Below are 71,158 nucleotides of genomic sequence, written 5' to 3'. Positions count from 1 at the left end.
CAACTGATGTCATGTCCAAAGGACTTAAGAGCCACACTGAGAAGCAACTGGGTAAAGGCAGGGCCTCAATTTCTACCTCAATGAGAATAATAGCTGCAATGAAGTCCATAATGATACAAAAAGTAAATAAATAAATTTATTGGTTACCACCAGAGGATATTAGTGCATCAACTCATCATTTTGACACCTATTAAATAAAATGCTTCTACAATTGGGCAACCAAATAGATGAGGAGGAAGAGGAAGCTTCTCTTGATAAAAATATACCCAGCTCATAAATGAAAAAGGAATAGAATTCATTATTTTTTGAAGTCCCAAATGAATTAATGGATGTAGGTATCAATCATCAATGAATACTAATATCACAGAAAGAGATAATCACTTATATGTCTCCACAGAAGAACATATCATCACTCCTGAAACTGTCCTCCAAAAACAAAAACACCACAAAAAACAAACAAAAACCCAAACAAGCCTGAATCTGATCAAGCCTCTAGGTCCAACAAAAATATACAGGTTAAATTATATGATCTATGGGATCTGCTTCAAAATAATATGGGATGGGGGTGAAACCAGTAGGTGTACAGATGAAACACGATAGTCATCAATTAATAAAGATTAAAGCTGGATGAGTTCGTGGTTGTACAATGATTACCCAAAGTATTATGCCTGTTTTGTATATTTTTAAAACTTGTGATAACTGTTTAAAAACAAAACGACAATGGAAAAGTCTGATGGTTTCTTGAAAGTTTCTAAACATGAAACTATCATGATCCAGTAACTCCATTCCTATCTATACATCTAGAGGAGCTGAAAGCAAGGCTCTGACCCAGTACCAGTACACCAGTATTCACAGCAGCATTATTCACAATAGCCAAAAAGTGGAAATAACTCAAGCGTCCATCAAAGGTGAATGGATAAACAAAATAGTGAATGTACTCGTAATGGAGTATTACTCAGCCATAAAAAGGAGTGACATTTTGTTACATGGATGAACTTTGAAAACATTATGTTTAGTGAAGTAAGTTGGACACAGGACAAATATCGTATGATTCCACTTATGTGAAGTACTTAGAATAGTCAAATTCACAGAGACAGAAACTAGCATAGAAGTTACTGCTGCAGGGAGAGGAAATGGGATTATTTAATGGGTATAGTTTTGGTTTAGGATGATGAAAAAGTTCTGGTTAAAGACAGTGATAATGGTTACACAACACTGTCAATGTATTTAATGCCACCAAATTGTATACTTATGAACACTTAAGATGATTATTTATGTGTATATGACCACAATAAAAAAAAAAAAAAACCAAGAGGAATAACTGAATTCAAGTGTCAATTCTTCCTTTTTTGAGACTCTAGTTCTATCATCTATAGACTGAGTAACTGCAATCATCTATCCTCTGAGCTTCGTGCAGAGTAAGCACTCGGCAGGAGAGGTCAGTACTGCTAATGCTTCATCAGCAAAGGACTGTTGCGAGGATTAACTAAGTTAAAGCATGTAAAGGTACTTTTTAAATAGCAAACTGCTTTACAAATATTAATAAACATTAGGGGTTACTGTTTCCAAGGCCACGAAATTGGTCACAAGGATAATTCTTTTCCACCAGGATGCCACACAGGCCAAGAGATTATATGGGCTCTTTTATCAAGAGATACTAGGACTGACTGCTATAGCTTGAGCTTTCTGGTCACTTACTGGTCACTCACAGTTGTAAAAATAAGTCAGTCAGTCATGGCAAAGCATATTTAATGGCAAGGATGGATGAAAAATGAAGTTGTTATTTATTCAGATCTGTTACTTGTATGCAGTTACTCATTTAAATTGAATTCAGCTCATTAAATAAAGTCATTTATATTGTGGGAAAAAAAAAAGAGATACTAGGAAAAGAAAAGCATGAAATTTAGAGAACAGTTGTCTTTTACCACAATGCTCACATGCTCAGGCAACTGCTTAAAATAAGTGCTAAAGACATAATGGATATGCATTTCTTGCTACTATAGTTACTGAAAGTTTATTTCATTTTCAAAATATAGAACACAGAAGCTTATAGAATTTCTTCAGCACATACAGAGTCTACTATCCAATATTACAGTGTTTAGTTCCTGTCTTTAATCTCATTTTGAGACACCAATAAGAAATATGTACTTAAGGAAACCACTAAGTTCCCTTTTGAACTATTACCCATGGAAGAAAGCCAACATTCACCTTAGCACAAGACAGCAATTCCTGAATTACTATGCATTATTATAGTGGCAGAAAGTAGGTTCTTTTCAATGAAGGGTTCCATTTACCTCTGGTTTATAATAGCGGTGAGTGTAAGTTAAATCAATAATTAGTCCAAGTTCTTCATTCTGTTTTTGGATTTTGTTAAAAAGATCCAAGGGTGAAAAACGTTCTTCTGGAGCAAGGTGCTTTTCAAAACTCTGTTAGAATGAAATAAGAAAGAGCAAACATGTGCTTAAAATCCTTTTCCATTTATTCAAGGCTTGTGATGCCAACACAACAGATTCAAAGCAAAGTTTCCACTCTGCTGGAATTGACAAGCTACGTTACAATCCTTTCTTCTAGAGATGAGAGGGAGGAAAATAAGCTCACTTCTTTGTATTTCTGTTTGTTTTATGTTGATCTCCCAACCAGACTTTAACCCTCAGAAGGCAGGGACCACATCAATTCTGCCCACCACTGTATGTCCAGCTCCACATGGAACACCTGTAAATAGGTACTTTTAAGTATTTCTTGAGTACTTACATATATGAAAGGTGGCTTTTATTGCTAAATATTGTTTTATGTATTTAGCTTATTTACATACTCTGCTCATTGATCTGTTTGGTTATTCAAATGCCAGCAACACACTATTTATTATTATTATTATTAAATTAACAGACTAGCTTTTACAGCAGTTCCAGGTTCAAAGCAAAACTGAGCAGAAAGCAGAGTTCCCTCTTCTACCCTCTCTCGTTTACCCCCCCACAACTTCCCCCCATCAACATTCCATAGCACTGTGGTCCGTTTGTTAGAATGGACCAACACTGACATGTCATTTTCAAATCAGTATGTATCATACATTCTATGGGCTTTGACCGATGTATGACCTATATTTACCCTTATAGTATCACACAGAATAGTTTCACTGTCCTGAAAATTCCCTGTGCCCTAGCAACACTTTTAATATAGGCTTAATACCTGGCAGGGCTACATGATCCCTTCCACCATTATTGCTCTTTCTCAGAATTTTCCTGGCTATTTAGGTTTACTTTTCTCTATGAGTTTTAGAATTGCCCTATTTGAGATGATGTTAAATTTATAATAAATTAATTAGGAAGATTTGACAGATTGATGATTTGTCTTCCACACAATACTGTGAAAGTTTTGAAGAGAAAATTAATTACAGTAAGGCATACAATCTCTCCAGTAAGCTTTTTTTTTTTTTTTTTAAGATTTAATTTATTTATTTGGCAAAGAGAGACGCAGCAAGAGAGGGAACACAAACAGGGGGAGTGGGAGAGGGAGATGCAGGCTTCCCACTGAGCAGGAAGCCCGATGTGGGGCTCTATCCCAGGATCCTGGGATCATGACCTGAGCCAAAGGCATACACCCAACGACTAAGCCACCCAGGCGCCCTGTCCAGTAAGCTTCTTGCAGACTTAGGGCCGATGGATCAACTATCATCTCTAGCTGTGTGAACAACTAACTTTAAATAAGTAATTTAAGTCACAAACCCTTTAGGAAGGCTTCCTGTCTGTTATCAATTCTCCCTCCTCTGAAATCCTTGATATTTCTTGCCATGGCATTTATGTGATACTTAACATACTCTAATTTATATTCCAATGTGCATGAGAACTGACTGTCAAGTACTGGGACTGCTTTTCTTTGGGTGACTTCCATGAAACACACAAGAAATCAATGTCACATTTTACTTCCTGACTCAGAGCATAAGTAAGACCTGCAGTGGGGTGGTTATGCAGCTCTGTAATCCCCTTTACAGGGCCTAAATAACCATATCATACAGGAAAGATTTGTGGCTGGAAGGGAAACCACGGAGTCTTCCTATCTTCTATCTCGCTGATGTACTTTTAGGCAAGAGGCTAAGCAGGGACTCTGGTAGAACCTCAGAAATCCACTTTTAGAGGCCATGGAGTAGGGAGTTAGGGAATTAGGACAATCGCACAGAGGAAAGGAGCAATATAGGAGATAATTCACAGTAACTACAAATGGGAGGGGGGTGTCCATTCCACAAATATTTGCTAATATTTATTATATGCTAAACACTGTTCAACTTATTCAATAGCACCATGCTTGGTGTTGATGGATGTGAGTAAGAACCATATGTTTACTTTTATGAAAAGACTAGTTTTTAAGTCTAGATGCAGAAGAACTAACATAACAGGTAATAAAGGAACTCTGACATATGAGTCACAAACTAAATAAATTCCCAACATACTCAAAGTAGGCTTTTCCAGATACCAATCCATTCTATGCTGACCAGTTTAATGAGACATAAGTCTTTTCTCATTCTTTTTTTTTTTAAGATTTTATTTATGTATTTGACAGAGATTACAAGTAGGCAGAGAGGCAGGTAGAGAGAGAGGGGGAAAGCAGGCTCCCTGCTGAGCAGAGAGCCCGATGCGGGGCTCGATCCCAGGACCCTGGGATCATGACCTGAGCAGAAGGCAGAGGCTTTAACCCACTGAGCCACCCAGGCGCCCCATTTTCTCATTCTTTTTATACTAGCCAAATGTTATCCCCACCTATTCCTTCCTTAGTTCAAACAAAAACACAATTTTCAGGATCTCCTTGCTGAAATCTTGACTTACTAATCCACAGCATTGGGGTTTTTGGGGTGTTTATTGGTTATGATGATGGGAGTGAAGGGGTCTTACTAGCATTTAGTGAACAGAGGTTATGAATGCTAGAAATCTTGACAAATTCCTTACAGTCCTACAAATGTGTCTCATACTTGAATTACCTTGTTTTTTTTTTTTTTTTTTAATGATGAGACTTTATTGCCCTGCAATTAAGAGTATTCAAATAGGGGCACCTGAGTGGCTCAGTCGGTTAAGCATCTGCCTTTTGCTCAGGTCATGATCCCAGGGTCCTAGGATCAAGCCCCATGTCTAGCTAGCTCCTTGCTCAGCGGGGAGCCTGCTTCTCCCTCTCCCTCTGCCCCTCCTCCTGCTTGTGCACACGCACTCTCTCTCTCTCTCTCTCAAATAAATAAAATCTTTAATAATAATAAAAAAATAAAAATACTCCACACGTGTTTTTCTACATAACTTGTGAGTGATCAAGGTTAACTAAAATATTAATTTTCATCATCTGCTTCACTTCATGTCTTCTTGACCAAGTCTTCATTTTTCATTCCAACTGCATGTCTTTGAGGCAATGAAGAATTTTTTACCACCTTAGTTATGGACTGGAACATTCACTCCCCTGCAGCTACCTAAATGCTCATTACACGCAATTGTGCTCATTTTATCGCATTTTATCACAGCCATCCTCAGACACGTTTTCAGAAAAACATCAGGACAGACCTTCATTCAGCTTCACCTCACAGACTCTGCTGCACCTCGAAGACCCCCGCAACCCCAGAGACACTGCTGCTGGCCTGCATGGCCAATGGTGCCTCAGGGTACGCCCTCCTTCAGGGGCCACCCGGAGAATGACTTTGGAATATCCTATTCAATGCTCGTACAGGTGAAAAACTGTTTCACAATTATCCAAGCCTTAGAACCTAACTTCATGGGACGCCTGGGTGGCTCAGTTGGTTAAGCAGCTGCCTTCGGCTCAGGTCATGATCCCAGTGTCCTGGGATGGAGTCCCACATCGGGCTCCTTGCTCGGCAGGGAGCCTGCTTCTCCCTCTGCCTGCCATTCTGTCTGCCTGTGCTTGCTCTCTCCCCATCTCTCTCTCTGATAAATAAATAAAAAATCTTTAAAAAAAAAAAAAAAAAAGAACCTAACTTCATTTCACAAATAAACACGAGTTTTTTGGCCTAGTTTTAAAGTACATTGACTTTTCCAAGACAGTAATCACATTATCAGCCAAGTAAAGATCGTATACTAGGTTTTATTTGAAAATCTATTAAGAGCTGTTCACTATCATGGAAATTTCTGCCAGCAAGGCAAGAAAACCCACCTACTTCAACCTGGATTTGCAGTTTTTGTATTCATGATGGAAGTAATTGACTATGTTTTTATTTCTAGAATAGGCATGCCCAAATATTTACATACTGAAATTAATACATATTACTTTTTTATAAATTACTTTATTTATTGTGTATGTTATTGGTTTCAGCATTACATTGATATTTTTCTTTAAAATTAAGTATGGACGTAGTATTTATATATGATTTTTATTTCAGAATAGTAAAGGGGATATAACAAAGTTAACAAAGTATTTGCTATTAAAAAGGGAAAATTGAAGGGTGCCTGGCATAGAGCATATGACTCTTATTTTTTCTGTCCCTGAGATCAAGACCTGAGCTTAGATCAAGAGTCAGACCCTTAACCAGCTAAGCCACCCAGGTAGCCCTGAGCATGGGACTCTTGACCTTGGGGTTGTGAGTTCAAGCCCCACACTGGATACAGAGATTACCATACAAAATAAAAACTTTTAAAAAAGGGGCGGGGGGGGAGCACCTAGGTGGCTCAGTTGGTTGAGTGGCTGCCTTCGGCTCAGATCATGGTCCCGGACTTCCGGGATTGAGTTCCGCATCGGGCTCCCAGCTCCTTGGGGAGTCTGCCTCTCCCTCTGACCTTCTCCTCTCTCACTCATTCTCTCTCAAATAAATAAATAAAATCTTTTAAAAACAAGGGGGGGGGCAGAGAAACAGTGTGACATGCTCAGGCACGAGTATTCTACACCATGAATTCGGATTTGTGAAAGAATACTGAATTTACTTTTGCTCACCTTTTTTAAAGGAACTTTGAAAGCAATGAAACGAGTCCCAGGCATCCGTTGTCCAATTGGGAGGTAGTCTTTCCACCTATTAATACATTTTTTGTTAGCCAGATTTTATGTTAGCCTGTCTCCCTGAATAGAATGAAGGCTCCTTGTAAATGGAAACCATAGCCCACACAGTAGGTCCCCTCTTCTCTTTGCTTTGAATTTTGCTGTTCCACTTATTCAACACCACCTAGTAACAACTTCCACTCTCTCAGACACAAGGCAACAGAACAGTGCAAAAGTCTCAACAAGTAAGGCAGACTTAAAGCCAGAGTTGGCCAGTACTGTTGTATCCCTGATAAAACCTAGACCAATCCTGAATACTAAGATGTCATTAATACATACCTGTCAACTGAAATCATTTAAATTCAGTTCTTTCACTTCAGTTTATTTTTAGTCCTTATACAACTGATGCCATCAAAATCAATCAATAGGAAACTTCAAGTTCATATTTTAAAAGACAACCTGATAGAAAAGGGGCTGTGAACTTCACTTAGTAATGTTAGGAGTCACAGCTAAAAGTGATACTGGAGCTGATGTCTGTAGGATGAATTAGTTAAATAAGGTTAATTCAGTATAGCTAAAGCACAGAAAGTGAGGACAAAAGTGGCACAAGATGGGGCTGGAGAAGCAAAAGAAGAGTCTAGACTATGCAGAGACTTAAAAGACCATGGTAAAGAGTTTCTTTTTATTCTTAAAACTATGTTTTTGATATATATTTTTGAGCAATATTTGAACTAGTTTATTAAAATGACTTCTTGTGTGAAGAATGGACTGGAAGAAACAAGAGTAGATAAACGTACACTAGTTAGGACCTAACCGCAACAGATCGGTCAAATTCTGTATTTGGATGCTGACAGAAACTGACAGGTTAAAGATATTAAGGAGATAAAATGAAAGGGACCTGATGCAGAAGATGGAAGGAAAGGAAGGGCTCAAGGAATACAAGAGTTCAATGCACACACAACCAAAGCCTCAAAATTAATCATTTGTACAGAAGCAGCCATCTCAAATGAGACGTGTTAGGAAGCAACAGTATCCCCTCTATGATTCCTAGAAACATTATAAATCAGCTTTTTCGATGGAAAAGTTCGGATGTCCTGGTGGGTTTTTTCGCTCGAACTAGGTTATTAGTCATATTTGCTGTGCCAAAATAACACAGCTCGAGGAGCTGAGGGAGACTCCAATTTGGTAATTAAGGGGTTGTCCCCAACATTGGCAGCCCCATCTTAAGCCATCCCTCCGCATTTTACCGGAAAAGCAATGGCCAGAGCCTCGCTTTCAACAGAATGGGGAAAAATCAGAACCTCACAGATGATCGGAGACCGTGGGCGGAACAGCTAGAGCATCGTGCCTCCCAGCTGGGGCGGACCACAAGCGTTCGGCGGGGACAGGGGCAGGCAACCACCACAAGAGATGGAGCCCAGGCCCAGGAGCTCGGAGCTGGAGGGCCACGCCCCGGGGCCAAGGCTGATTACCTTTCCGGGACGTGGTTTCCGCGCTTCTTCTTGGCTGAGCTACGTCCAGAGAACGCGCGTCCCTGGCCCCAGCCGCCGCGGGCATGATGCCACTGGCTCATCTGGGCCCCAAGATGCCGCCCACCCAACGGCAAGAGCGACAAAGCCGCCAGCCCAGCGCCTTCGGTGCCAAAACAAGATCCGGGACCGGAAGCGAATAGGCAGCAACCCACGTCGTTCCCGGGCCCTTTGCTATTGCGCACGCGCCACCGACAGCCGTGATGACGTAACCACGCAGGCCGGCCGACTATAGTTTGATTACTAAACAGGAGTCGGGGAACTACAGTGCCCTCCTAAGCTGGGGGCCGGTAGCACAGGTTTGATTAGCATGTTGGTTCACTTCAGAATTCAAACAGTGCAGGATATGGAGTGAAAGTTAAGTCCCACTCTTGCAGTTCCTTGTGTGGTTCTTCCAGATATGTTCCAACTGCTCACATTCGCACTTACTGTGTGTGTGTATATGTGTATATACATATCGATATCTATCTATCTATCTATATATATAAACATATGTAGGTATCTCCTATTTTATACAAAAGCAGTGTAGTATATGTATCCTCCAATCTATTTTGGATGCTGATTTTCCCAATTTATGCATACATCCGTTCTACTCTTTTCAATGCCTGGTATGCATAGTATTTCATTGATTATAAGAAACATAATCTGTATAACCAGTCCAATACTGATGGACTTTTTGGTTTTTTCAGGTTTTCGTTCTGTATTACAAACAGGCTGCAATATGAATGCCCTGAAATATGTATACATCTATATCTGAATCCCTAGAAGTGGAATTGTTGGAGTGAAGGATATGTAGACTCAAAATTTTCAAAGATACTGCCTCACTGCCCTCCAAAAATATTGTATCAGCAGCACTCTCACTCACAGTGAAACTATTATTGGATTGTTATCATGCACCTTAGAGTTTCACATTAGAGGTGGACAGTAGGTATTTAGGTTTTAGAAAAAACAAAAAAAACAAATAAGAATAGAAGCTCAAGTCTAAGATTTCCACACAGTATCAGGCATAGGGATCTGTACCTGCTAGAAAAACTTAATTTCTGCTATATGTGGAACAGCAAAAAACAACATGTCCTACAGTAGGTCTGAAGGCAGAATAGAGTACTAAATTGCAGGCTGGGTTTTTTTGTTGTTTGTATTTTTTAGTTTCTAATTTCTGAGAGTATTATATATACACTGCTAGTCTTCACAACCATTTGAGATCTGGACAAACTGAGGGTCAGAAAGATCAGAGTTATTGAATAAATGACTAAATGAATAGGTAAAAAGATCACTAGCTTTAACAATTCTGGGACAATCATATTCTAATCAAGTTTATATCTATAAGCATTTATCATTCTGAACACTTACACATAATGTAAAACAGGTCAATCTTATCAAATTGTTATTTGGAAAAAGAAAAGATTTAAGATAGAACAGCACATTTGCAAACTTACAATTAGGTACATTCAACTTTGGTGCTCAATCAAAATATTTTTTTGAATTATGAAAAAAAATATTCAATAGGCACGGAGTAGCCAAAAACAGAATGGTATATATATCTATGGATATGATAATATATGAAAAGTGACTTAAATCTATCAGAAACTACAAAAGGTATATCAGTTCTACACTTCCAATGTGCTAAAAGACACAACAAACTCAGTTATAGCTGATAGAAGAAAATCCAGACCTAGGTAGGGAGCTGGCTTCTCCCTATGCCTGCTGCTCCCCCTGCTTGTGCTCTCTGACAAATAAATAAACAAAGTCTTTAAAAAAAAACAACCCTACATTCTACAAACATACCAATGATACAAATGAGGTAATATAACAAAAAAGTGAAAAAATATATTTAAGATTACTTCTTTAGTATATGGAGTTCATGGCAGTTGCTGTGCTATCTAGCTGCATGAATAAATAATGACTATAAGATATTAAATGCTAAAATATATTATTATATAAGTTATAATCAATGTTATATATGAATTATTATCATTCTTATATCAATGTTATACTAATATATATTTACATTTATATGCATATGAATGTGTATATAATTGTATGTTTTGTTAATACAAAATGAGGCCAAAATGTGTCAACTGACCTTTTTATTTTTATTTTTTTGGCATTTATTTGTCAGAGAGAGAGGGAGTGCACAAGCAGGGGGAGTGGCAGACAGAGGGAGAAGCAGGCTCCCGGCTGAGCAAGGAATCTGATACAGGGACACAGGACTCCATTGCAGGACCCCAGCATCATGACCTGACCTGAAGGCAGATGCTTAACCAACTGAGCCACCCAGGCACCCCACTGTCAGTTTATTTCTCACAGAAGCAAAAAATCCACACAAATCTCTTTCTTCCTGTACTTTTTCACTCTGCATGTTCCCTATTCTCATTGAATGTCCTCTTCTTTCTCTAACTATTCTCCTCTTCATTTTGCCTGATCTTGCACCCAAAGATGGCAGGCAGAGAATCCTAGAGGCCCAAGATTCTACAGTGGCTGTTTGCAAGGGGGGGTGGAGGCTACAGTAACTGCCACACTGGATACACTTAAGTGAGAAGGAAAAAGGAAAAGTATCCCGAATGCCACCAATGCCTCTTACCTATAAAAGAACAGTATGGCAGCATGCCCGTGTGGCCCCAAGGGCCAGAGGTAACAAATTATGGGCAAAAGAATTGCAACCAAATGCTGGAAAAGGAAAGGTCTGCAATCAGCTGTATCCTCCAGCTCTCTGCTGTTTGCTTCTAACTGGCAGAATTCATTTTGGGAAGTGTCAGGCACCGAAAAGAAGACCCTTGCTGCTGGAAGTTGACCGGAAGTAACATCCACAAGTGTAATAATGCAAGGTCAAGGCTTGTCCCAGAAACAATGCCTATGATGAAGGAGAGAAGAGAGATCTAAGTCCAATCTGGCCCAGGCCAGCCTGGTCCAAGAAAGCCAGAATCCAAGGAGAAGAAACTGAAAGAGAAGAGCCTGCACCACATCATTCCCTACAAGGTGCACTCAACAAACTTCAGCCTATTCTTTAATCAAGTTACCAAAAGAGCTTTTTAATCCCTTCTTTGCTCCTGAAAAGCTGCAGTAAGTTCACTAATCAGATCAATTAATATTATTTGAGAACACCTGTAATTGTTCAACCTAGATGTGCCTTTCCTTTGTCTCTAAAGATGTTAATTAACTGGATAATTATAAATGTAGAACACACAAAATAAACATGATACATAGAATATAAATAACTATTTGCTGGTTATATTAATGAACATCTCTAAGAAACGTTGAGATGATTTCCTGAACATAAGAGCCTGGGGAAAGTGGGGCTATCACACTGTCTTATGGGTTAGGTACCACTTAGGTGTTGTCTTAGCTCTCCTACAACCCCTTCTACCCAATCCCGTCTTGCTACTGGGAATCAGACCTCCCCATTGGCTCCCTCAGACCTTTAAACTGCCTACTTTGTGACATCATTCTCCCACCAAACCTACCACCACCTGGTAGAATCTGGGGGTTTCCATGGAGTTGTCTGTAAATAAATTTGGATCATCGCAAGTGACCAGTGACCAGTGACCAGTAACCAGTGACCAGTAACCAGTCGCCTTCATACTGGACACATGCGCTCTTTGGCTTCAGCTGCTCCGACATCTTCCAGGATCAGCTCCTCATCCCTTGTTTCTTCAGTGGATGTTTCTTCTTCTTCTCTGAACATGTCTGGTAAGGAAAGAAACTTTTTAAAGTTTTTCATTGGATTTTTTTTTTGTCTCTAAATTTAGTTGTAGGTTCAAAGTAACATAGAATAATGGGGGAAATAAAGTACTAAACTAAAAATCTGGAGAACTCATTTCAGTTTTGACTTTGGCATTTACTAGCTGTGTGACTTTGGACGAGTCATTGAATCACAAAATGTTTTTTTCTCATCTGTTATGTTAGGATGTTAGATTGGTTGTTCTTTCTGGTCCCTTTCTTTTCTAATTGTGAGTCTTAAAGGGCACCCATGGAGAAAATGAAATCAGAGACTTCTTGAGAGTGTTTCAACAGATAGAGAGGAAACCTAGATTATGTAGGAACCTAACTGTTTACCAAGAAGTCTCATCTGAAATGTTCCCTCCACTAATGCTTCAACTGTCGTATTTTAAATTTAGTGCTGTTCAGAAAGTTAGAGTCGTGGGCACCCATGGAGAAAATGAAATCAGAGACTTCTTGAGAGTGTTTCAACAGATAGAGAGGAAACCTAGATTATGTAGGAACCTAACTGTTTACCAAGAAGTCTCATCTGAAATGTTCCCTCCACTAATACTTCAACTGTCGTATTTTAAATTTAGTGCTGTTCAGAAAGTTAGAGTCGTGGGCACCCATGGAGAAAATGAAATCAGAGACTTCTTGAGAGTGTTTCAACAGATAGAGAGGAAACCTAGGTTATGTAGGAACCTAACGGTTTACCAAGAAGTCTCATCTGAAATGTTCCCTCCACTAATACTTCAACTGTCATATTTTAAATTTAGTGCTGTTCAGAAAGTTAGAGTCACATGAGTTTTCTACCTAGCGTGGGCAAAAAGGGGAAACAGGGAAAGAGGAGGGAGAAGAGTGGGCTCTAGGGAGGCACGTCTTCGAAGGTAAGGAAGTTCAGGATTGTTTCCCTCAGCCCAGGCCAACAGGAACCAAGGGGGAGGAGAAAATATGAGAATGAAGGGGAAGCAGGGCACCTGGGTGGCTCATTCAGTTGAGCAGTTGAGCAGTTGAGCATCTGCCTTGGCCTCTGCCATGATCTCCCGAGATGGAGCCCTGCATCAGGCTCCCTGCACATTCAGTGGGAAGTCTGCTTCTTTCTCTCTCTCCCTCTCTCTCCAGAATAAAAAAATCTTAAAAAAAAAAAAATGAAAGGGAAGAGCACAGAGGAGCTCTTAAGGAAAAAAAGAGGTAGTTTAGGATGGAATGTTGGAGAGAACCAAAGATTTTAAATTAAAGCAGAAAGCACAGTAAACTGAAATCTGCTTTGAGCAGAGCCAAACTAAACTGACTTTAGCAAGCACTTCCACTAATAGACCAGGCAAGAAAGGATGGCCAGAATAGGGCATTACTAGGAAAAGTAGCTTACGAAAAAGTCATACTCAGTAGTCTGGGTTTTGTTCATTCCTCCCTGAACACAGATGGCACTTAACAGTTTAAAATGTAAAGCATTTTAGAAATATAATTTAGAAAGGATGCTTCCTATCAACAAACAACTAATAAAAGTGGCTATCTAAGGGGGCTGGAAGAAACAGAATTTTCGGTTTTATTTCATTTTGATTTTTAAGCTTTGTAGATGTTTTGCCTATTAAAAATCAGACTAAGTTTGTTGAAAAATTGGCATCTCCTAGATTGAATCATAAGGCTGCTTTTCATCTCTACAGTTATTTTCTTCCCAACACAGAGGGCACACATCTGTTTTTAGATCTTAGTGAGCAATCTAACAAGAAAAGAAAAAGAAAAAGAAAGTCAAGCCCCACATCTCTAATTCCACATTTATCTAAAACAGTTTTGTAGAGTTCTCTGGCTTTCCTACATTAAAATTTTTTAAATTTGAGTTTAGTGATGATGGCTTGTTTAGGCTTTGAGGGTGACATTTTCCTAGACGTTGAAGATGATTAAAATATATTTTTGGATGAGTATAAAAACCTAATGATGCTTTTTAAGTGTTTCTTTTTAATTTTTATTGACATATATTGTATCATTAGCTCCAGGAGTACAGGTTAAGTGTTCTTTTTTGTTATATGATTATATTGAAATATATATTTCTCTTTTTATTGTTTTCTTCTGATTTTATTTAATTTTTTAACTTAAATTCATTTAATTAACAGAGAGTATATTATTAGTTTCAGAGGTAGAATACAGTTAAAATATGTATTTCTACTAGACCTAGTACCTGTTACTTGCTGGGTAATATTCAGAAAAAATGTGAATTAACACAATAATGGAATTCCTTTACAGTTATTATTTCCCTCTCTGCTCTGTACCAGATTTTATTGAAATATTTGTAAAAATTGTGGCTACATTTACATTCACATTCATGGCATTTGCTGCTTGTAAGGCAATTTTTACTGATCTATCTTCTCTGTATGCACTGGCTAGGAACTCATTCAAAATCATTTTCTGTTGTGGGTTGTGTTCTGGCAAAACAGGGTAGCAATAGTCACGTCCACTATATGGCATGCATGATACAGAACTTCATTTATTAGTGAACTTATTATGCTCACTACATCGCCCAGTTTTCGGTAATATCTATATATTCTTAGTTCTGTAATACATGTTTTTCATGATTTTTCTGTCTTTCCAGAACATATTATATCTTCCTTCACAGAAATATAAAAAGTGTAATGTACCACTTTCATTCACATTCATGCAAGAATTATTTCCATTATTATTGTTATTATTATTATAACCACTTTATAGATGAGTAATTTGAAGCTCAGAGAGAGTTTAACTTTTTTCTTTCAAAAAGCACTTCCTGGGGCGCCTGGGTGGCTCAGTGGGTTGCACCGCTGCCTTCGGCTCAGGTCATGATCTCAGGGTGCTGGGATCGAGTCCCGCATCGGGCTCTGCTCCGCGGGGAGCCCGCTTCCCTCTGTCTCTCTCTGCCTGCCTCTCCATCTACTTGTGATTTCTCTCTGTCAAATAAATAAATAAATAAAATCTTAAAAAAAAAAAAAAGCACTTCCTGAGAAACATACTCTCAGGTAGTCATTTTGAGGTAGAATCAAAAACCGGGTTTTAAAGGGTAAAAATGACCCTTCTTCCTTTTAAAAAAAGATTTTATTTTCAAGTAGTCTCTATAACCACCATGGGGATCAAACTCACAACCATGAGATCAAGAGTCATACCCTTCTGACTGAGCCCACCAGGCACACCAAGAGGGATGCTTTATATTTACCAGCTGGACTGAGCTGTACGTGAACTCTGGGTAACAGCATGAGAAGTGCACAAGCCCAATGAGACACTGAAGTTACAATGGTCATAGCTGTACTGTTCTCTAATGTGGGGAGAAAAGGTCTATATGCGTTCATTTCTCCTGGTTTCTGGCGGTATGGGGCTCGGGGCAGAATCCTGGCAAGAAGTCAGCATCCTTAGGCTCTGTAACCTGGTAATGAGACCTAAAGTCGGGGGAGACCTCAAACAAGTCTAAGTGACCTCTCTGAGCCTCAGCTTTTTCCCTCAGAGAATGAGAACAGGAGACCAGAGGCTCTCTGAGCCATCGGGAGTGCTGAAAGGCTTCATTCTGGGAAGTGGGATGCGAGTGGCTGTGGGGGCAGGCCCCCGCAAAGCTAGGGCAGGGAGAAGGCTGCTTTTTGCCTGCAGAACTATGCGTGAAGCACACTGCCTGGGTCTGCTGCATGCGGGGGCCCTGGCTGGGAGCCCGGGCCGTGACTAGACAAGAGAACAGAACCACCATCCTCCACGGTTTGCCTTTTGATATCTCAGCAAGGGTTGGTATCAGAGGCTTCCTGGTAGCAAAAACTTTAAGATAATGCTGTTCCTCAAGCATAGAATTGATCCATCCCCCTGATTTTTCATCACCTTCTTGTTCCCTACAGAAAATTTCCCAAATCGATCTTTACTGGGACCTCCAAATTCTCTGCAGCTCTCCCTCCCCGTGGTAACCAATGCAGCTTCCCTGACAGGAAACGTCTGCAACATCTCCCGGGTCTCTGCTCCGGCAGTCAGTTCGGCATGGCTGCTGCCATCAGTTTCTGGTGCCTCCTTCCAGCCACTCATGGGGAGTGCCTACCTTTACCAACATTCCAGCACAACTGTGTTGTCTGGGGTTACTGGCCAGAGCCAGCTTTCCACAGCAGCTGCTTCCTATCCGGGGGTTTTCGAGTGGGATGTCACAGGAAGTACTGAAAAGAAGTCCTCTTCACTCAGAGACTTAACTGTCACTGTCATTGACCAGGACGCAGCTGTGTCTTCCATGTCTCTAGCAGCTTCGTATGATAAAACTTCAGAGGCCAGTAGCATGGTCTCTCTGTACCCATCGCTTTCTGCCAGCCTTGTTCAGGGAACACCATCTCAGATGCCAAATCAAGGACATGGCCTAGCACTTCCCTACCAGGAAGGCAGGCAGGTATATTACTATAATCAAGGCACACTGGGACCTCTACTTTCTGGAGAATTTGGCCCCTGCTTGCAGTCCTATGGCTCAGTGTCCTATGTGGGGAGTAGGGCCTCTGTCCCTCAACCGGAAATGGTAATGGTCCTCAAGGAGGTTCAGCCCGCAAATGTCATACCACCAGCTTCCACCTCTGGAATTTACTACTCTGTGTCTGCTCAGCCCATCACAGAAACAAGTTTACAAGGTGAGTAGAGGCAGCGAGAGGGAGAGAAACAAGGCCAGTGTTCAAAAAAAGGGTGAAACCTGCCCCTGAGAGCTAGCGAGTCCACAGATTAGCAGAACTTAAGTCCTGAGACAGAAATAACCACGACCCTCACTTGGTGCTTTCCACCTTCGGGCTCTGTTTCAGAAGCCTGCATGGAGTGGCACACTGTGACGGCCAGCTAAGCCGCAGGTGCAGGAATCCCAAGAGCATAGTGAGGGCTGCCACACATGTCACTGCCCTAGCCAATCAGCCTCCCCATACTGTCCCACGGTAATGAGTTCCCTTCCTTGAGCTATTGCTTCAGTGCCTTTGCAAAGTGTCTTGGAACTCTTATTAGGATGGAGCCATTTTCTTTCTTTCTTTCTTTCTTCCTTCCTTCCTTTCTTTCTTTTTTTTTTCCTTAGCCAACTTTTCCTCACTTCCTCAATTCACACCAGGATTTGAGACCTCACCTTCCGAGATCCTGTCCAGAGCAAGCAGGCTAAGAATTTTCCCTTGCTTGTGTATTTTATCAGGAAGAGCTCTATTCCCTCTCCCAGTTCACAGTGTGAAGCATTCTTATTCTCTAGGGAAAGGGGAGAAACTTGAAGTGACTTTATATGAGAAGGCTAGGCTTTGTTGAAAATTTCATAATATAAAAACCACTTTACGTATTTGATTTATAACAACCCTATAAAATACAAAGAAAACCAAGAACCAATGACCCCAAATGATCACCTGTAAGAACTAGAAGTCGCCTCCTGTATCTCCTAGCACACCCTGCTGTCCTTGATCCTTAAGAAAGGCTGGTAGAACTGCCCTGCCCATTGCTGGAAGGTGCATAATTCCTGTGTTAGTGTCTAGGGGGGGAGCATCTCACTTACCAGGGAATGACTTTTTCCTTGATTCCTTTGTAGTGATGGAGACTTCCCTGGGGATGGAGGCTTCCCTGGGATTACAACCTCCAAGTCAGACATATTGTCTGCCACAAACTCCAGAATTCTCCAAGTCCCGCAGTAGCAGAAATATCCAGATCCTTGAAAGTAACCCACCACCTGAGCTTGGAGACATCTCAATGATAGCTCCAGTCCAGAGTTCCAATAATGTCCTGGCATTGCCTCCAGCTCCAAGCCAGGAACAAACAGAGAATAAGAATTTGGATGATATTAAAACCAAGCTTTCAAAGCCTTTGGATGTCTATCAGATCCCAATAGAAAACCAAGATCCTCCCCTACTTCCTTTAGAAATTCCTGATATTCACCAGCTCCTGGCCTGCATCGATCCCCTGGGCCAGGAGGAGAAGCCTGTTTCTGAAAACACCAATCTGGGAAAAAATGCCCTGGGTCTTGAAGACCAAGTGACCCTTGAAAATGGGATCGAATCTAGCAGTGGTTTTGCAGACATTGCTACACTGGTGGAGGACATTCATCTTCCCCAGCTCTTTAATTCCTTGAAAGACCTTGATGAAGCCAAAGGTCCCAAGGTGATGAAAGCCAAAGATACCAGAGTCAACAAGTTGAAACAGGTGCAAGAGAAGCCAAGTGTCATAAAGGCTCCCTCTGATCACGTCAGGAAGAACAAACACAAAGCCACCGAGCCGATCAACGATGCTCCCAAGACCAAAATCCAGGCAAAGAACCCAGAGTGCCTGTTAGGGGAAGAAGTGATTATTTGCGATGTTGCAGACGGTGACAGGGCTCCTGTGAACAGGGCCAAGCATTCCAACAGCAAGTCTCAGAAAGCAGCATCCAGCAGGACCAGCAAAACAAAGAGCCATGGGCAGGAAAAGACCAAAAGGACCAGAGAAAACAATCCCAAGAAAGCAGAAGAGAGTAAGCAGTCTGGAAACAAAGTCAAGGCAGAAGAGAAGCCAACCATTCCCAAGGGGAAGCGGAAGAAAAATCAACCCGAGCTTATCCAAGAGAGCTTTAAGAAGCCTCGAAGCTGCCTAGGCATGCACATGTTGGAGTCTGTGCAGGTTTTTCATGCTCTGGGGAAGAAGAGTGATAAGAAAACCGGGCTGCCTTCCTCCCGGGCCCTGGTAAGCTCCGGCAACTCAAAAAATGCCCAGCGACCCCCAGCTATCAAACCATGGCTTGATACACCACGTGAGAGCAAAGGTCCTGAGAAAAAACAAGTCAAAGTCCAGAAACTAGACAGAGGTGCTGACAATGAGTGTCCATCTCCATCCCAGTATGAGCTTCCACCTCCTGGGAAGGTCAAGTTGGTGCCTTTGCCTTTTCCAACCTATGAGAAGCCTCAAGCTCGACCTGTTCCTCGGAGGCCACAGTCTCTGGCGTCACATCGGTCTGCCGTGCCTTACCCTGCCCGGCCTGGTTCTACTAGCTCAGCTCGGCCTGTTGCAGTCAATTCATCCCGGCCGACTCCTGCCTCCTTGACAGGTCCTGCCAGACCAGCTCGGCCAATTTCAACCAATCCCACCCGCCCAGGCTTGACCAACCCGACACGGCCTAGTGTCCCGCAGTCTGCTGCCTCGAGGCCTGCACCCTACAAAACATCATCATGCACTTCTCTCCAGCGGGAGCCTGTCGCCATTGCTGTGACCAAGCCCAAGTCGCCACCCAAAGCTCAAAGCCAATATCTACTCCAAGACTTCAGCTTTCAACCAATTCCGTGGAGGAAACCCAATGTTCCTGAGCCAGTCATGTCAAAGCCCATCACAAAAGAGCAGAGGCCAGAGAGGGAGGCCATGAAGAGGCAGGCTCAGCAAGAGCGTGAGAATGCTGCCAAATACACCTCTGTGGGGAAAGTGCAATATTTCATCGAGAGGGAAAAGGAGATGGATATTTCTCGATACTATGGCTATGCAATATAAGAGATGCTAAGATTGTTTGTACCACTCTGGGTACCTGCTGTTCATGCCTATATAGATAGATAGATATAAGAGATGCTAAGATTGTTTGTATCACTCTGGGTACCCGCTGTTCATACATATATAGATAGATAGGTATAAGAGATGCTAAGATTGTTTGTACCACTCTGGGTACCCGCTGTTCATTCCTATATAGATAGATAGATATAAGAGATGCTAAGATTGTTTGTACCACTCTGGGTACCCACTGTTCATGCCTATATAGATAGATAGATATAAGAGATGCTAAGATTGTTTGTACCACTCTGGGTACCCGCTGTTCATACATATATAGATAGATAGGTATAAGAGATGCTAAGATTGTTTGTACCACTCTGGGTACCCGCTGTTCATGCCTATATAGATAGATAGATATAAGAGATGCTAAGATTGTTTGTACCACTCTGGGTACCCGCTGTTCATACATATATAGATAGATAGGTATAAGAGATGCTAAGATTGTTTGTACCACTCTGAGTACCCACTGTTCATGCCTATATAGATAGATAGGTATAAGAGATGCTAAGATTGTTTGTACCACTCTGGGTACCTGCTGTTCATGCCTATATAGATAGATATAAGAGATGCTAAGATTGTTTGTACCACTCTGGGTACCCGCTGTTCATGCCTATATAGATAGATAGGTATAAGTTTCTCTATTTATTTGCATATATTTTAAGACAATAAAACATCATAAATAGAATTATTAGATTAGAAATAAAGAAGCCTTTTGAGTTCTGATATGCTGTTAACTGTGGTCTTTTTTTGGTGTGGGTGGGGATCAAGGCTGCATGAGAAAGAATGGGAAGTTGGATGGGAGAACAGAGAAAAATGTAAGAAGAAAATTAGAAGAAGGAACTTGATCTAGGCTTAGGAAGGCCAACGGGGGAGAGAGATTTTATGGGTTCATAAAAAGCAGGAGTGGGGGAAATGGCAGAATCAGGGTCTGAGGTGAGGCTTAAAAGAAGATATTTTGAGTAGACTTGAAGATGGCAGAGGAGTCTTGCTTTACTAGGAAACATGTAAAGCTTTTCATGGAGATTGGTCCTACATCCCATGTCCACCAGATAGGGATTTTTGAAAACAAGAGACTCGGGACATCCCTCCAGAAGGTTTGGGTTGCCTTATCCATTTAGGGCTATGGTTGGGTAAGGGGAGTAGGAATCATAGGGGAATCTACCAGATGGATGGCAAGGGCTCACATCTATCCTGGGGGCAGCTGGTAACAGGAGCCTAGCCAAGTGACCTGCAGCAGCAGGAGGGCCCTCCAGAACTGGGCCTGGGATAAAAATCACCGTCTCCTAAACACCTGTGCACCAGGCCTGCGAATGCCCCGCTCCAGTGAACGTGCACGACAACATGCAAGGCTAGTCCCGCTGGGCCACTTGACTAGGGAGATTCAGCAATGGGCTGAGATCACGCTGCAGGCGGAGAACAAGGCTTCCATTTGAGGCCTACAGGGCTCTAAAGCCTTCAGTATTTGCGAGCGCCCGTAGGTGGCCAACCCGGCTTTCAGAGCACAGCGTCCAGAGGTTACTGGTCGTTGAGATCAAACTTCTGGAGGGACCTAAATCTTAACTTGAGGGGCCTGCTAGGTCGTCCTCCATTGACCCTGGCGCGTGCCGTCTTCTCTAAACATGTCCAACCGAAGCTCACGAGAAAAATCCGCTGGAGGGGTCCCTGCCCTCTAGGTAAGAACAGCGGGTGTCCGAGCGCTCGTAGCGTGCCTACCAGGGCAGCACGCATGCGCCAAGGGTCTAGCTGTGCTCCTAGGGACCAGGTGGGGCATCAGGAGGGAGGGGAAGGGAGGGGTGGGGAAGGGAGAGGAAGGGAGGGGTGAGGGGAAAGGAAGGGAGGGGAGGGGAGTAGAGATGGGGCAGGGGAGAAGAGAGTGGGGAGTGGAGGAGAGGGGAGGAGCCTTAAAGGGAATGGCGTGGAGGAGGAGAGGATTGCAGAAAGTCACCATGGGAAAACTGGTACTATGCATTTTAAAATTATTTTGTATTGAGATATAATTAGCATACCATAAAAGTCACCTTTTGAGACTGTGAATTTAGTGTCATTTAGTACTTTCACAAGCTTGTGCCACCATCATCATCTAACCCCTAACGTTCTCATCACCTCAAAAAGAAACCCCCTTAACCATTAGCAGTCGCTTCTCATTCCCTCCTCCCTTCAGCCCCTGACAACTAGGGAATCTGCTTTCTGTCTTTCTGGATTTGCCTTTTCTGGGCATTTCATACGTATGAAATAATACAATACATGACCTTTGTGTCTGACCTCTCTCACTTAGCCAGTCTTCAAAGTTCATCCATGTTGTAGAGTGTCCACGTCATTGCCTTTTAGGACTGCGATAATTCAATTGCCTGGTTCTATCATATTCGTTTAATCATTCATCAGTTTGTGGACATTTGGGTTGTTTTTGCTCGTATTTTACGTTTACTGAGAGTTTATTTAATCCATTTCACAAATAATGAGATAGGCTTGGAGAGTGTCAAGAATTTGCCGAAGGTTAAGAGCTAGCAATCAGGGGAGCTGGTGTTTGATCTCAGGCAGTCAGACTTCAGAGGTAATCAATTCACATGATAGGACAAGGTACGGAAGGTATTCAACAGAAATATCTAGCTGCCCATTTCCCTGCTCCTTTAGAGACATCTACTTTTGCCACACTGTGAATCCTTCCAGAAAAATTATTTGTCTCAACATGTATATATTACAGTGTTTTGATTAATTTATCTCACTGATTTGCAATGTCACTTTTATAGCATGCTAAATTCTTACATGTGTTTGTATTACTCTTTTCAAAGTTGTCCTGGCTTTTTGGCCAATCTTTTATATTTGCCATTTCTCTAGAATTCTTTTTATCTCCTTTTTTATTTTTAAAAATTTCCTACTTTTCTTGTTTATTTCACTTAAGGCATTATCCATTATGTTCAATAACTCTTGTTATTTTCAACTGAAGCCTTCATTTAGGAAATTTTAAAATTTATTTAATTCTGTCCCGAGCTCTTTCACCTCACCAAATTCTGATTTATGTTGTTCTTTCTTTTTTTTTTGTTTTGTTACAGTAAAATACACATACACAAAATTGACCATTTAACCATTTTTAAGCATAGAATTCAGAGGCAACAGCGACCATCCACACCATCCACGTTTAAAATAATTACGTCCAAAAATTGAGCAGGACTCCAGAAAGACGGAGACAGCAGCCTAGTATTTGAATCTCCCCAACCTTCTCACGGAAATAGAACAAAATCCAAAATGCCATTTGCCACTTGTAGAGCTTTTTCATCACCCCCAAAAGAAACTCTGGAGCTGTTGGATGTTAACTTGCCCTTCCTTCACTCGCCCCCATATTCTTTCACCTTTTGCATTGTGTCTTCTAATGTCTTCTAGCTTGTTTTGAAATTGCATGTTCCGACTTTGATCTGTTTTGTGGGCCTGTCTTTTGGGACTTGCTTTCCACGTCTGAGGGGAAGCTCTTCTCCTTATTCTCATTTTCTGATGCTGCATGTAGAGGCTGCTTTTTAAGGCAAACTGATTGGAGCGACCATGTGCCTGGACACACTCGGACCCATTGGGCACCCACCTCAAAATATCCATAGGCTCTAACTAACCAGTGGGCTACTTACAACCAGGCACAGTTATAGCAAAAAATTCCCAACGTCCCATCCCTCCTCACCTTCCCGCTTTAAACACAGCTCCACCCGCTTGTCTCCTCGCGGACAGCCTCCTCCTTCTGTCCCGCTGCCGCCACCTTGCGGTAGATTCAATAAACTTCTCTCTCCTTTGTTCTGCCGCGGGTGAATTCCTTCTCCTCCCAGCCCCGAGCTTCCCTCGGATCCTTGCCCCACACCTGGGGGCCCGCCAAGCGACCTGATGGAGACAGACCCCACACTACCTTTGTATAAAACTAGATCTCAACCCTTTGTTTCTTGTCCATGTTTTAAGTGAAATCAGTGTTCATGCACTTGGGAAAGGAGTGGTGGTTGAAGACCGGTTTTCTAACTGCACTGAATTTGCTTTTCCGGTTGTCGTTGTTTGTGAAATGTAGCGTTCAAAAACATGTCAGCTTGCTTTCTGAGGTTTCCTGGCTCCGTTGCCTTCCCCAGACTTCCATCAAGACATTTCCCTTTGTGTCTGATGTTCTCCGGGCCACATCCTAGAACAGCACTCTGGCTGCTCAGTGTCCAGACAGAGGGTGCGAAGAGCACCCCAGACCTTTAGACACCCTCCAGGTCCCCTCGTACATAACCACTAGGTGAGTGGACAAGACCCCTCTGGGTCTCAGCTGCTGTTCTCACATTGGCCCATCTGCTGAGTGAATACCAGCTAGCAGTTTGAAGTCCTCCTTCCGTCCAGGCCATCAGATGGGTCCTGTCTACTCCTGCCTCCTGCGCAGACACCCTGGCCAGGCAGGTCTGTGCCTGTGGGAAGAGGTGCTCTGCCCTACTGTTTCATGCCTGACTCAGTGCATCTATAACCAATGTGGTTGGAGCAGCCCTCTGAGTCTTACTATGATTTCAAGTCCTTTAGTGATCTCCATTAGGAAAGCTTGAAAAAGTAGAGGTTTTATTACTTACAAGACCTGGGAATTACTCTGCATACCTGGAGCCCCACAGGGAGATTGCAGGTAGAGAGAGAGCACTGGGAGAAGGGGTTCTGTACTGGTTGGGTTCAAGAGGGGTGGGGGGCGGCAAGAGTTTCAAGCACTCACTCCTTGGTGGCGAATTTAAAACATAGGAGTGGGAAGTTAAGGGAAAAGAAAACACAAGTGGTCCAAAAAGTCAGTTATTGAAATTGACCAAGATTTCTAAATCAGAGGCGCCTCAGTTGGGGGAAGGTGGCCTGGGTATTTTTTCCGGGTGTGGCTAGTACTGTGTTTATTGGAAATAACTGTCTTTGAAGGGGATGCAGAGATGGGTAACTCAGCAATCAAAGCTTAGGTCAGGCATTTGCATTACAAAAAAAGGAAAAAACAACTGTTTTGGCTTACATTACACCCACCCCCTTATATTGGGGGTTTCTAGTTTTATGGCAAATGCTACCCATGGGCATTTGGTTTTGGTTGATCTATTTCCATGAGAGGGTTTGGGGAGATTAGAAAACGATGCTGCTACCTCCATCCATCTGAAATTCCACTTCAGGGATGCCTGGGTGGCTCAGTTGGTGAAGCATCTGCCTTTTGCTCAGGTCATGATCCCAGGGTCCTGGGATCGACTGGGACTCCAGGCTCAGCGGGGAGCCTGCTTCTCCCTCTCCCTCTGCCGCTCCCCCTTCTTGTGGTTTCTATCTCTCTGACAAATAAAATCTTATAAAAATTTTTTTAAATAAAAAAAATGAAATTCCACCCCACCATTTGACATAATTATTTTTAAATTTGGGGGTTCTGTAACTTTTAGTTCCTGAAAGCAGAGCCCCATGTGGCCTATCCTCTTTAGGGCACTGGCTCAGATGAGGCTTTCTGAGTCTCCTCTAACATGGAACCTCTTGTCTGTATTGCTCCGCCCATGTTTAGAATAAGATGTCAAAAACATAATAGCCTCTAAGAAGCTGATGGGTGGAGGGCATTTGACCACAATGAGAGGCAGAATGAGCCTGTGGGCAGGTAGAAGGTCTGGAGGCGGGCCTGGTCAAGAACACGCATTTTTTCTTCCCTTTTTCTTCTTCTCTTTGTACCTACTTCTCTAAACACAGGCAACATGGAACCCACCAATCTGCCCTTCTCTCCGGCAAAATATCTGGTCCATATATAGCATGTTCTTCATCTCAGATCACAGTGATACTTTTTCCAGAAAAGGTGTAAGGAGGATTTGCAGTTGTTTGAATCTTCTCTTTCCCAAACCAACCACACCTCCACAACATCGGCAAACTCCATCTGTCTTACCTTCAAATGGTATCTGGAACTTGTCTACTTTTGACCACTTTTCTCCCTTTCTACTCAAGTCCAAGCTCCTTCATTTCCTGCCTGGGTTGTTGTCAGAGCCTCCTAACTCAGAGGCTCCCTGACTTTCTCTATTCATCGAACCCCTGGTGTCTCACCTTTCTTTCTTTCTCCAAGAAACAACCTCATGGTCCCATTTATCAAGTAGTTAGGTGCCAAAAATATACTAAGTATTTATGCCTGTAGTAGGCTGGGTAATGGCCATCCGAACAGGTCAGGCCTTAATCTCTGTAACCTGTATATATTATGACTTTATTTAGAAAAAAAAAGATCATTGGGTATGTGATTAATTAAGGACCTTGATATGGAGAAGTTATCCCAGCTTAGCAGGGTAAGTCCTAAATGCAATCACATATGTCCTTTTATTTATTTATTAACTACTCTATCTGCCCAGTGTGGAGTTCAAACTCACAACCTCCAGATCAAGCGTCCCATGCTCCACCGACTGAGCCAGCCAGGTGCCCTTCACATGTGTCCTTAGAAGATTGAGTCAGGAAGAGATTTGACGGACAGCAGAGGAGAAAGCAAGGTGACAATGGAAACAAAGATTGGAGTGTGGCAGACAGCAGCCCCCAGAGCTGCAAGAGGAAAGGAAGGAAGTCTTCCCCCAGAGCCCCAGCTATATAGCAGTATTTTGGCAAAGAAATATGGAAACCGAATATAAAATCATAAAATCCCTCAACCTAACATGTCCAACTCAAATAGCCCTAAAATTTCTTATCTCATTTAACCCTTGTTGAAATTTACAATCCTCAGAATGTCAATCTCATCTAGAACAAAAGGCTTTGAGTTATTAGGAACCAAATTATAAAACTCACAACTAACTAGCAAGTAATAAAGCAATAAAATATGTCTAAAATTAAATTGACCTCTTATGCATGTACATTTAACCATTAAATGCAACAATACACACACATTAAAAACCTTTCCAAGCATGCGGAAGAACTAATTTTCCCAACTAGAAATTTTTCTTGGCAATGGAGTTACGCGTCTTCAAACAAACTGTAGGTGGAGCTCTAAACCTCAGAGTTATCTTGATGTTACCAATTTTACTGTGGCTGTCTTCTCAAGGAACAACTTCATCAGGTAATTTCAAGTTCAACTGAAAAGGAACATAATTTGCATGCATGTGCAATGTTGCATATGTTGCAATATGTCAGCATTAAAGATCTCAGTACACTTGCTGCATTTCACCCCCTTTTTTTTTGAACAGCTCCTTCCACGTCTTTTAAAAAGTATTTATTTTCAAAATTCTATTTGTCATTTTATAGTCCCAATGGGTTCACAGCAAAAATTTAAAAATGTGAACAATTTGTCTTTAGTACACATTCCATTCTTGCTTTCAGAGCACTTTCATTCCCTAGCAGTGTTCAAAATAGGCTGTTTCAGTGTTTCGGGACATGGAACTCACCTAGCATCAACTTGAGAAAGTTAATTATCTTTTTAAAAAATATATTTTATTTATCCATTTGCCAGAGACCACAAGTAGGCAGAGAGTCAAGCAGAGAGAGGGGGAAGCAGGCTTCTTGCTGTGCAGAGAGCCCAATGTGGGGCTGGATCCCAACACCCTGGGATCATGACCTGAGCCGAAGGCAGAGGCATTAACCCACTGAGCAACTCAGGCGCCCCAGTTAATTATCTTTTGAAGAACTTTTTCCCTTCTGATGGCTCTGAGCTCTCATCCACAAGAGCCTTACAACAGAAACTGAGTTTTTCTTTGCTATTATTGTAGGCCCATTGCCTGACATAGAGTCCTGAACATGATACATACTCAACAAATATTTGCTCAATTAATGAAGGTATCTAACCTTGGAGGTTTCCTGCTCCTAACTCTAACAGCCTTGTAGAGAAGACTTGGTCCCAAGAGCATAGTAGACAATGAAACATAGAAGACATAGAAGACAATGAAACAATGAAAAACATTGTTCATTTCAGTTATCACTATAATTGGCTAGCCATCCTTGTAATTAATTTGGGGGACAGTGAGACAACATTTATTTTAACAACATTTGAACGTTCAACAATATTGAGTATCTTCTGGGGTCCCAAGCTCTTCTAGGTACTGGGGATACACTTGTGAACAAGGCAAAAAAAAAAAAAAATTTCCTTTCTTCCAAGAAATTATATTTTAAGGGGGAATGAAAGACAATAAACAATCCAGTTCATTAAAGACCAAAGCAGACAATGGTAAGGACTACGAAAAGAATTCAAACAACGCTGAGTGATAGAGGGTGGCTGGATGGCTACTTAGAGTGTGTGGTCAGAGCAGGTGACATGTAAACCAATACATGAATGACAACAGGGAGCCAGCCAAGTGCAGACCAGGGTAAGAGCATCTCAGGTAGAAGAAACATCTGTGCAAAGGTCTAGAATGGAACAGCAGATTTTCAGACAGTGTGGAGAAGACTGGTAAGCAAACGGGAGAGTAGGAGATGAAGTCAGAGACGCAGCAGGGACCGAGTCACTCTACAAGCCACAGTGAGGAGTTTGGATTTTTTTAAAAATTTTTAAAAAGATTTTATTTATTTATTTGAGAAACAGAGATCTCAAGTGGGCAGAGAGGCAAGCAGAGAGAGAGAAAGGGAAGCAGGTTCCCCATCGAGCAGAGAGCCCGATGTGGGGCTCGATCCCAGGACCCTGGGATCACGACCCGAGCCAAAGGCAGAGGCTTCAACCCACTGAGCCACCCAGGCGCCCCCAGGAGTTTGAATTTTTAATTCCAACTGCCATGGGAAGTAATTGGAAGGTTTTTAACCCAGTAACAATAGAACCTGATATTTGTTTTAAAAAGAATATTAGCTGCTGTTGTAAGATCGCATTGAAGTAGGTAAGAAGGGTTGTCATTCCTGTATGCATGTCATTGCCTTGCCCTTCCAGATATGTCGCTCACCACAGGAGTGACAAGGAAGCAAGTGATATGTGCCTGGAGATTTCCTTGTATTTAACTTCCCCACAAAGCCCATCTGAGCATTTTCTCTCTACCCTGATGCTATATATAGAAGTAAGAATTTTGCCTTTTAGGATTCTTTTGCTGCTGCCCAGGAAGGAGCAGGTAGAAATAAACATACAGGAGTATAGGAGTAAGTGACGCTGAACTTTGAAGAGGTCATATGGAGACTGTAATATTCAGGGAAAATGTACTGACTAGGTATGGGCACCAGAAAGAAAAGAGCTCTTCAATTCCTAGCTCAGGTTTGACCCCCAGGTGAGCTGCTAAATCTTCTCTGCTGACAGAATACCTTGATCTTACTTAGCCTCCAATTTGGGGAGCAGGAGTAAGTAGAATATTCTCTTCAGTTAAGCCAAGAGCCAACAGAATTCTTGCAGCGTTAATTTCCTGGTTTCACATATAAAAGGGTCCAGTTTTCAACTTTCCCAGTTAATAAAGAAATGAAGAATGTCAGATATTCATATTGGCCAGGGTTTTCTTGCTTGTTGTTTCCAATGCCTGTAAACCCAAGAGTGCTGACCACTTGTCCCAGAGCCCAAAAACTGTTCAATATTTACAGATTCTCTCCCTGAGTGAACCAGATCCTGCTTACTATATCCTCTTAGCCATGATCTTAAGAACTGCCGTCACTGGGGCATATCTCCTTTCTAATATAGAGCACAGCCTCTGTGAGATGGTTGCTGTGTTTGTGATTATTCCACACTCCTCTCTTATGTGTTTCCCATTCATAGCTTCTTAAAGACTTCTCCTCATACTCTTAACTTCTAGCATGTTTGTAAATTCTGTTAACTTGTTATGTTAAATGTTACAAAGCCAAGAGCTACTTTTTGGAATCTGTGCTTAATGGAAGCAGGTGCCTCTTTTTCCCCCACCAGCTCTGCTTCTGTCTGCACTTGCACAATAACAATATCCACCTGCTGGATTTGTCCATAGCTGTATCCTTAACACCTAGAACAGCAATTGGCATGTAGTAGATGCTCAACAAATGTTTACTGAGAAGTTGGATGGTTTGGATTTTGTCCTGTGTTGACTTCTGCCAGGACTCCGATTGCACTGTATGCCTTCCCTAAGACCAGCTCCCCCAGTGGCTTAATTTCTTCAGGCTCTACCCACTATGTTTACATTCTGAAGGGAAAGAGTCAGTAGAGAAATAGAGTTCTGAGGACCCCCATGGTCCCCATTACAACTGTCTTGCCAAAGTTATCAGCATGAGATCCAGGAGAATTGATAGTGGATCCTTGCACTGACATGCCTATTTATGCTTGTAGGAGAGAAAGAGTCTCATTCTGTTAAGTGCTTTCAGCTGTAAGTCTCAAAAGCCAGTGACCACATAGAATCACTTTGGGGAAATTCCAAAGACAGATCCACAACAGCGAGTCAGAAAATTAGAGATCTGAACCCTGATCTAGTGGAAGAAGTAACACCAGTTCCGGGACTTTAAGCAAGACCTTGAAGGATAGGTCATGTCATCACATTAAGGAACTTACAGGGAGGGTCCCCAAGTTTGGTGGGTAGAGTGTCCCCAGAGAGCAGAAAGTATCAGAGTGGTGATATACAAAATCTCCTGATACGGAGATAGCAGGCTTGAAGGATCTTTTTGGAAAGCAGCTGTGCAAGATATTCATACATACACACACCCATACAGAGAATATGCCACTGTTTGTACTTGGTGTAAACAGCTGCCTGTCCTGGCTGCAGGGGCAGGAACCGCATCATACAGTTTCGGTCTCCACTGCGTGGCACGTGGCCCTTAGAAGCCAAACACTCATTTTTAAAAAAAAATTTATTTTTTAAGAGATTTTATTTATCCTTTTGACACACAGAGATCACAAGTAGGCAGCGAGGCAGGCAGAGAGAGAGAGAATGGAGGAAGTTGGCTTCCTGCTGAGCAGAGAGCCGGATGTGGGGCTCTATCCCACAACACTGGGATCACGACCTGAGCTAAAGGCAGAGGCTTTAACCCACTGAGCCACCCAGGGGGCCCCAAACACTCATTTTTAATAAATTGTATTGGAGTTCTAACATTCAAAAGTTAGTCTCAAGTTTTTTTCTAAGCAATAGAAGCGATTGCCAAATACTTCAGGCTATCAATTTTGCGTAGGAAGTGACACAAACAAGCAGAAATGTTCGAGTTTGGTTTTTTTTTTTTTTTTTTTCCCACCAATTTAGAAAACTTGCTTAGTTCAGCCAGGTACTTGCATCACCAATCCCTTCTTGAATGTTGATTTGTGGATTTGTGTAAGTGTGGTATAGGGGCTATCTGGCAGGAAACTCGACCCAAAGTCAAATTAATTCCACAAATAGAAGTTAGCTTGATCATTTAACTACTTTAACTACTCGCTGTCCCTCTACCTTGTCGCTTTTCCTTTACCAAGATGGCCGCTGTCGAGCTCTCTCCTCATTGGCAGTCTTTTTTCGCGGGAGGGGGGATGGGGGGGGAGGTGGCGGTTCTAACCCCTCCCACCAGCTCACCGCCCTGGGTCCTGCGTTTTTGAGAGTGCAATGGATAGACGGGCGGGAGGGGCGGGGCGCGCGCCGGATGTGACGTTTCCGGAAGCTCCGAGTGTCGTCCGCAGGGACAGGTGGGGAAGGGTCCGGGAAATGTGGTGGGGCTGAGCCCCGGAGCATAGTCGGACTCTGAAGGGGAGTGGCCGCCGTGAGTGTGGGGCCTGCGGCCTTGTCGTCCCCGCGCCCTCTGCCCGGCCCGCCGCGCGCGAGGCCACTGACGGCACCGGCCTCCGCCAGGCCCCGCGCGTCCCCGCTTTCCCCGCGCGTCTCCTCCTGCCGCGCTCTGAAGACCCGAGAACCTTGGATAATTTTGCCCCTGGGTTGGCAACTTGGGCGTGAGGGCCTTGAAGGAGGGGATCTCAAGCAGGTGTCAGGAGGTCCCTCTCCACTGAATACGCCCCCTCGGCTCGTTCCTGCAACTTCCTTAGACCTCGTCTTTCCTCCTCAGTCCTTTATGCCACCTTCTCCTTTTTTTGCGGATGCCGCATCTCCTCTGGAGTGTTGCTCAGGCCTCTAGTACCGCTCGCTGGCCTTGGGAGGGGGTTCCATTCTCGACCTTACAGATCATCTCCCCAGAGGTACTGAGGCGCAACAAGCTTCAGTTAGCTTTAATGGGCTCTGGATCGAGTTTACTAATTAGGCAGCCTGGGGAGGTTTTAGATTTGCTGAGCGGCTTTCTGAGCCTCTAAAACGGCTTTGGGGGAGATGGAAGGCCTTTGCATCCCTGGTAGTCTGCACAGCTTTTGTACTACTCGTGAGGGTGTTTAGAGAGGAAGCTTGGGGGAAGTCAGACAGAGGTGGAATTGACCAAGAAAAGCCTCTTTGAGGGAGGGCTTGGAGGGGAGAACAGGAAAACAGTGGGTAGACAAATGAAACACATTTGAGGATTTCTGGGCAGATTAGAATCCTGACTGAAGGGAAAGATCTCTGATGGGAAGGAGTAAGGTTTAAGACTGAAAAGACAAAGTGGGACCACTTGTTAGAGGGCCTTGAATTCCAAAATGGGTTCTACTCTAGTCGTATATTCTAGAGCATGCTGGCTAGGGTGGGCTGTAATTCAGTGTGTCTCAAGTACCCAGATTCTTTTTGAAAATGCTGTAGAGTCATACCAATTGGGAGTTGGAATCTGATTGTAGCAATAGAATGAGATCTAGAAAGATTGTAGAATTACTGCAGTTCGAAGCAGGGAAAACTCCCTCCCTGTTTTTTGTGGGTCTGTTTTATTTATTTATTTATTTACTTATTTATTTTTGAGTACCGAGTTACTTTTGTGCCCTTTTGTTATTTGAAGAGTGCTTAGTCTTTGAGGATAGATTTGAGTAAGTTGTTTTTCGGGTCTAAATTCATTACCATGATGACATGATGAATGATGTTGTGGATTGACTGAAAGAGGGGTTTAGTGAGCAGAACTAGAATTGTTCTGCATTCATTCCCAGACTAGTTCCCCTCACCATGTGCTTAGAGATGAAAAAGTACACCATGGGAAAGTGTCATTACTCATTAAATGAAAATGACCAAACTTGAAATCAGTTAACAATCATCTTGAAAGTTCATTGAGTATACTATGCCAAGTACTGGGATAGATGAAAGTGGGTAGCTGGTGGGAGAAGTAGCGCAAAAAATATAAGATACCATCCATCTTTTTATGGTGCTGAGAGCAGGGCCACCTCATGATAGGGAATGATTAAAGGGTAGAACCAAATCCCCATTATAGTTTTACTCCCTGTACCACCTAATCATGGCACAGGTTTTGTGGGGTTTTAAGTCGGCCAATGCTTTGATCATTGTGATAGGCACTTCCTCGAGGGTCTCAGCCTTCTTGTGGGAAAGAGACTTTATCTGATACAAGCCACAAGCATATGGTATTTTTCTCTTAATTTTTCTGTAAGGTAAAAGTTTGTGGGCTAACCATGCTGTGTGCTAGGTTGTGTTGGGGTGATGGGGACCATGGTGCTGATGCCACCTGTTTTTTCTGTCTCAGAACTTCTTGGTCCTGATGTCTGACCATGGAGATGTGAGCCTTCCACCCGAAGACCGGGTGAGGGCCCTCTCCCAGATGGGTAGCGCAGTGGAGATAAATGAAGACATTCCACCCCGACGGTACTTCCGCTCTGGAGTCGAGATTATCCGAATGGCATCCATTTACTCTGAGGAAGGCAACATTGAACACGCCTTCATCCTCTATAACAAGTATATCACGTAAGACACCTCCAGTTTCCTTTTTCTTTTCTGGTGACTGATGCCTCACTCATTCTGCTCTTGTGCTCATTTATTCTGCTCGGAATTGCTAAAACTAGAGAACTTTACAACATCATTAGCATTAATCATTCTTTGCAGGCAGCTCCTACATACTGACTGTCCTTGACATTCAAAGTTATGAGTACTGAAAGTGTTATTTTCATGACTCAGTGATTTCATGAGTAAGAGACCTAGCTTTTTGGCCTGTGCCCACGTGGCCCAGCTGTTAGGCAAGAGAAAGGATGGTTAAACTACATGTTTTGTATTGATGAATGTTTTTCCTATGCTCTCTTTATTAAGACAGCTAATCATAGGATTACTGTTGAGGTTTAGCAGAGCCAAAATTTGTCATCTCTGCTGCTTTTGTCACAAACTGAGTGATTCAGGAAAAAAGGTTTTTCTTCTTAACCTTTATTATGATCATGCAAATCATCAAATAGGTATTGACCACCTACAGTTTGTGTGGCTCATCATGAGACCTTTCCCTTGAGTTACTTAGCATCTTAGGTAGGCAGCATAAATAGAAGATGGCAGTGCAATTAACAGGGAACAACTTGTAAAACCCCAGTGATGATGAAATGATGTGTAATTTAGGAAGGGAATAAAGTTAAAGGGTCTCATCTAGCCTTGTTCTTTCATGATACCAGGACCTTTAGAAAAATAATGACTGTAATGTGTTTGTATGACTCTTAGAGTGTTTCCCCTGCATTGTTGGTTTTTTTTAAATTTTTTTTTTTAAAGATTTTATTTATTTATTTGACAGAGAGAAATCACAAGTAGATGGAGAGGCAGGCAGAGAGAGAGAGAGGGAAGCAGGCTCCCTACTGAGCAGAGAGCCCGATGCAGGACTCGATCCCAGGACCCTGAGATCATGACCTGAGCTGAAGGCAGTCGCTTAACTAACTGAGCCACCCAGGTGCCCCTCCCCTGCGTTGTTTCATGTGATGTTCATAGTTCTAGGTACATGGGGTAGAGCTCATTGTCTTCCCATTCTATATGTGAGGAAGTAGGCTCTGGGTTTCGTGATATGCTTTGTTCCACACTTCAGAGTGAGAAGGCTCAGATCTAACTTTTTTTTTTTTTTTAAAAGTAGGCTCCACGTGGGGCTTGAACTCAGGATGCTGAGATCAAGACCTGAGCTGAGATTTAGAGTCGGATGCTCAACCAACTGAACCACTCAGGCACCCCTAGATTTTTTAACTCTTTAATTAGGATTCATCTATGACATTGGTCTTGTTTTTAGTTTGTTTTTGATAATGTTCTGTGAGTTGAAGCTAGAGTTGAGACCATAGTTTAAGCCACATTGACTATCTTTTGGTTATTTTTTATTCTTTTTTGAATAGATAACATGTATACAAGGTGCAAATTCAGAAGGCACAAAAGGGTATATATATTTAAAAAGTAAGTCTCCCTAACCCTCCCTTTTCCCCAAACTCTCAGTGCCCTTCCCCAGAGGGAATTCCTCTTACTAGTTTCTTACATGTCCTCCCTGAAATAATAAATGCATTTCAGTTGTATCACATTCAGTTTTTTTTTTTTAAAGATTTTATTTATTTATTTGACAGAGATTACAAGTAGGCATAGAAGCAGGCCCCCTGCCGAGCAGAGAGCCCGATGAGGGACTCAATCCCAGGACCTTGAGACCATGACCTGAGCCGAAGGCAGCGGCCCAACCCACTGAGCCACCCAGGCACCCTTTTCAGTTTTTGATCACATACTGCTCGGCAGTAGGGTTTGTCAAGCTTGGTACCGTTGACATCTGGGGCAGAATAGTTCTTTGTTATGGGTACTGTCTGTGCATTGTGGAGTGTTGAGTAGCACCCCTGGTCTCTGTCCACTAGATGCCAATAGTACCCCTTATCCCCTCCCTGAGTTGTGACAACCAGAAATGTCTCTAGATGTTACCTGGTGGTCTCTGATGGCCCAGTTGAGAACCGGTGCTCTGAAGAAAAGTAGCCTACAAGTGGACTTCCCGGAATTCATACTCTGATTGAAGAGTCCCTTTGGTAGAAAAAGGGACTGCTGTTGTCTCTTTATTTTTTCAATTTAGAAGTAGTCCCTGTCTGGGATGCCTGGGTGGCTCAGTTGGTTAAGCAGCTACCTTCTGCTCAGGTCATGATCTCAGCATCCTGGGATCGAGTCCCACATCGGGCTCCTTGCTCAGCAGGGAGCCTGCTTCTCCCTCTGCCTCTGCCTTCTGTCTGCCTGTGCTCGCTCTCTCCCCCTCTCTCTCTCTGATAAATAAATAAAATCTTAAAAAAAAAAAAAAAAAGAAGTAGTCCCTGTCTCCTCAGAGATCATGCAGGCCATCCACGCCATCATGCCCTGTTATGTGACCTCAGTGTTGATAAAGTTACATAGAATTAAATTACATTTTTGTCTCTCTTTGCTATTATGAGTTTTTTATTCCTTGACGTAGTAGGCACAAAACTTATTTTCCTGAGAAGTTTCTTTCACTACTGTCCCTTTCTTCTACTGCTGGTAGAAATAATATTCTTGTATATTTCCAGTAATCTGGTAGAGAGTTTTCCCAGAATGAGGCCACAGGGCACAATTCTTCAAAAAAAATCATGGTTGAGAAAGTTAAATAGAATCATGGAATCACTCTCTCCAGTATTTTCTGGAGAACCTTCTGGGTCCTGTAGCCTCTCATAGCAAGTGCTTTGAGGTCAAGGACCATATTCATTTGACAAATATGTATTGTGTTCATCTGCTGTTCACTTGGCACTGCTCTAAGTCCTGGATACAGAGGAAGTAAGTGGCCCCTGCCCTTCATGGTGTATCTTTGTAGTTATGGGAGAAGACAATAAAGAGGTAAGCAAAGAAATGTCAGAGTAAGGCAAATGCTAGGAAAGCGACAAAGAGAGTGCTGGACAGAGATTAACCAAGGGTATGAAATAGGGTAAGGTCTGTCTGAGCAGGTAAAATTTAAACTAAAACTTGAAGGATGCCACGGAGTTGGTCTTTCCAAGAGCATGGAGCAAAGTGTTTGAAACAGGTGTTACTGTGTGTTCAGAGCTCTTAAGTAGGAAATACCTTTGTGTGTTCTGAGGAATGAAGGAACATCATTGTGTTTGGAGTGTAGCAAGGGAGGAGGGAGAAAGGGATGAGGCTGGAGAGGCAAGTGGGGCCACATCACGCAGGCCATGGGGGTTTGCATTTTATCTCGACAGCATTAGAAGCCATGGCAGAGTTTTAAGTGAGGTTATGACTTAATTTTACTTATATTCCAAAAAATATAAATTGGGCTACTATGTGGTAAATGGTGGAAGGTGTGTTAAGAGAAGGCAATTCAAGGAAGAGACTGATGGCAATGGCATGAAGCAAGTGGATTGGGCATTTTGGAGGTAGAGTCAATGGGACTGACTGATAGTTTGGGAAGGATGGTGTCAAGGTTGACCTCAGGTTTCTTTTTTTAAAGATTTTATTTATTTGACAGAGACAATAAGAGAGGGAACCCAAATGGGGAGCGGGAGATGGAGAAGCAGGCTTCCCACTGAGCAGGGATCCCAACTCGGGGCTTGATCCTATGACCCTGGGATCATAACCTGAGCTGAAGGCAGACGCTTAAGGACTGAGCCACCCAGGCACCCCTGACGTCAGGTTTCTGCCCTGAGTAACTTTTGGATGTATGGGCGCATTTACTGAGATGGGGAGAATGGTATAGAAAAGGAGCTGAGAGGGAACCTGGGTGGCTCAGTTGGTTAAGCAACTGCTTTCGGCTCAGGTCATGATCCTGGAGTCCTGGGATCAAGTCCTGCATCAGGCTCCCTGCTTGGTGGGGAATCTGCTTCTCCTCTGACCTCCCCGCTCTCATGCTCTCTCTCTCTCTCTCATTCTCTCTCAAATAAATAAATAAAATCTTTAAAAAAAAAAAAAAAAAGAAAAAAGGTGGGTTGAGATTCAAGGGAAGAGATTCAAAGGGGAGGAGATTCAAGAGTTCAGGCCTGGCTTCTTTGACATGTTAAGGTGTTAAGTTTAAGATGCCTCTGAGATATCCAGCAGGAAGTTGGATGTACCAGTCTGAATTGAGGAGAGGTCTGGGTTGGAGATACAAACTCAGAAGTCCTCGGCATATGAGTGGTTCTGAAGCCTTGAGAGCTGCTGAGATCTTTTGGCAGATAGGTCTTAATCAGAGATCCAGGAACCCCACAGGGATTCATCGATAGAATTTATTCTCCATGAATTCATTTGGGAACAACTTTTCTTGTTTACTAACCTCTCACTGAAATTTAGCATTTCCTTCCATTTTGCACAGTAGTATTAATAATATTTGTAATGCTGTCACCACCGGGAGAAATCGATATTTTTTTCTTAGAGATTTTATTTATTTATTTAACAGACAGAGATCACAAGTAGGCAGAGAGGCAGGCTGCAAGAGAGAGGGGAAAGCAGGCTCCCTGCTGAGCAGAGCCCCATGCAGGGCTCAATTCCAGGACCCTGGGAATCATGACCTGAGCCGAAGGCAGAGGCTTTAACCCACTGAGCCATCCAGGCGCCCCAGAGTCGATATTTTTTTTTTTTTTTTTAAAGATTTTATTTATTTATTTGACAGACAGAGATCACAAGTAGGCAGAGAGGCAGGCAGAGAGAGAGAGGAGGAAGCAGGCTCCCTGCTAAGCAGAGAGCCCGATGTGGGGCTCGATCCCAGGACCCTGGGATCATGACCTGAGCTGAAGGCAGAGGCTTTAACCCACTGAGCCACCCAGGCGCCCCCCAGAGTCGATATTTTGTAGCACATTATGATTGATGTTGATATCCAAAAATAGCATTTACACTTACCTTTACTTCTGAATTACAGTACAGTTATTAAAGCCACAAGTAGATGCTGATTTTTAATGTATTAACAATATACCAGTAAAAAAGCACACAATACAATTACTATATTTTGGAAAACTGTATTTCAGTAGAATTGCTTTCTAATTCTTCATGTTTTATATTATATCTTTAAAAAATTATTCTGAGAAGGAGTCCATAGGCTTCATCAGATGCTAGGAGGATTCATGACACATTCAAAGATCAAGAAACCTTGATAATGAGACTATAGAATGGGAAGAGCCTCGAGGTTGGTTAGGTAGAGAGAACCAGCAGACGGGACTTCAAGGGAGGTTTGAGAGGCAGGAGGAAATCCAGGAGAGAATGGTGTCATGGGAGCCAAAGGAGGCCGGTATTTGCAGGAGAGTGGCCAGCTGCATCAGAATGGGTCAAATGGGGTGGGTCAGGTGTTGGGGTTGGTGTCGTGATGTCACTGGTGATCTTAGTAAACAGGTTTCACTGAAAGGACTAAGAAGACATTGGATCTGGGTGGGATGAAAGGTGAATGGACGCTAGGAAAGCAGAGACCATGAGTATAGCCCAGAGGTCGGCACATGTTTTCTATAAAGGGCCAGAGAGTAAATGTTTCTGGCATTGCAGCCATTTGATCTCTGTCACAAGCTCTGTAGTGTGATAACACATGAACGAATGGGTGTGGCTGTGTTCCAACGAAACTTCATTTTCAGATACAGATGGCAAGCCAGACTTGACCTACTAGTTGTACTCTGCCAGGCCCTGGCATAGATAACTCTTTGGAGGAGTTTGGACAGAGAGTAAAGAGAGTAACTGAAGAGGGACAAGGAGCGCATGAATGTGTGGTATTTTAAGATGGGAGATTCTGGAGCATGTTTCTTTGCTGATGGAAAGGAACCTGTGGAGAAGGGGAAGCCGATGGTACAGCACAGAAAGAGCTTAACTGTAGCAGTAAGCTCTTGGCTAGGCAAGTGGGTGTAGGATTAAGAGTACACAGATACTTAAATCGATTTTGTCCTGTGACCTGTGGTTACTTTGAGTGACACGAATATCCATGTTGACAGCAAGATCACTATGGGGAATCTGTCCTTGTATATGGTTCCCACTGATGGGACCATTTAATACCACAAAATGGGCCAGGAGGAAAGCTCAGTGAGAAGGGGGTGGGATGAAGCAGCTCATTTACTTGCCTTGATAGATTTGGAGTTTGATTTGGGACTTTGTTGGATTGGCTTGACCTGAAGCAATAAATGTAGCTACTTTCATTTTTCTCGCTGGTATCTTTAAGACCCTGATTCTGATTTTGTGAACTGACAAGCCGTAGGAGTTGCAAAAAAGTTCTGGCTTAATATTCTCAGTCTGTTTTCCACTTCATTTTCTTGGTATATTCTTGTCAGTAACAGTGGCTCACTTCGGCAATTATTACAACTGCGGAGAGAGGAGGGAGGGGAGCGGGCATCTCCCTCACCACTCCTCTGCCTCCCCCACTATTGCAAGTCGTTGTTCTAGACCTTTTGTGGGTACTTTAATTCCGGGTTTTAAAAGGCATGTTTGTTCTTTTCCCTGGGACACTTCAGGCATCTGAATGATCTGAATTACATTTCCCTCTCAGAGGTTTTCCCTCCTGTAGGAATGCTTTGCCTTTTGCAGACCCCGGTATAACAGGATCTTCAGCATATTAAATCAGTACATATTTTCATGATGAGCACAGACAATAATCCAGGCGGTGAATTCTTTCACAGCTTTTTATGGTCATTGACTAGGCTACATAGAAGGGAGTTACACAGAACTTAGGCAATTCTTGTCTCCTGTGCGAGCCTCCTATAGCACAGACTTGCTTGCTGAAAATGGTCTGTCCCCTGTATCGAAAATGTTTTCTTCTGGGATCGGGGCTTACAGACTAGAGTCTATGATCATGCTCACTTTGCTGATCAATTTCTAAGATTGGGAGAGAGGAGAGGAGAGTCCTTCATCTCTCCATGTTATAGAGTTTCTGCTGGACTCTCTGAAATAGTTTCTTGTATAGAAAATTAATATTCGGGACGCCTGGGTGGCTCAGTTGGTTAAGCAGCTGCCTTCGGCTCAGGTCATGATCCCAGCGTCCTGGGATCGAGTCCCACATCGGGCTCCTTGTTCCGCAGGGAGCCTGCTTCTCCCTCCGACTCTGCCTGCCTCTCTGTCTGCCTGTGCTCGCTCTCGCTCGCTGTCTCTCTGACAAATAAAAAAAAAAAAAAAAAAAAAAAAAAAAGAAAATTAATATTCATGATCAAAACAATTATTTTTTCAAACCACCCAGCCAGGGAAATACTAAAGTGAAAAGAATCCACCAGCGATGACCACTGTTAATTTCTTGTGTGTAGAGGGAAATGTTTGTCCGTGCAAGCTCATGTGTTTATTAGGCTCATGTGTTTATTCTTGTTTCTTAAAATGTGAATAAGCTCATACAGTATATTCTGTTCTACAACTTTTCTTTCTTTCTTTCTTTTTTAAGATTTTATTTATTTAAATTTGACAGAGAGAGAGCACAGGCCAGGGGAAGTGGCAGGCAGAGGGAGAGGGAGAAGTAGGCTCCCCACAGAGCAGGGAGCCTGATACGGAACTTGATCCCAGACCCCTGGGATTGTGACCTGAGCCATAAGCAGTCACCTAACCGACTGAACTACCCAGGCGCCCTACAACTTGCCTTCTTAACAGTCATATCTTTCTGTATCAAGTCATACTGATCTCATTTCATGCCATCTCATTTCTGCCTGGAACAGTCTTGCTCCAGATCTCTTCATGGCTTCGTCTCTTCCTGGCTTAATTAAATGCTGTCTTCTCAGTGATGCTTTCCTAGCTGCCCTGTATAAAATCCCACTCCCTCTCCTGTCACTTCCTGTTTTCCTTCCCTATTAATGACTTCTAGCACTGATTATCAATATATTTTTTCTTCTATTGTTTATCTGCCCACCCCATAACACATACCCTATGAGGTGGGATTTATGACTTTGTTCACTGCCAAATCCCATAATAGATGCTCAGTAAATATGTTGAATGAATGAGTGAATGATTATGTTGTTCTTCACATTTGGGTGCAATGTAATTTATTAAATAATCCCTTATTGATGGACATTTAATTTTTTAGTTTTCCCTACTTTTATGACCAATGTTATATTGAATAGTCTTGTGTATATTTTAGTACTGTTGTGTAGGATAAATTCCTAAAGGTATATTTGTGAGTTTAAAGGATATGCAGATTTTAAAATGTGAATAGTTGTCTCTCCCCACCCCCAGGAAAATTACAGTCCTGTGGTAATACAATGTATTATTAAATTACAGTCCTGTTTAAAGTGTGTAAGGACACCCATTTCCTTTCATCCTGTCTACATTGGTTATAATCAACCTTTAAACTTTTGCCAATCTGATATATGGGAATGGTACCTTGTCTTAATTTGAATTTCTTTCATTGTAAGTAAAGTTGAATACTCTTTTGTATGTTTACCTTTTGTATTTCCTTTTCTGTGTATCTCTTTTTATCCCCATTGTCCCAACTGGTTGTTTTGCTTGTGTTCTTGCCAATATATCTTTGCTTTGGTATGTTTCCCCTCTCTAAGCTGCAACAAGATCTAACCCTAGAGAACAGTATACCTCTGGGCCACACATATTCTGTGCCTACAACACTTCTAGCCCTGGTGTTAACATCTTCATTGGTTCTTATTCACACTTTTTGTTTATTTATTAGTAAAAACAGTCATATAACTTACATAGCTGTCATAGCAGATGTTGGCTATGTGCTAGGCACTGTGCTCAGCACTTATTTTTTCTTTTTCTTCTTTCTTTCTTTCTTTGTTTGTTAACATATAATGTATTATTAGTTTCAGAGGTAGAGGTCAGTGAGTCATCAGTCTTATATAACACCCAGTGCTCATTAAGCACTTTAAAAAAAAATCTCTTTAAGCGTCCCAGCAACCTTATCAGGTATTGCTAGTTTGTCTCCGTATATAGAGTATATATCTAGAAACTGAAGGGTAGTGAGACTGAGTAACTTGGAGGAGTTCACACAGCTAGTCGTGGCTGAGCCAGGATTTGAGCCCAGGCAGCATGGCTCCAGAGCCTGCTCCCTCCCCGCTGAGCACTTGCCTCCTGTACAGACAATGGGCTAGGTTGCCTGTTCTGGTTTCAAGAGACCCTTCTGCCCATATGGTCCCCATTCAGAGAATTGACTATGGTTGCTGGAACAAGAGGAAGGTATTCATGTACCTGTCTAGAAGTTTTACCTTATAAACTAGATTCTACTGCGTGGTTCAACATCAAAATAATAGAGGTGTGTGGTGAGAGGTCTCCCTCCCACTCTTGTCCCATCTACTCTCTTTCACCTGCCCTCTACTTTCCTTGATTTCCTGTATTACTGTGTACTTAAAATATATGTACAAACACATAGAGAATTGTCCCCCTTTCTTACATACCAGGTGGCATACCAAATGCACTTTTGTATACTTCAGGTTTCTTTCTTTACTCACCTCATCTGAAGGTTTTAAGACCCATTTTATTGCTCAGATATTTATTGAGTGCCTCTTCATACAGGCACTATGCTGGCTTTAGAGGGACTTGCAGAGAAGCACAAGACACAGGAACCTCTGGCCTCACTTCTCAATTTTTCAGGTTGGGAGCACAAGTGCATGTTAAGTGTGGTGGTCATGTTACATGGTGCTATCTGGGCTGATTCAGGCTTCCATACAAAGCACATTCAGCCTGCTAAAGTTAGGAACAGGTACCTTGGTCTTGTAGAGCCAAGAGGGTGTTACTGAATTATAGATAGGTGTCTTGAACATAAGAACTAGCCTTATTTATTCTAATATCTTCTTCAGGGCTTGATGGGTGAATAAATGAATCTGTTGTTTTTTTTTAAGATTTTATTTATTTATTTGACAAACAGAGATCACAAGTAGGCAGAGAGGCAAGCAGAGAGAGCGAGAGGAGGAAGCAGGCTCCTTGCTGAGCAGAGAGCCCGATGCGGGACTCGATCCCAGGACCCTGAGATCATGACCTGAGCCGAAGGTAGAGGCTTAACCCACTAAGCCACCCAGGTGCCCCCAAATGAATCTGTATTTTAAATATAGACTTCAAGTAAATTGTTTTATATCTTTCTCTGTGAACCCAAAGGGGAGAGTTTTAGAATCATTTTGATTTTAGAATTCATCCCTGCCTGAAGGGTCTTGTCAAACTGGATTGAAATGAAAATTTCATGTGCCTAATATAGAACCAAGGGAGGAGGCTCTTTTCAAAAGAGTTTGCTTTGGTGGAGGTCGACTTCCTTCCCCTTACTGAGGCTTCCTCCTCCGTTTACTCCTACCCATGGGCAGAAAGTGGAAAAGAATCATTTAGTCCCAACTACAGTGTGGTATTTTAGAGCTGTGGGTAAGCTCCCCTCAACTGATTTGTTTTGGGTATCAGTTTGAATTCATTACACCTTAATCCTATTAAAAGACATCTTTGTTCAGTACCCCTCCAACAGTTCTGGGCGTTCTGGAGCCATGTAGAGGCAGAGTGATATAGTGGTTAGAAGTGTAGACTCTCGAACTGGCCTGCTGAATCTGCCACTTTGGACTGTGACAAGTCACTGAACTTCTGTTTGTTTTCACTCTTCCCACTGTTCCCACATCATAAACATTAGAGATCTGTGAATTGATTCAGTTTATTTTTCCCACTGAGCTTTACAGCTATGGATAAAACTGGAAGAGAAAATCTAGCACTTAGTTTCTCTAAGAACTTTTCATCAGGACCGTAATGCACATCACACATGTAACATGCACATGTTACACACGTATAACACATGAACTGTCTAAGGATCTCAGTGCTTAATATGATGCAAGGAATATTCTGCTTTGAAGGCACATGAATCCCAAAGAAAAAGAAGCCAAATTTAAGGCCACAGGGCTAGAGTAGTCTAAAACATGGATTTTCTCAGCCTTCTGCCCTTGGTTGCCAGACTTATTTGGAGAAGAATTTGTGACCGAGGCCCTTTCCTTTGGAAGCCTGTCATGGTCATAATAAGAAAAGAATCTCTTTGGAGGTAAATTTTTGGACACAGGGTAAGTTTGCCCCCGCCCTCATCTTTTTAGTTGTGGGAGTCTGGTGCTTCCTGCACACCAGATTCAGGGGAGGAGAGAAACACAGGTTGAAGGTGGGTGGGGAACATGGTCACTGGGTTTGTGTGACCCCTTCCTCCATGTCTGGAAAGCCGTCTTGTGGTGGCTGCAGGACATGGGAGTTGCTTTGCTTCAGAGTCTGTTGGACATTTGGACATTTTCTTTGCATGATAATGATTCTGATCCATTCCTTTAGGCTCTTTATTGAGAAACTCCCAAAGCATCGAGATTACAAATCAGCTGTCATTCCTGAAAAGAAAGACACAGTAAAGGTGGGTCTTCACTTTCACTGTTGCCCATCTAAAAGCAGCACAGACTAACTTCAAGGTAAAAGTAATGTTGTCCACATCTGAGCTTCAAATCCTGCAATGGGAGATAAGGTCAGATTGGTTATGAGGTAGTAGGTATGGTATAGTAGAGGGTATTTTACATTGTTTTGGGAAACATTGTTGCCATTGCCAAGCTGACTTAAGTCTTTTTACTTCTGTACTTAATTAGCTGGGAATTATTCTAATTCTCTGTTTTCTGTTTTTGTGTCTCAGAAGTTGAAGGAAATTGCATTTCCCAAGGCAGAAGAGCTGAAGGAAGAGCTATTAAAACGATATACAAAAGAATATATAGAATATAATGAAGAAAAGGTAAGTATATAACAGCAAAAAAAAAAAAAAAAAAAGAAAGAAAAGAAATTATTGTGGTTTCTTAGGCTGTGCCCTGTCATTGCAATATGATATTTTAGCAGATCCTGTGATTTTATTGTCATATTTTACTTTTTCAGCAAAGACCAGAAACTCAAAAGAGTGGAACACAAATGTTTAGGCTGAGAATTCTAACATAGTTTTAGCCTGCTTGTCTTACAGGGTAACTTGAGGAATAGGAAATTTTGTTTGCTATATCTAGAGTGAGAACCTAAGGACAGGTTTTTAGATCAGCAAATTTTGGGGTATTGATTCACATTTGGTTATACCTGTTTATAATAACTGATTGCTCTTCAATCTGTTTTCAAATGATTCTTGTTAGGGAGAGTGAGTTAGGACACGTGGAGAAACTCCCAAGGCACGTGTGTGGTCTGTGTCAGATGTGAATATTTACTGTGGATTGGGATCCCTTCCATGTTATTTTGTAGTGCTCTGCTGAGCCCTTCTCTGAACTCAGATGCTGCAAATTAGCAGGGCAGTAAACAGCTATGAGGCATCTATTTGTAAGGGACTGAGGGAGTGAAAACCTTATTGAAGGAGATTATTACTTGATATTTCTTATTTGAAAATGTCACTCTGTATTGAACTGATCAGCAGGAAAATTTTGGAGGCTTCCTTTTGGGTTAAAATTCACTAAAGACCCCCAATACAGCAGGGTGAAGTTTGGATTTGGTTCTCTTTTGCAGCCTTGCTTGGGATAAAGAATGTATGCACAGCACAGTCAGAATAAAACTGTGTTAGATACAGATTATGAGGGATAGACGGTAAGTTGCAAGATTTCAGTAAAGAAGAAAATACATTAGTAAAGAGCCATTGAGGAAGGAGAGTGAGGGGATCAGGACCTTCACTGTCCTTGCAGAGTCAGTCTGCAGTGGCCAGCTAGACAGAAGCAGTGACATTCTGCAGTGTGGAACTGCCGAGGGAAGCGCGAGGTCTGTGTTGGGAAATCGGGCCGGAGCAGGTGCACATTTTAGGAAATCACTGTGCTGCAAAGCCTTGTCCTCCTGAGGTGTGAAGTCACCTGAATGTCACGTGTAAGCCTGACTCCTCTTTCTTCTTTGCAGAAGAGGGAAGCAGAAGAGCTCGCACGGAGCGTGGCCATCCAGCAGGAGCTGGAGAAGGAGCGGCAGAGGGTGGCCCAGCAGAAGCAGCAGCAGTTGGAGCAAGAGCAGTTCCATGCCTTTGAGGAGATGATCCGGAACCAGGAGCTGGAAAAGGAGCGACTGAAGATCGTGCAGGAGTTTGGGAAGGTGGACCCTGGCCTAGGCGGCCCCCTGGTGCCGGACTTGGAGAAGCCCTCCCCAGATGCATTCCCCCCGGCACCTGTGGCATCTGCACAGTCTACAGACTGTAATACGACCGTGAGGCCTGCCAAGCCACCCGTGGTGGACAGGTCCTTGAAACCAGGAGCACTGAGCAACTCAGAAAGTAGTGAGTCCACTTGCTCTTGGCCTCTTCCATCTCATTGGCCCCCAAGCAGAGTGTCATTCTGTGGGTTTCAGCCCAAGATCACCTCCATGATCCCACTCATTAGACCCTGGTCACAGAAGCCCCTTTGGTCAGTATAGCCATGCTGGGTTCTGTGACACTGGCTGTCATGTGCAGGTGGCTGTTGCTTCAGCCATATAATTTACCTGGAGCAGGTCACTTTTCTGAAGAGCTCATAATATCCTTGAAAGTCAGACCCTTCACTTTTAAGGATTTTACAGAGATTCAAAATGTTCAGTGAATTAGAGAACACTGTTGGCCCTCTGGAAGGGGAATCTGAAATTTATAGTTTCACTTTATAATTTAACAATTGACTTTTTTTTTTTTTTTAAGATTTTATTTATTTACTTGAGAGAGAGACCGTGAGAGAGAGCATGAACGAGGAGAAGGTCAGAGAGAGAAGCAGACTTCCCATGGAGCTGGGAGTCTGATGCGGGACTCGATCCCGGGACTCCAGGATCATGACCTGAGCTGAAGGCAGTCGTCCAACCAACTGAGCCACCCAGGCGTCCCTAACAATTGACTTTTAAAAAATAAAAATGGGCTACAGAGTTGCACTTGCCCTAAAAATGATCCCATTCCTTAAGGAGCTTGGTCAAGGTCAATATTATACGTAGTTGGTGATGATTCGGGCTAGCCGTAAAAACTGTTGGCAGTCTTTCCTCCTCTCATCACTGAGAGATTGTCTGAGACAGTAACAGTAGCAGCAAAATGGTGCATATACCTCGGTTAGTAGAACAGATCATTTTGGGAAAGAACTTTCAAGTAGTAGTTAAGGAAGTCAGCTTTGCAGAAGATCCACTTATAAGGACAGCGTAAGAGTAGACAAGGGGTTCCAGACTCTGAATCCTGGCCTTTAGGATTTCTCCCTATGGACTTGGCAGGCTTGTCTCCCACTGTTTTTCCTTCATCCATATTCTGTGCTCTGGTCAAATTTGGCTGTCACGTTCTCAGAGCAGCCCCTGGACTTTTTTTTTTTTTTTTTTTTAAGATTTTATTTATTTATTTGACAGACAGAGATCACAAGTAGGCAGAGAGGCAGGCACAGAGAGAGAGAGGAGGAAGCAGGCTCCCTGCAGAGCAGAGAGCCTGATGTGGGGCTCGATCCCAGGACCCTGGGATCATGACCCGAGCAGAAGGCAGAGGCTTTAACCCACTGAGCCCCCCAGGTGCACTGCCCCTGGACTATTTTATCCAAGGAGGTTTGTTAACATTCGCCCTGAACCTAAAATCTCCTTTCTCTATCTCTGTCTTCCTTGCTTTTCTTAAAGTTTTGCCAGATCTCCTTCCCTTCATTTAAACTGACTCTGTTCTCCTTAAGACTCTCAAATCTCTAGTTTCTATAATGCAGTTGAGATCATTTCCCTGATGATGTAGTCATTTGCTAATAACTAGATTTTAACTTTTTCCTGGTTGGGGCTTGAATCTTACTCGTACTTGTGTTCCCTGTGAGCTGAGCACAGTGAGCGCACTGGTGTGCACTCAGGGAGTGGTTGTGGAGTTGCAAGGAAAGGACTGTGCCGACATTTCCTTCAGAATCTTCACATGCTGCTGTCCCACCGCCATGTGACTGCCTGCTCCCCTGTCTGTTACCTCCCCAGCAGTTTGGAGCTTGCTGTTACATGTGCAGCAACAGAACATCCCTTTTCTTTTCTCTTTTCTTTTCAATGAAAATGTGACTATGAAAGACACATCCTAACTTGAGCCTGTGGTCTCTCACAGGGCTTCTCCCTGATGTCCAGCGACTGGGCCCATTCTTGGCATTCTGAACAAGGCTTTTGAGCTGCTCTGTGCATTCATGCCTCTTTTGAGGACCAGTTGGGGGTTTTTGTTGTTGTTGTTTTGTTTTGGCATTTTAACGTTCTTCTAAATGAATAAATTCAGAATTCGTTACCCAAAGTGTTTTCCATTACCTAGAAGAATATATCTGGTATATTTCTTTGAAAGTCCTACTTACCAATATTCTTAGGCGAGGTAAAAGAGAGATTTAAAATAAAAATAAAAATTCAGTTGAATGAGATTTTTTTTTAAATCCTTTATATTAGGTTGTAACTGAGAATTTCTAAATAATGCAGGAACTTGTTTGAGGAGTAGTTCACCTTTGTCTTAACTTGAATTGTGCAAGCCTCTTTTTTTAAAGTAATGCACTTGCAGTTTCTGTGGCCACAACCCTCTTCCTCATCCGTCAGGATGAGATCCCCACTCACTGTCCACAGTTTGGGGAACCCCAGTGATTTGGCATTGCTCTCCCAGGACTGCCAGCTCTGGGGTCTGCTTGGGAAGGCTCTCCCCCGGTCTCAGACTTCTCTCCTTTCTCTACGACAGCTCCTACAATCGACGGACTGCGCCATGTGGCGGTGCCCGAGAGGCTCTGCCCGCAGTTCCTCCAGTTAGCCAGTGCCAACACAGCCCGAGGAGTAGAGACATGTGGAATTCTCTGTGGAAAACTGGTAAAAACCAAACGCTTTCCTGAGCTGAGACTGTACTTTCCCCCTTGGCCTCCTGTGACTCTCAGAGAAGATATCCAGGGTCAGTTACTGTTTGCGACAGTCCCTCTGCAGAAGGAACCGGGGATAGCGTAATGCAGTGTTAACCTTGAGTGTGATGACCTTGCATTTTATTGATTTTCATGGTCCCTTGAACAGATTATTTTCATGCTAGTAGTAAGAAATAGATAATTCTAAACTTGGTAGGAAGAGCCAGCATTACCTGTATGTCAGTTTTTGCATACCTGCTTTATGGTAGGCCTGGGAATATCCAACATGTAAGGCACATAGCATGTGTCCATAGAACATACCCAAGCATTTTGAAGAGATGGGAGATATACCCAAAGATGAATAACACACTGAATGGTGTATGTAGTGGAGCGCTAGGGATTCAGAGAAGGAAATGTCATTGAATAAAGGCACTTGAAGAACCCATTGCTAACTGCTGAATGCAGAAATGAGTGAAATGGAATAGACTGAAACTGAGCCTTAGAGAATGAGAAGGGTTAAGAGAACCAGTAAGAAGAAACTACCTTAGACTCAAGCAAGGGAAGAGAAATGGTATTATCCCAGAGCTTCTTGGGACCCACAAGTAGACCCATTTGACACCCCCTGGAAATTCCCACTGGACTGTGGGTGCCTGTGGCTTTGTGGAGCGCCCCCTGCAGTGCACATGAGCAGCCAAGGTTGGAAATCACTGAGTGAGGGACTCAGGGAGCACCAGTCCTCATGCCTGCTTAAGAACGGCCTTTGTTGTACAGATGTTTACCTTGAAACTACTGTGACAGTGGGGAGTTGCCTAAGTGCCAGGGAGTGGTGACAAACTGTTTTCTCCTTTGACAGATGAGGAATGAGTTTACCATTACTCATGTTCTCATCCCCAAGCAAAGTGCCGGGTCTGATTATTGCCACACCGAGAACGAAGAAGAGCTCTTCCTCATACAGGATCAGCAGGGTCTCATCACACTGGGCTGGATCCATGTAAGCAATCCCGAGCTCTCCGAGGGCCAGGCTCCTCCTCCCTCCCCAAGTTATAAACATGCTGCTTCTTTCTTTCTTTGAGCAAAGTGAACTATGGCCAGATTATTTAGGTGACTGTTTTTCCCTCCTCCGGAGGCACACTCGACTTCCCTCGCATACTTGGCTGCTTCTACTCCGGTACTGATTTCTAGGAACTACTTAGGGCTTTTTAATTTTTTTAATTAAAAAAAAATTTTTTTTAAGATTTTATTTATTTGACAGGCAGAGAGAGGAAAGGAAGCAGGCTCTCTGCTGAGCAGAGAGCCCAATGTGGGGCTGGATCCCAGAACCCTGGGATCATGACCTGAGCCGAAGGCAGAGGCTTTAATCCACTGAGCCACCCAGGCGCCCCCCCAAAATTTTCTTTTTAAATTAAAAAATTTTTTAATTTTTAAAAATTTAATTTAAAAAATTTTTAATTTAATCAAAATGAACTTATTTCCTGTAAAGTCCCAATTTCCCTGTGAGTATGAATGGTGGTAAGATGCTGGCCTAGAGTATATGCCTACTTCACACAAATGATGTTCCTGAAAGGTTTATAAATCAAACTATTTTAATGAGCCAAGGAAGATAATTCAGATGTTTGCATTTGGTCTTTGTTAAAACAGCATATATATTTATGTAAACCAGTTGGGTCACCACTATGGCAGATTTTCAAGGGTTTGCTTATTGTGAGTAGTCTGGTGATATTTAAGTAAAATGTAATTCCATCCCTAGAGGTGATATTTAGGTAAAATGTAATTCCATTCCTAGAGGTCATTTCTACTTTTTTTTTTCCTATTCCTTTTCAATTCCTCACTCCACAGACCAAGCTACTTTTCATGTTTTGTGATAGGCTTACTTACAAACGAGTCTACTCATTTCTGGATTTAGGAAGATTACACATACTTGTATGTTAGACTTGGGAAATACTGACCCAAGAGGCCGTCCTGTGTGCCCCTCCTGTCTGCATTCCATGACCTACATATTTGCCTTCTATTGGGTACCCCCTATTATATAGTATGTGAGTGGCAGAAAACTTGTTTCTTATCTGCTGGAGGATACAAATTTGAGTAAGACAGGGCTTTAGTCTCATAAAGGAGACTAGACAAAGAGACAAGTAATCACTCTTCACATGTGGCAGAAGGTGCCAAGTGCTTCCAGAAGTGCAAACAGCACTATGGAATTTGGAGGGGAGGATTGCACCTGGCTTGATTTCCCAGAATTTTGACAAGATAGGCTGAGAGAAAATTCCATGTGCAGGGGGTAGCACTGGAATAAGCAGACTATGTTCCTGAGACATTGAGAGGTCTGGTTTGTTGGGGTTCATGGTTCATATCAGGAAATTGGTCGATAAGCTTTAATATGATGCATTAGAGCAATGTTCTGGGGGGTCCTGGGCAGATAGGCAAAATAGTTCTTCTTTTGGGATGCCTGGGTGGCTCAATTGGTTAAGCCGCTGCCTTTGGCTTAGGTCATGATCCCAGGGTCCTGGAATGAAGTCCCACATTGGGCTCCTTGCTCAGAGGAAAGCCTGCTTCTCTCTCTGCCTCTGCATGCTTATGCTCTCTCTCTCTCTCTCTGATAAATAAATAAATAAATAAAATCTTTTAAAAAATAGTTCTTATATAGTAAGTGTAGAGTTTTTAAAGGTTTTTTAATAGAGCAAGGCTATGCTCAAAACCATTCTTTAGAATATCTAAAATAAAAGCTGTTTTAAAGTAGGTCAAGGCAGGGAGATCATATAAGAGGTTTCAGGGATGATAGAATCTACTGATGAGAGCTAGGGTGATGACATTGCATTTGGGAAGGAGATGAATGTAGGATTTCAGAGGATGTGGGTAATGAGCAAGAGGAGGATGAGTAAAAGCCAGTGGTGACTTAGAGAGCAGGCCTGACTCATGGGGGTGGCAGTGATTATCAGAAACAGGGGCTCCAGGAGGATAACTTACTTGAGAAGTGGGATAAATTGTGGGTTCAGTTTTGAGCATGTTGAATTTAAAGTATGTGTGAGGCTTTCTGTCGGTGGAGGTAATTAGCAGGCAGTTGGAAATGTGGCTGGGACTTGGGAGCAAGGTCAGGGTAGGAAGTGGATTTGGGAGACCTCTGCACAGAACTGACCTGGGAGGCCTTGGAACTGGAGGTGATTGGAGAGCAAGAAGAGATTCACCAGTAGGTTGGGGGCAGGCCCCCCAGGGAAGTATAGGGAATAATAGTTGGTTGTGAAGCAGAGAGATGGAAGAGCAGGGGGAGGGCAGGCAGTGTGTTAAGGCACCGAAGGCAGAGGAGGAGGAATGCTATAGAATTTGAAGAAGTAATGGGGATTGAGGTTGTGCTGATGGTGAAATGTACACTATTTTTGGAAGGAGTTTAGTTCACAGGGAAAAGGGAAAAAATGGGATGGTGATTTAAGGAATAGCCAGGTTGAGAGAGTATTTGCTTGATTTATGGTTTAGTGTGAAAAGCTTGAACTTGTGTTTTGGTTTGATTTTGGTTTTTTTTGAAACCTTTATATTGGCAAAGCGTAAGAAAGGACATGAAGATAAAGGTACACTTCAGTGAATCATGAAGCAAATATCTACGTACATGCATGACCCATGTGAAGAATTAGAACATTGTGAGAGGCATGCTCCCGCTCCATGGTCTTGCCCTGTCACACTTGCCCTCTGACACAGGTAACCTCTCTCCCACCTTTTCTGGAAATCCTTTGCTTTCTTAACAGTTTTACTACCTATTTGTATATCCCTGATCTTGGCAGTTTAGTTTGGCCTGACTTTCAACTTTATATAAATAGGATCATGATATGTATTCCTCAGTGTCTGGCTTCTTTTCCTTAACATTTTTAAGGCTTATCTACATTCTTGTGTGTAGTTGTGTGAATGTGTTTGTATGCCCAGTGATCCAGCGGTGCTCAGTGGAGCATCGTGGAGCCAAGAGAGGAGATGTAAGAGGGACAGAGACGAGGTAATGTGGTGGTAGGAATGTATTCAATCAAAAGTACAAGAAGGGGGCTCATCTTCTTATGGGGGAGAAAACACTCAGACAGAATTGAAGAAAGAAAGCGACAGAGAGATTTTGGAGGTTCTGTTTGGAGGGGTTGATGGAATTCATTTGATTCCATCTAGATGCTCTGCCTGGCCAGAGGAGACAGGTGGTTTTAGGAACTGGAGGACATGGGGGAATGTTTGGGTAATTACTGTTTAGACTGCAGGTAGAACTCAGCCCCAAATGAATAAAAGGATTTCTAAATTGTAGCTGAGGGTCCAGCTAGGAACAAATTTAGAGCTGAAGTTGACAGTATTTCAGCTTTTTTCCTCAGTGATCTTTCTGTACCATTCCTTCCCAACTGGGGATTAAAAGCAGAAAAAAGCAGAGATTTGCTCACATCCTAAACTTGGCAAGAGGATTATGGAGAATATCAGTTCTTCCTTCTATATTTTGCCAGCTGTAAACCAGGTCCCCTGGTCCAAAAGTGTGTATGATCATGTATTGATCACCAGCTACAGGGTGACCCTCCTGCCCAGGATTCACGGCCATCCCTCAGCTTGCCTCAGCCCTGCCTTAGCTCGCATCACTGTCCTGTGGCTACTCACTCCCATCCAGGCGCGGAAGCTGCCCCCAGCATTGAATCTCCTTGTTCATTTCTGCTCCTTTGGTTTATTGTTTTCTCTTCATAAAAATGCCTTCCTCTGTCTCCAGCATGACGGACACAACTGTTTTTTCAAGAAATTCAATTGTGAAGGGAAGGAGAAAGAGAAAGCACAATAGAAGGGAATAGAGGCTCAAGACAAGGTTTTTTGATTTAGGTTAACAATTATTTATTGAGCTCCTGCTGTGTGCCTCTATATTGTCTTTCCAGCTAACCCAACTTTAGGTCAGAGGTCTAGATCAGCTTGTATAGGCCTCATTTGTCCCAGTTAAAATTCCTTGTTCTAACTGTGGGATGAAAGGTGTTGGTACAGGCCATTTGTCCTGTAGGATCTCATAATTAGGTAGACACTATTTTTCCTTTGTGGTCACCAAAGTTCATACCTGCCCCAAGAGGACCTGTGTGTGGATTTGCTGTAGTACTCAGCTGACTTGTTCCTGGCCTGCAGACCTCTTCTGCAGTGAGCTGGCCACAGCTTTGTGTGGAGGGGTGCTTCTTAGATGAGGCTGCACATAAGAATCATTGGATCAACTTCCTAACTATCTATCTATCTGTCTATCTATTTATTTATAGATGAGGAGAGGGGCAGAGGGGAAGAGAGAGAATCCCAAGCACTTTCCACATCCAGCATGGAGCCCAATGTGGGGCTCAATCCCACAACCCTGAGCCAAAATCAAGAGTCAGATGTTTAACTGATTGAGCCACCCAGGTGCCCCTGAATGAGCTTTTTTAAAAAAAAAAAAAAAAAAAAAGTCTCCGGTTGGATATTTCTAGGGGTGGGCACAGGAGCCAATGCTTTTGACAGGCTCCTCGGGAGCTTCATTTCATACCCAGCAGGTTTAAGAACACTGATCAAGTACACGTATGTTCTAGCCCTTCTGTCAGTGAAGGTTGGTAGACTTTTTGAGTCCTGTTGGGGCTTTCTTTTTCCATTCTTGTTATCTGTACTCATACTCCTCTAAGACGAGCATAAGGCATTATGTGACTGTTCATTTGTGTACTAACAGTGTGCTCAGTAAAACATTAAATGGTTGAAAACAAATGAGATCAATTGAATGTACATTTCGAGGGTAATAGATTACCCTCAAATTTCAATATCTTAGTCCTTTTCCCAAACAAGAAAGGGTCTTTTGTGTGATTTAACTACTGCTGAAATCCTGATTGCCCGCGGCTTCTCACATCCTTAGATGGTATTCTTTAGCCATAGGACAGCATTTGCTATTTTTGCCTATAGTGCTGCACACTCATGCCTGACCTCTGCCAAGAAGAAGAATCATTCACCCACCTGGGGTTTGTTAAGTTCTTGACTTCTACCATGTTGAAGTATTGAACAGCGTCTACCATCTATTCCAGAATGGATGGCTCTCCATTGCAGAGAGAAAGCTTGTGAGGGGCCAAATAAGTCTTGATGGTCCATTCAAATTATGAGTTTCTTCATGTACTTCTGTTAAGCTATACTTCTTTACAGTGCTCAAAAAGTAATGAACTTCAGGCATTGCCCCATCGTGATTGCCAGTGGCTTTGTGCTTGAGAAGGAGATTGTGGCCAACTGAGAGCTCTTTGGCTCTATTTCCTTCATGGGCCAGGCTTGGCTGTCTCACTGAGGGGCATCTCAGACATTTTTTCCTCCTCTCAGACTCATCCCACACAGACTGCCTTCCTCTCCAGTGTTGACCTACACACTCATTGCTCCTACCAGATGATGTTGCCGGAGTCAATAGCCATTGTTTGCTCCCCCAAATTCCAAGAGTAAGTACATTGATGTGGTTTGGGGCATTATAAGGAGATAGTGGGGAAAAGCCTCTCAGGAAACGTTTCTATTTGGCAGACCTTGTTCTCTGTAAAATATATAGATTGTGGTTGTAATTGGCTGTTTTTAAAAGTTACATTCTAAGCACCATATCCTGATACACCTCCTATGCTTGTTTTAAAAAAGATAGCCAAAGCAACAATTTTGATGCTTTTCTGAGAAAAGGACATAAGAAATTTAAAGTGTTTGACTTGAAGCAATAGGAGTTTTAAGAGACTGGTGTCAAATTAAAGAATTTCAAAGCTAAACAGATTATCTCAGTTAACTTCTTTTTCATTCTAAATCCTGTTATTTACTATGAGTTCTCCAAGCAAACTAGTGTGGTGGCAGTGATGAGTCATTCTCTAACTCTGATTCATTCAGCAGAGAAGAGACCTATGTGCCAGCACACTTTTGAAGCTATCTCAAAACAAACTCTGTGTGTGTGTGTGTGCACGCGTGTGCATGTGCATGTGTATTTGGGACTAGGGAAACACCTTTGCTTGATTCTGGGCCTGCTTTTTTTAATTGCAGAACTGGATTCTTTAAACTAACTGACCATGGGCTAGAGGAGATTTCTTCCTGTCGCCAGAAAGGATTTCATCCACACAGCAAGGATCCACCTCTCTTCTGTGTACGTATCTACATAGAAGAAATTGGGGCTATGCGTCAAGCAGGGAGGACAGTCTGAGCTGATGAGGTGCATTGTCCTTTCTGACCCACGCACAGGATCAACCTTGTCATTTATCTTTGCAAATCTTCCTAAAAAGAACATACGTGGGAAGCGGTGTGGGATAGGAATGGATTTGAGTCGTAGCTCTGCCATTTAAGGACTATCTTGGATTAGACTTAATTTTCCTGGGCCTCAGCCTACTCATCTGGAAAGGGGAATGATAATGATGATAATACCTACTTTATAGGGTGAGAGGCTTAACTGAAGAAAGTACCTGGTGCAGTAGCTGGCTTATTAAATGTTAGTTTTTTTCCTTCATCAATGCCAGTTGCTAAGGCTGTACTTCAGTGAGAGATTGAAATTCAGAGGAAAAAAGCCCTTTAAGATTGGTAAGGTATATTTGATTCTGAAATTTTGCTTAAATAATAGGGATTTATTTTTCTGACCTTCTTAGGAAGTTTTTTTTTTTTTTCCTAAGTTATAGTCCATGAATAAAAAGTTTCAGTTGCTGGTAAGATCAGTATGTTTCAATTTGTCCCTCAAATCTAATGTGATAGGTTGCTTCTCTCCATGCTGGCCATAGAGTGTTATTTCTTTTGGGTTCACCAAAAAGTGACCAGTATGGAAAAGGGACTCAGAACCTTGTCACATGAAAGGAACCGGGGATGTTTAGAGGAGAAACCTCAGGGAGGATCTGAAAACTGACTTTCAGTGAAAGAAGAATTATTGTATGAAAAGGTATCAAGTGTGCTTCATGGGCCTCCCAGAACTGAAACTAAGTCCTCACAGAATGACAGTTCTCAGCTGAGTTTGAGAAAGAGCTTTCTGACAGATCTGTTCAAAATAGGTCAGTCTGCCGGGAATATAATAAATGTACCAGGATGGGTACATTTAATATAATAAATGGGTACCAGGATGTTGAAATAGTGGCTGCAAAAACAGTGCTCACATTTTCAGTTTTTCAGTTATAAAGACCCCTTTTGCGTGATGAAACTAAGCATTCCCCACGTGACAGTGGGTGCACTGTATTAGCTGGTTGACACAGTCACCCAAAAAAAAAAAAACATAATGAATTCATCAGTTCTTTCGAAGAAATGTAAATTTTTTATGAACAACTCTAGAATATACATCCAATTGAAAAGTAAGTGAAGATATTCGGGCTCACATTGATTGAGACTACAGATAGGGATTGGGGAGTCACTGATTCCCAGGGCTCTCATCATAACCGCAAGTAAATAGCAGTCTGGCTTCCAGACTGGAAACCACTAGCCAGAATAAGCATGTTAAACAAGAAGGTTTAAAAAGTGACTTCTTAGAATTTTCCAGGACTTTCCCTTTTTTTTCTCTTTCCCTGTTGTAGAGCTGCAGCCATGTGACTGTTGTGGACAGAGCAGTGACCATCACAGACCTTCGATGAGAATTTGACTTGAACACTTCCCAAGAACTATAAAACCATATCAGTGTACTGTAGGCCCTTAATTTAAACTTTCCAGAAAGCTCTGGAAGCCTTTTTAAACAAAATTAAAAGTGAGTATCACCTGGGGGAGAACTGATTTTCTATTTCTGGTTTAAAAAGAAATAATTGGCTGTATTTTTTACAAGTGTGGAAAAATAGCATGATCCCACTAAGACAACTTTTCAGTCTGTCTGCAATTAAAAAATTAAGTTGAAAGAATGGTATAATGAACACTTAAATCTATACCCTTTATTCTAGATTCACAAGTTAACATATTTTTTTCCTCTAAGCTATGCTCCTAATTTCTCCACCTATTTGTCTACTGTTTACCTTTGGAATTATTAAGGGCATCTATGCAGAAATTTGGAAGCCATTTAGAAAATCTTTGGGTTTTCCTGTGGTTTATGACAACATTAATGAAGCTTATTACAAGGGTGATGGATAGCTCACTATGTCTGACCAGATGGTGAGGCCCAAAAACCCTGAAGAGTGATTTTGTCAGGAAGTATTGTTATTTAACAAATATGTCTGGATATTTTTTTCCTCTACAATAAAATAACAATTAACATATTTTGTGTGTGTGTGCTCTGGAGTGATCTGTTTGATCAAGTATTGTGGAAACAGGCTAACTAAAAGGTCTGATTGTTTGGGGAAAGGTGAGGGGAAAATGCAATTTGAGCTGGGCTGATATTGAAGGTGTGTCCTAGTTCACTGTTAACTGCTCAGTGTCGTTTGTCTGCCTGTTGCCATCTTCCAGGGCTGTTAAGCTTTCTGTTCTTCTGGTGTTGTCTCAAGTGGGTCATCCCATTCACTTCCTCCTTAGGCCCCAAAAGCTTTCAGCTAACCACAATGGAGCCTTTATTTGCGGTGCCAGGTTATGCTCCAACTGAGTGATTGCATTCCCTTGCCACCCCACCCTACCAACGTTGTCATGTTGACTGTGTTTTTCTGACTCAGGCAACATCTAGGAAGGTGTTTGAAGCTGCACTTGGTTCTGTATTTCTCTTCCTATGAGATGAGCCTAGTGTTTTTAGGTGTCCTAGAAATAATTGTTTGTGACCCCTCAGGTGAGGACAGTTGAGTAAATACCTTGTATGGGAGAAGAATGAGTTCTTTTTATATCAGAATTCTATGGGGAGAAAGTCTGCAAATGTATGAAGTTTTGCTTTATTTTAAAGTTTTGTGTCCTTGAATATACTATGTCCTTTATCACTCAGGTTAGTGTCCTTGAACTTTTCCCCTGGAAGAACCACGTTTATAATCCTCTTCTCCTCTTGGGTTCCTAACTCCCAAGGTATCAGAAATTCTTTCTTCTGCAGTTCCTGTGTAGGGAGTGTGGGACCAAGGGAGTCTGGGGAGGGGAAAGAGTGCCTCTCCTCTCACTGCCTTCCTTTCCCTACTGTGGCCCCAGAGGCAGCCTGGACTGTCCCACCTTGCCTTAACAGTCCTATAACTGCCCCATTCTGGTACTTTCTAGGAAATTCATCCTTTCTTTCTATTCTCAGGGTACTGCTTACTTTAGGGCTTTATTGCCCCTTATTTGAACTCGTGCAATAATAGGCTTTTACTAGGTCTCTCTGTTTCTTTCTTTCTTTTTTTTCTTTTTTGTATTTCTTGACTCCATTCTGTTCTGCCCAGTACGGTCAAGAGAAGCTTCCTACATTACAGCCATTCTCATGTTTCTCCTCTTGCTCCAAAACCTGCAATAGTTTTGTATGGCCTGAAACCTAAATTTAGCCTTTGTTCAGAATTTTCTGCGTATGACCACATAATACTTGTGCTCTACCCCACACCAATGAATTCCACATTGCTGGGGTGGGGCCCCACACAGAGTTTTTGTTTTGTTTTCGTCTTTGTCTCTAAAGCTGCTGGGGTGCAGCCAGGATTGAATAGCACTGCCCAAATCATAGTTCAGGGACCACTGTACCTAAGAATTGGGAGCTCTGTCACCCATCTCTTCACCTCAGAGACATTCTGCAAATGTTCATCGAACCAGAGTGAACTGAATATGTCATGTGTCCCAACCACATTGGTCATTTACTTTTTACCAAATCACCACATCACCAGCACCAGTGTGCTAGAAATCTTAGAGGCTGCCCCGGGGGCAGGAAACCAGTCTGCAGATGCCCTCTTTGCACCTGCTGCAATGTAGCCAATCTGCACGGGGTGCTTTGGCTGTCTCTTTCACCGCCTAGCTCTGGGGGAAAGCAGTGGTTGCAAGCCAGCCCACAGGGAAGCAGGGAGCTGGGGCAGGCCCATGAAAGAGAAAAGGAGCCAGAGTTGTAGGGAACAGACAGAAGCATTCCATATTGTGAATAAAAGGGAATCAGATCATGAAACTTAAGGAAGTAGCTTATATTGAAAGAGTAGCAACTGCTCAGTAAAGAGACTGATTCCTGGGCTCCTGACTCTCCCAAGCCACCGGAGCACCATGCTTCCTTGTCTGGACTGAGGGGGCAGGGGAGGCAGTGTGTGGTTCCATTCCAGTTGGCTTCAGAGGCACAGACCTTGCAAAGTGCCATGGGCCAGGTGCAGAGACTCCGGGGCAGCTGCTGTGCGGGTGGGGTGGGGGGTCGGGACAGGGCTGGCTTTCTTGGAATGATCACTTTCCTGTACTCTAGTGAAATGCCACCAGAGAGGAAGAAGAAACATTTCAGCCTTTATTTTGCTTCCTCAGGTATCAGACACCTTAAAAGGCAGCATGGGGAGAAGCATTCCCGAGCGGGTCTAGTATGGTGGGTATTTGTGGCCTGAGAGGCGAGGGTTTCAACTTTCTGGCACCCCTGATTTTAAAATCATGGTGCCTATCCCTTTTGCCTGTTGATCACTTCTTCTGGGTGTCAGTTGCCCCAGTGAAAGGAAAAATTTTTCATGTGGAGATGGGGAGGAACGGAGACCCCTGAGAACAAAGCTTTAATGACGTGAAAGCCCAGTGAATCCCCCAACATTGGTCTGTTTCAGACAGGTTTTCAGAACAGTTTTAGGAACAGACCAGTTGTTCCTTAGAAAACTGTCAGTTAGTATTGTGCCTTCTGATCCCCACCCCCACCCCACCCCCTGCCCCCGTATCTCGGTATTTTAACCACACCTGGGTTTGGAGACCAGTTTGTGACCAGGAGTGGAACTTCTGAGTCAAGGCTCATTTTTTTTTTTGTGTGTGAGGATTTTTGCCTGGGGGCACTGAGAAACCCTGTTTGGATCAGGACCACAGGAACATTATCCTCTGGAAAGGAAGTGCCAGCTTGACAATGTAAGACTTTGCCTGTGGGCCCAGCTGGTTATTCACCCGCAAGTCACTTAACTTCCCAGACTTACTTAAAAATCTATAAAATGGGATCCATCTGACATGTCTACCTCAAATGAGGACAAAATGAAATCCTGGTGCAACTCTGAGAGATGTAAAATGCTGTAAAGATTGAAGGCACCTGTGATTTGTATCTCCGGAAATGCTAGTGACGAGCTGCCATCACTCCTGCCTACTAGACTTTGACAGCACCCACCTTCCAGCTACAAGACTCTTGAGGCAGATCCACTTTCTTTATCACTAGCTGGGCCTCAGCTCCAAATATCTTACTGGTACATTCTGATGTCCTGAGCTGGAAAACTAAGAATCTCAAGAACCAGAAGAACCAAATTTCTTCTCATTTCCCCTAAGACCCAGAGCAGAGTAAGGACCCAAGGAGATCATCGCACTGTATCTTTTATCCTTGGTTCCATCCACTCCTCTCTGAGTCTCCCACTCTTGTTGTTCCAACTAGTTTTTGAGATGAATGAAGAGGAATAGAACTTTGACCCTCTTCACAAAGTCACCACTCCTTAACCCAGGGTTGATTTTCTTGTTAACCTTAGCCTACTTGGGGTTAGCAGCCTGGTGCTTATGGGGTGTGTCCAAGATCATTCACTGGATCCCGAATCCAGCTCTTGTATCCTTCTTTGGTGACCACATCTGCTTCCCTTAGGGTTTAGCTCAAGTTCCACTTCATTTCTTCTCTCACCAGTAAGTTCACTCTGGGGACTTCCTTGTTTGAACTCCAGTGTCACTTTTAGGCTATTTCCCACAACTTGATGAGTTGTGTTTTGCTGTTTTGCAGTGTTTTCTCATTGTCTTCCTATGTGGGTCAGGCGTGAATGGTCATGTAAATTCTGTAAGGGTAGGAATCATGCTTATTTTCCAGCACTGTGTTGAGTGCCTTTCAGTCAGCCTGGCACTTCCTTACTTTCTTCTGCTTTAGGCCTTCTTGAAATTGAGTCCTTGGTGTTGAGTTGTGAATAAGGAAGCCAGCTGGACCTGTGCCCGGATTGAGAAGCTCTAGTCCCACTTTGTGGGAAGCTGTCTTAACGCCTTGCCTCTGACGACGTTGCTCTTTGGGCCCAGGGCGCCACCGCAGTGTCACCTTATGCCAAAGGTCTGAATGGGAGCGAGCGCTCTCAGCAGAGGAAGCCAACAGTTGGGCTTTCTTCCGACTGCCAAGACAGATGGTTATCTTACCCAGCAGGCTCCTTCAGTGGGTAGTCAAGAGAAGATGTGATGAAGGCTGAAAGGGGGGAATTCAGAGAAGCAGGAGGAGACCAGGAGATAGTGGCACCACTATCTTATCACAGAAGCCAAGGAAGGCAACAGTTTAAAACTAGGGGAGCAAGTGGCGCCAAATGGCTCAGGAGAGGTTTTCTGGGCTAATGACCAAGATGAGTTCATGGGATGTGGCCACTGATAGTGGTCTTCCCTGACACCCCATCACTCTACCACACCTCCTTTTTATTCTCTGAATAGCACCATCATTAGCTAAAATCATTTTGTTTATTTCTAGCTTCTGTATCCAAAGTAAACTCCTTGAAAACAGCAACTTGGTCCTGTTTACTCTTGTCTTCTCCGCTTCCAGAATAGTGCCTGACACTCAGAAAAATAAGAATAAAGGTACAGACTTGTCCAAAGTCATTCAGCTAATAAGTGGGAAATCTCTGGGGTTCTGGGGGGAACAGAATAGTAAATGTGCATATGTTCTGAATACTGATTTTAAAGCTACTATTTAAAAATTAACGTGTTAGTCATAGACATTTACCACTTAGGTAAAAGAAGGAAAGCATATGAGATGCTAAAAACTGCATGATAATGCAGTATCACAAACTAAACATCTGGAATTCCTACAACCCGTACAAAGAAGGACATTTAGAACTTTAAATGGTTTATTTAATGAGAATAAAAAAATGAATTAAACATTTGACTCAAATTAGGAAAAAAGAACAAAATGCATAATAGGAAAGCCAGGAAGAAAGAAACATGTATTCGAGCAGAAATTATTGAATTTTAAAATAGAGTTTTAAAATGTCATTTTTCAAAAAAGGAATAGAGTAGTCAAAGAGGAAAAAGAAAAACATATTCAAAATTAGAAATGAACAAGGGGATGCAACAAATTTATGTTACAATAAAGTACCACATGTAAGTAGGCTAATGAATTTGGTCCTCAGTGAAATAGGTGATTTTCTGGGGAAAAAAAAAATTATATGTATGTGAATGAAGCCCAAATTCTCTTAATTATCTTAAGCTAAGTGGAAGACCTGAAAGATCAATGATCAATGAAGAAATGGAAAAAGCATATGAGAGCTATCTCTATATGCTTTTTTTTTTTTTAAGATTTTATTTATTTGACAGAGAGAAATCACAAGTAGATGGAGAGGCAGGCAGAGAGAGAGAGAGGGAAGCAGGCTCCCTGCCAAGCAGAGAGCCCGATGCGGGACTCGATCCCAGGACCCTGAGATCATGACCCGAGCCGAAGGCAGCGGCTTAACCCACTGAGCCACCCAGGCGCCCCTCTCTATATGCTTTTATGAATGAGTTCTTTCAAACATTCAAGGAACAGGTAATTCTCATGCTATATTCTTTATCATATCACGATTCTGATTGTATGTATGCATTTTTTATTTATATTGAGGTATAATTGACATACATTATATTAGTTTCAGGTGTAACACATAATTTGATATCTATATATATTGCAAAATGATCACCACAGGGCGCTCAGTGGGTTAAAGCCTCTGCCTTCGGTGCAGGTCATGATCTCAGGGTCCTGGGATCAAACCCCGCATCGGGCTCTCTATTCAGCAGGGAGCCTGCTTCCTCCTCTCTCTCTGCCTGCCTCTCTGCCTGCTTGTGATCTGTCAAATAGATAAATAAAATCTTAAAAAAAATGATCACCACAATAAGCCTAGTTAACATCCAGCACTATACAGAGTTATAATTTTTCCTGGTAGTGACAATATAATTTATTATAGTTGCCAAATTATACATTATGTCCCCATGACTTACTTATTTGGGGAGTTTATACCTGTTGACCCCCTTCACCCATTTCACCCACCCATCCCCCTCTGGCAGCCACTGATCTATTCTCTGTACCTATGAGCTTGTTCCATTTATCAAGATTCTACATATAAGTGAGATTATATGATATTTGTCTCTCTCAGAATTATTCCCCTAAGCACAATGCCCAGAAGGTCCATATATGTTGTTAAATGGCAAGATTTCATTCTTTTTAATGGCTGAAAAATAATCCATGCATGCATGTGCACACAAGTGTGTATCTCACAACATATGTGTGATTATATATATGACAATTTAAAAACTCTGTCTTATGGCTGAATAAAATTCCATTGCGCGTGCACACACACACACACACACACACACACACATATATATCACAATATGTGTGATGTATAGATAGATAGATCACAATTTTTAAATCTGTTCATCCATCAATGGACATTTAGGTTGTTCCCATATGTTGGCTATTGTAAATAATGCTGCAGTGAACATGGTGGGTGCATATATTTTTTTTGAGCTAGTGTTTTCATTTTCTTCAGATAAATACTCAGAAGTGGCTGCATTAATTTATAGTCCCTCCAACAGTGTACAACAGTGTACAAATCTCAATATCCCTGGAGTAAATCCTACTTGATCATGGTGTGTGATCCTTTTAATGTATTGTTAAATTAGCTTTGCTAATATTTTGTTTAGGATTTTTGCATCTATGTTTATCAGGAAATTGGCTTTTAATTTTGTTTTCTTGTGGTGTCATTGTCTGGTTTTGATATCAGGTAATGCTGGCCTTTGTAAAATGAGTTTGGAAATGTTCCCTCCTATTCTGTTTTTTGGAAGAATTTGTAAAGAATTGGTATTAATTCTTTGAATGTTTGGTAGAACTTACCAGTGAAGCTGTTTTGTCCTGGAATTTTGTTGTATTTAGCGTTTATGATTACTGATTCAATCTCCTTACTAATAATTAGTCTGTTGAGATTTTCCATTCATGATTCAGTCTTAGATGATTGTATGTTTCTAGGAATTTATCAATTTCTTTTACATTGTCCCATCTGTTGATATTTAATTGTAGTATCTTGTGACCATTTGTATTTCTGTGGTATCAGTTGTAACATCTCCTCTTTCATTTCTGATTTTATTTATTTGAACCTTTTTTCTCTTTTTCTTGATGAATCTTGCTAGGGGTTTGTCAATTTTGTTTACCTTTAAAAAAAAAAACAGCTCTTGGTTTCAATGATTTTTTTTTTTCTGTATCTTTTTAGTCTCTATTTAATTTATTTCTGCAATGACCTTTATTTCTTTTTCCTAGTGACTTTGGACTGGATTTGTCTTCTTTTTCTAGTTCTTGAGGTCTAAAGTTAGGCTGTTTGGGATTTTTCTTGTTTCTTAAAATAGGTGTTTTATCACTGTGAACTTCCTTCTAATAACTGATTTTGCTGCATCCCATAAGTTTTGGTATGTTATATTCCCATTCATCTCAAAGTGTATTTTGATTTTCCTTTTGATTTCTTCATTGACTCATTGGTTTTTCAGTGGCACATTGTTTAATCTACACATATTCATGAATTTTCTGGTTGTCTTTTTGAATTGAATTCTAGTTTTATACCATTGTGATTGGAAAAGATGCTTGGTATGATTTCAGTCTCTTTAAGTTTATGAAGACTTGTTTTGTGGCCTAATATATGATCTGTCCTGGAGAGTATTCCATATATGTTGGAGAAGAATGTGTATTCTATTGCTTTGGGATGGAATGTTCTGTATATATCTGTTAAGTTCATCTGGTCTAAGTTTTGTTTAAAGCTGATGTTTCCTTATTGATTTTCTGTCTGGATTTTATGTGAGTGTATATCAAAGTTCTCTACTACTATTGTATTGGTGTCTATTTTTCTTTGTAGGTCTGTTAATATTTGGTTTATATATTTAGATGCTCCCATGTTGCTGACATGAATATTTATGTATGTTATAGCCTCTTGTTGGATTGACCCCTTTATCATTATGTAATGCCCTTCTTTATCTCTTATTACAGTCTTTGTTTTTAAGTCATTTTGTCTGATATTAGTATAGCTACCCCAGATTTCTTTTGATTTCCATTTGCATGGCACATCTCTTTTTATCCCTTCATTTTCAGTCTGTGTATGACCTTACATCTGAAGTGAGTCTGTTGTAGGCAGCATATAGAAGGATCTTGTCTTTTTATCCATTTAGCCACTCTATGTCCTTTGACTGGAGAATTTTGTCCATTTACATTTAAATTATTATTGTGGCAAAAACCCAGATAACATACAACTTGTCATCTTAACCATTTTTAAATGTACCATTGAGTAGTGTTCAGTGTACTCATATTCTTATAAAACAGATCTCCAGAACTTTTACATCTTCAAACTAAAGCTCTGTACCCATTGAACATCTCTCCTTTCCCCCCAACCCCCACCCCAGGGTCACTCTATTCTTGGCTTTTGTGAATAATGCTGCTGTGGACTTTCGTGTATAAATACCTCTTACTGTTTTAACTGTTGTAGAGCATAGGAAAATGAGAAAACCAACATAACTCATTTTTATGAACACAACCTAATAAATGATGTGCATATACACATACACTTCACACCAAGCTCAGTAATAGAAATCCATGAATCCTAAATAAAGCATTAACAAATTTATCATTATAGTAAAGGAGCATGAACTACCAGCATTTGTTGTCCATCCCATGGTGCATTAGAACTTAGAGCACATTAGTACTTGCCCATGATGCTCAGCTAGTAAGTGGTAGACTAGCGCGGCAACCCAGGTCTGCCCAGCTCCAGAGCCCTGATGCATTTGGTGAGTTTGTTGAGAACATAACAACACCCCCATAAAAAAAATCTATTAGTATATTTCACAGATACAGGTCAAAGGAAAAAAACAGACCTAAGAATCTCTCGTGGATAATAAAATATTTGAAGGTAAATTACAACACTTGTTCTTTATTTTTGAAACTCCTAATAAATTAGGGGAAAAGAGAAGCTTCATTAACATGATAAATCTGATGGGGTGCCTGGATGGCTCTGTTGGTTAACCGTCTGCCTTTGGCTCCAGTCATGATCCCAGGATCCTGAGATGGAGCCCCGCATAGGGCTCCCTGCTCAGCAGGAAGCCTGCTTCTCCTTCTCCCACTCCCCCTGCTAATGTTCCTTCTCTCGCTGTGTCTCTCTCTGTCAATAAATGAATAAAATGTTTTTTTAAAAAAATGATAAATCTGAAAGAATGCCCAGCATCATTCTTTTACAATAGTGATTCAACACACCCAGCAGGCACCATTCTTTTTTTTTTTTTTTTTTTAAGATTTTATTTATTTGAGAGATAGTATTAGCAACTTGGGGAGGGGAAGAGCAGAGGGAGAGGGGGAAGCAGATTCCCCCCACTGAGCAGGGAGCCTGATACAGGCTGACCCCAGGACCCCAGGATCATGACCTCAGCCAAAGGCAGATGCTTAACCAACTGAGCCACCCAGGTACCCCCAACATATATCATTCTTAACAAAGAAATAATGTCAGGGATAAGGCAGACCCTTTATGTATGTATGTATGTATGTATGTATTATTAACATATAGTGTATTATTTGTTTCAGGGGTACAGGTCTGTTGTTCATTAGTCTTACACAATACACAGCACTCACCACAACACATACCCTCCCCAATGTCCATCACCCAGCTACCCCATCCCTCCCACCCCCCTCCCACTCCAGCAACCCTCAGTATGTTTCCTGATTAAGAGTTTCTTATGGTTTGTCTCCCTCTCTGGTTTCTTCTTGTTTCATTTTTTCCTCTCTTCCCCTGTGATCCTAACATAGACCCTTTCTAACAACTATTATCTCAAGGTATCCTGAAAGGATAATCTATCCAATGTAATGAAGTAGGTTAACAAGTTTACTACTGGAAAGGAGATACAGTTTTTGGCTGTAAACTAAGTATCTACCTAGAAATCTAAAGATAATCAATGGTGGAAAATGGTTAGGCCTAATAAAGAGCAGGAGTTGTCCACTAAAAGACATAGATAAAACTTCCTAAAATAGCTTTCCTAGTTCAAGAAACAACCAGTTAGGGGCACCTGGGTGGCAGTTAGTTGAGTGTCTGCCTTTGGCTCAGGTCATGATCTCAGGGACCTGGGATCACCCTGCACTGGGCTCCCTGCTTAGCAGGGAGTCTGCTTCTTCCTTTCTTTTTCCCTCTGCTGCTCCCTCCCTCATGCTCACTTGCTCTCTCTCAAATAAATCTTTTTTTAAAAAAAGAAAGAAAGAAACAACCAGTTGCAGTTGGGGGAAAATAATCTCATTCATCCTAGCAACCAAAACTATAAAATACCTTAGAACAAAATTAACAGGAAATGTGCAAGACTTACAGGAAGAAAACTACTGAGCTTTACAGAAGGGCATGAAGAAAATAAACAGAAGGGTAGATATGTAATATTCCATAAGGGGAAGACTTAGTGCTTTAAAGATGTTAATTCTTTTTTAATTGATCCATAAATTTAAATGCAAGTCTACAAAAATCTCATTTTTTTTTTTTAAGTAGGCTCCACGCCCAGCATGGAGTTCAACACATGGCTTGAACTCACAACCCTGAGATTAAGACCCGAGCTGAGATCAAGAGTCAGATGCTTAACCAACTGAGCCACCCAGGCGCCCCTCTTTTTTTTTTTTTTTTAACTTGGAAATACAATTCTAAAACTAATCTGGAATAAGTGAAATAACCATTTTTTTTAAAGTGAAAGAAGAATGTTGGGGGAAATTTTATTACCAGATAATTTTTATTATAAACCTGTAAGTTAAAATAGTATCATACTGGTGGTACACTAACTTAAAAATTAGCCAACTTTATTACTGAAGGAGTTAAGACTTGAAGAGATAAATTTCCAAAGACCACAGAACTCTAATGAGTGGTGTCAGACTTCCAAACCCACACTCTTACCACAATGCAACACCACCTTCCTAAAATATACATAGATACATGTATTCATGAAACTATGGGAAAGAAGCACACCTAAATATGAGTATTAGTTATCTTCAGATGATGGAATTATGGCATGATTATTCTTTTTTTTTCCTTCTGTACTTTTTTGAATTTTCCAAATACTCTACAGAGAACACTATTGCTTTTATAATTGGACAAAAAGGACAATGCCTGCTATTTTCAGAAACCAAAGCTCCACTGCCCCTTCAATGTGGGAACTCGGCCAAGATCTTATTCTTGGACAGCATCAGTGAAAGGGCCTTGGGAATGCTTTTGGGCGCACCAGCAGAGGCATGTCATATATGGAAACCTTCCATTACGATGACCTCACCACTGGAACCCATTCAACATAAACCTTGCCTGCAAGAGCTAGCAGAGATCTTTGGACAAAACCTGAAGGGTGGAGAGCTGAGAAAGAACTGACCTAAAGAAGAACGAACTGGACTCTTGGCGTGTAGAAGTCCTCTGTATCCATTTGGGCTTAGCAGGTCTCTGTGATCAGTTCCTAGGGAAGGATTAATTTCCCCATCTCATTCTGCAAAAAAGAACTCCCACAGTGGCCTGAGGGTTATTTCTGTCTTTTTCCTGGGGCCTGAGTGAGACCTCAGTTCTTACTTGTGTTGGAGAAATAGTAGTGGGTTCTGAGTGGGTAAAAGAAGTGGAAATATCACCTAGATTAAAGGAAGTAAGACTATTCTTAGATATTCCTCAGTCAGTCCCTGTAGTTAGCTTCCCGATTCCTGGCAGTCTCCTCTCTTCACCTCACTTTGCCTTTAAAAACAGCACTGGCCCCTTTGCCACTGTGAACAGCTCTTAACAGCCCCGCTTCCCATGCTTAAACATCTGTGTCTAGAACTCCTCTCACTCAGCTTAGTGTTCTATGCTTTTTCTGTGGCTCTGCAGTTTTAAATTATTTGTAATTGAACCATGGTAGACTTGAGATAAGTTTACACAAATACTTTACCTCCCAGTCCTGGTGGTGTTCTCTAAGCACAAAGTCTCTGTTTATGACCCCTAGAACTTAAACATGGCCTAGGAAGAAAGCATATAATGAGAATAGAATGATATGTTAGTTTGAACTGTTTTCATTGCACTGACAGAAAATTCAATTTAGACTGGTGTTCAGGCACAGCTGGACCCAGAAGCTACCATCATCAAGACTCACTTTACATTTTGTTTTAAAGATTTTATTTTTAAATAATGTCTACAACCAGTGTGAGACTCGAACTCACAATCCTGGGATCAAGAGTTGCATGCTACACTGACTGAGCCAACCAGGCACCCCAAAACTCATTTTGTATTCCTCTCTTGGCTCTTATATGCTCAACATCCATTCATTTATATTTTGTGTGTGTGTGTGTGTGTGTGTGTGTGTGTGTGTATGCTTATCTAAGTAAGTTTTTGCAATATGGTAGTTCTGATAGCCATAGGTTTATATCCTATTGTCTTGGTAAGTCCAACAAGAAAAAGAAAACTTCTGTTTCCAACAGTTCCAATATAAAGCCCTGAAACTGAGTCATTTGGTCATGGCTTTGGTCATGATTTCATCCAATGACCAAGCACTGTGGCTGGGGGTATAGAATGCTTTGATTGGGCAAGACCTGGTCCTTGTGCCTATTCACCAGTGGAACCACATGCACTCAGAGTGGGGAGAATTCATTCTCCAAAGAAAAATCATGATGGCATTAAGAGCAGAAGGAGGAGTGGATGCTGGGCAAGCAAAAGGAACAGAGATCCACAGTAGGTGCCTAGGAGAAAAAGTTGGGCCTGTCATCACCACTGTGGGCAGTATGACCCAAGATGAGCGAGCTGTTAAGATAGAAATGACATGGGGCGCCTGGGTGGCTCAGTGGGTTAAGCCTCTGCCTTTGGCTCAGGTCATGGTCTCAGGGTCCTGGGATCAAGCCCCGAATCGGGCTCAGCAGCCAGCCTGCTTCCTCCCTTTCTCTCTGCCTGCCTCTCTGCCTACTTGTGATCTCTGTCTGTCAAATAAATAAATAAAATCTTAAAAAAAAAAAAAAAGAAAAGAAAAGAAAAAAAGAAATGATAACACCAAGTACTATTTGCTCTAGATAATAGGACCAGAATTATGGGGTAATGACCCCTTCACTCCCAAAAACGTGGGTCACACATCCAGGCCACCGGTCATTCATTCATTTAATTTGCATTTATTGAGCACCTGCTGTATGAGGAGCACTGTTCAAAGTACACAGAATTAAATGCTGTGCTTTCTGTCTTCAAGGAGTGAATAGTAGAATGAGATAAAGGAGACATACTCTCAGGGAACAGCACAAGAGCAGTTTCTTCCTAATTGATGAGTGCGCATAGATGAGCAACAACTTTACATGTGAGTGCTGAGGGGACCCAAGTAACGGAGAAATGAATGTTTTCACTTTAGCCATGTTCTATTTTAT

At 42.1% G+C, this 71,158-nt stretch overlaps 3 protein-coding genes across 8 annotated transcripts in view; 2 read left to right on the top strand and 1 right to left on the bottom strand.

The window, feature by feature from the left end:
• Positions 1-8,658, bottom strand: part of DUSP11 (dual specificity phosphatase 11) — an 18,192-nt gene extending 9,534 nt beyond the window's left edge. Inside the window, exons 1-3 of the mRNA XM_082743963.1 lie at positions 8,427-8,658; positions 6,913-6,988; positions 2,295-2,426 (exon numbers count right to left, since the gene is read on the bottom strand). Coding sequence (XP_082600089.1) covers positions 2,295-2,426; positions 6,913-6,988; positions 8,427-8,527 — 309 coding nt within the window. The 5' untranslated portion in view covers positions 8,528-8,658. The remainder of the gene's footprint in view (positions 1-2,294; positions 2,427-6,912; positions 6,989-8,426) is intronic.
• A 2,311-nt stretch (positions 8,659-10,969) lies between these two features.
• On the top strand, positions 10,970-20,283 carry LOC309871055 (uncharacterized protein C2orf78). Its single transcript, XM_082743755.1, has 3 exons — positions 10,970-12,170; positions 16,025-16,786; positions 17,704-20,283. The coding sequence occupies exons 1-3, from the start codon at positions 12,071-12,073 to the stop codon at positions 19,620-19,622; spliced, it is 2,781 nt and encodes a 926-aa protein (XP_082599881.1). The 5' UTR covers positions 10,970-12,070; the 3' UTR covers positions 19,623-20,283.
• Positions 20,284-31,017: 10,734 nt separating this feature from the next.
• STAMBP (STAM binding protein) lies at positions 31,018-58,019 on the top strand. Of its 6 annotated transcripts, XR_014315075.1 has the most exons (11): positions 31,105-31,638; positions 33,042-33,259; positions 44,411-44,486; positions 44,757-44,852; positions 45,974-46,340; positions 48,723-48,847; positions 49,727-49,864; positions 52,406-52,557; positions 55,168-55,280; positions 55,855-55,954; positions 57,354-58,019. XR_014315075.1 is itself a non-coding variant. In XM_082743958.1 (10 exons), the coding sequence occupies exons 2-10, from the start codon at positions 33,057-33,059 to the stop codon at positions 57,408-57,410; spliced, it is 1,275 nt and encodes a 424-aa protein (XP_082600084.1). In that variant the 5' UTR covers positions 31,018-31,134; positions 33,042-33,056; the 3' UTR covers positions 57,411-58,019. The 6 variants fall into 6 exon arrangements, 5 of the variants coding, with proteins under 5 accessions (XP_082600084.1, XP_082600085.1, XP_082600083.1 ...); XM_082743958.1 differs by lacking the exon at positions 52,406-52,557 and having other exon boundaries at positions 31,018-31,134; XM_082743959.1 differs by lacking the exon at positions 52,406-52,557 and having other exon boundaries at positions 31,094-31,208.
• Positions 58,020-71,158: the final 13,139 nt, after the last annotated feature.

This window comes from Mustela nivalis (assembly GCF_964662115.1).
Source record: "Mustela nivalis genome assembly, chromosome: 8".
NCBI classification, from domain to species: domain Eukaryota; kingdom Metazoa; phylum Chordata; class Mammalia; order Carnivora; family Mustelidae; genus Mustela; species Mustela nivalis.
The sequence above is the reverse complement of the archived record's forward strand: the minus strand, read 5'-3'. Positions and strand labels throughout refer to the sequence as shown.

Excerpts from the sequence above, each read along its gene's own strand:
- LOC309871055 (XM_082743755.1), top strand. The coding sequence starts at position 12,071 with ATGCGCTCTTTGGCTTCAGCTGCTCCGACATCTTCCAGGATCAGCTCC. Across the intron at positions 12,171-16,024 it reads TTCTTCTCTGAACATGTCTG|AAAATTTCCCAAATCGATCT; the intron begins GTAAGGAAAGAA and ends TGTTCCCTACAG. Across the intron at positions 16,787-17,703 it reads CACAGAAACAAGTTTACAAG|TGATGGAGACTTCCCTGGGG; the intron begins GTGAGTAGAGGC and ends ATTCCTTTGTAG.
- STAMBP (XM_082743957.1), top strand. The coding sequence starts at position 31,540 with ATGCCGCATCTCCTCTGGAGTGTTGCTCAGGCCTCTAGTACCGCTCGC. Across the intron at positions 31,639-33,041 it reads TACAGATCATCTCCCCAGAG|AACTTCTTGGTCCTGATGTC; the intron begins GTACTGAGGCGC and ends TTTCTGTCTCAG. Across the intron at positions 33,260-44,410 it reads CTCTATAACAAGTATATCAC|GCTCTTTATTGAGAAACTCC; the intron begins GTAAGACACCTC and ends CCATTCCTTTAG.